Here is a 60,948-nt window from a genome sequence, read left to right as displayed (position 1 = left end):
ATTCCTCCGGGATTACTTCCAGGAAATTTTCCGGGAATATCTCCAAACATTCAATAGCGAAATCATCTAGCATTCCAATCTGGAATTCTTTTCGCAATTACTTCAGAATATCCTTCAAAAATCCTCTGGAAATATCTTCATGAATTTCTCCTGGAATTCGTCCAAGTATATCCCCAGAAATTCTCACAGGTATTTTTTCGGGAGTTTCTTCAGGTACTTCTCCAGGAATTTTCCCGGGAGATTTTCCGCGGAAGTGTACTAGAATTCCTTCCGGACTTCACTCGGAATTTACTCGGATATCTGCCAAGAGTTCTTCCAGAAATTTCTTCGGAACAATCCGCAGGGATTTTCTTCAGCAATTCATCTGGGAATACTTTCAGGATTTCATCTGGGAATTTCTGCATTAATTCCTCCTGGTATTTTTCTGGGAATTCCTTCAGATATTTTTTCGGAAATTCCTTTAGGAACTTCTCTAAGAATTATTTCAGGACTTCCATTTGGGAATTCCTTCGGAAGTGCTTGTGGGTGTTCCTCCGGGAGTTCTTCCAGGAGTTTTTCCAAGAAATTCTCCGGTAATACCTCCAAGAACTTTACAGGGAATTCCTGGACGATATTTGGCAGGAATTTCACGGGAAATGGGATTTCGGAGTTCCTTCAGAAATATTTTTTCTCTTCCTCTAGGGTATTCCACCGGATATTCCTCTGAAGTTCCACCAGTAGTTCCTTCGGGAATTCAATCAGGCTTTCTTCCAGGAATTCATTTAGCATTTCTTCAGGCATTTATCTACAAATTCCTCCAGAAATTTCTCGGAGAATTTCTCTGGGAGTTCTTACGGGAATTCCTCCGGGAGGTTCTTTTAAGAATTCTTCCAGGAGTTCCTCCTGGAATTCTTACGGAAGTTCCTTTGGGAGTTCATCCTAGAATTCTTTCAAGAGTTCCTCCAGGATTTCCTCCGGAAATTCTTCCTGTAGTTCTTCAATAAATTCCTCCAGAAGTTCCACCGGCAGTTCCTACGAGAATTCCTCTGATGATTTCTCCGGAAATTCCTATAGAAAATCCCCCGGGAGTTCCTCTGGAAATTACTCTGGGAGTTCCTCCGGGAGTTCCTTTTCAGAGAAACACCCGGAGAAACTGCTGGTGAAACTCCCGGAGGGATTCTCGTAGAAACTGCTGGTGGATATCCCGGAGGAATTCCCGAAGGAACTGCCGGAGGAGCTCCCGTAAGAACTCCCGGAGGAATTTCAGGAGGAACTCCTAGAAGAATTCCTAGAGGACCTCCTGGATGAGCTCCCAGCGAAACTATCGGAAGAACTTCTGGTGGAATTTCCAGCTTAATTTCTGAAGAAAGCCTAAATGATTTCCTGAAAAAGCCTGAATAATTTCCTGGAATAGTTTCTGGTGGAACTCCCGGAGGAATTTCCGGAGAAACTCCCGGATGAATTGCTGGTGGAATTCCCGGAGGAACTCTCGAAGGAATTTTCTGGAAGAATTTCTGAAGAAACTCCTGGGAGAATTTTCAAAGGAACCCCCGGAATTATTTCTCGAAGGAAATCCTAGAGAAATTGGAAATTCCGATGGAACTCCTGGAAGAATTCCAGGAGGAATTTTCGGAGAAACTCCTGGAGGATCTCCCAGTGGAAATCTTGAAGTTTCCACTGGAATTCTTTCAGGATTTCATTGCGAATTAATCTAGGAATTCCTCCGAAAATTCCATTGTTGATTTCATTTTCGGTATAATTTCTGTATAAATTTCCGGTGGAATTCCTGGAGAAATTCTTTGAAATTTTCACAAGAAATTATTCGAAACAATTCACGGAAAATTTTATGGAATTTACACAAGAAATTCGAAGATTTTTCGTTAAATTCTTAGGAATGTTTACTGGCAATTCTGCGGAATTTCCACGGAATATTCTTATTCTTAAAAATTATGGGAAGCAGCACGAAATTATTTGAATTATTGCAGAGAATTCTGCAGAACTTATAAAGAAGTTCGTGAAGATTTTCTTGGAGTGAATAATGGTGGATTTTTCGGATCAATTCCCGGCAAAATTTATGGTGGAATTCCTAAAGACACTGCCGAAGAAGTTGCTGGAGACTTTTCTATAGAATCCCTGATAGAACTTCGGATAGAATGCCAGGAGCAATTGTCAAAGGAAATCCTGGAGAAAGCTTACATATTGATTTTTCTGCCTATTTTATAATAAATATTATTTCAGAGAGGATTTGTTTAGAAATTCAGATGTATGGTTCTAGTTTTCTTAAACTTATGGAAGAATGCAAAAGACAAGACTTATGGAAGAATGCAGGATTTTTATAACAATTGTTATAGCCGATTTTATATTCTTTCTGAATACTAAGTTCGTTAATATTTTTCTCATTTTATTTAAAAATATCTGATGAGCAATGAATCACGCATTTTTAAATCCATTATTGTTTTAATCATTATTGTTTCGATTTGGTTTCATGTGTTATTATTCATGTGTTTTTATAAAACTACGATTTAGACCGAAATCCGATAGACCGAAAAAGTTGCCCCCCCCCTTCTCGAAATCCTGGCTACGCCCATGTTGGAGCGTCCCTAGAAGCAAGGGAGATCTACACATAATCCAGAGTTCTGCACAATAGAATCGCTAGAGTGAGGAAAGGATGATTAAATTATATCTTTGTTGCTGTTGACCATCGTAGCCGACGAAATCATGGAGCAACGACGTCGACTCAGATGATGATACTGCTTTACCAACGCAACGCAACAGTGCTCTACCATGTAGAGTAAACTGTATGACCCGGTCGTCACTCATCAACGTCAAAAAGACCAAAACCTTGAATGTGAACAATTTCATCATCCGATGTCTACGTTTTACAGCTTGGTGGCCTCACAACTGGATCCCGAATGCTGTGAGCTCCATTGACGATACAATCGTAATTCGATATCAACAGCTACTCCTAAAGTTGCTCAGAACACAATAGTGATGGGTGAGCAATGGATCCCACTTAATGAATGCCGCATGTACATGGGTACTGAGAAGGAAACCAATGCCGTATAGCCTAAGTATTGTGTAACTTTGAATAATTATTTTCACAAAGTTTTTTAGAACTTGTTTTGAAGAACATTTTATTTTTCATAAAACTATAACTCTCAAAACGAAAGGTTGTTTTCAATTTTCAACCACCTGAGAAAACATCTAAAACCGTGTGGTGGTTGGGAAGCGCCCAGGCAGCAACCGCCTTGCATGAGCTGAAATGACCTCCTTACTACTATGCAGAAACCCCGCAGCTCATCCGCGCATATGCGGATATAAAGAAATATCTCTTGCATAGGTGAGTTTGGCGTCCATCGCATCCTCTCTACGGGTTTGTCCGAAGTTGTATATATGCCGCTAATAAGTAGCATGGCATTCCAATAATTTTAAGAACGTGGACATGTTGATATGACGTGCTCGGCCGATTCTACACCAGACTTCACCAGACTTCACTTCACCGCAAGACGACCACGCTACGGTATATGGCTCAAATCTTAGCCTAATATGCTGAGGTTGAGCACATTTATCGCTCTATATCTTCAGATATTGAAACTCTAACCATAGTTATGTCACCAGAAAGCTTACTTATTTTTGGTTATTTCGACAAGTAGTCAAAAACAACAATAATAGTACATTTTCTTATGTAAGCCTTCAAAAGTCTCGAACGAAATGGGAGGTGTATTGCTTAGTTTTCGATTAACTCTGTGTAAATTCTGAACCCCTTGACCGATTGCAACCAAATTTGGAACACAAATTCTTTATCTTACAGATGGGACGATAGAAAGGTTAAGCATGCTCTTTGGAATAGAGGGAGGGTGTGGGGGGAGGGGTATTGCTTAGATGTCGATCAACTCTGTGTAAATTCTGAACCCCTTGACCGATTTCAACCAAATTTGGAACACAAATTCTTTATCTTAAGGACACGACGATAAGAGGTTAGGATGCTCTTTACAAAAGAGGGAGGATATGGGGGAGGGGTATTGTTTAGCAATCGATCAACTCCTGAGCCTAAATCCTGAGCCTCATGACCGATTTGAACCAAATTGGTATCAAATATTGTCTGTCCTAAGGAAGAGATTTTAGTGGATGTGGTTAAGTCATTTTAAAAGGGGGAGGGTGTGGGAGAGGGGTATTGTTTAGTTATCGATCAATTCAGCATGACTTCTGAACCCATTTATCGATTTCCACTAAATTTGGAACCCATATTATCTGTCTAAGGAAGACTATCAGACTGAGTAGGAACCCAAGAAACAATTGTTGTTTGAAGAAATGTCTCTTACAGCTACGCTATTCAGCTGTATGTTTAATTATGATTGATTTATTGCATTTGATACTACTATACCAACCTTGTTCGCCCAAAAATGGAGAATCTATTCAACAACAGTAGTTCTATAAGCATGTTGAAATAAATGTTTAAGCTATCACCTTGCCTCGATTGTTCAACTGCAAAAACAATAAAAGAGCTACAACAACATTAATTCAACGCTTGTTACTACAAAGCGTATTACCCGAACTAATAAAGCGTTTGTTCAATGTTTTACAAATAAGGCTGTTTGATATACTAAATGAATATCTCAAATAAAGCTTATTACAAGTTTCCACAACAAGCATTTTTTTTATAAAAATGTTAAAATAGGACTAATTCTTACGGATAATTTTTATCTTGATATTATTTTTTGGCTTTCATGAACTATCGATTTTTCAACTAATTAATTAATTAATAGAACTGTGATTTGTTTTTTCCATCAACTAGCCGTTACTACAGCTATCACAATCTCGAACGATGTGAGGCTCGAACCCAGGACCCTTCTGATTGACATCCGCCTGCTCTTCCGCTGCTCCATGCAAGGTCATATAAATCGACCATGTTAAATGTAGTTATAAAATATTTAATACTAGATTGAACAATGTATTGCATAAACATTGAATAAAACAACATTTGAACATGTTTATTAAATAGATTGTATATGACAACAATATTGTTGAAAACGTTTGCACAGCAACGTTTATACAAATTCAGATAAGCATCGAATTTAGTTGCCCCGATTGCAGTTTAAGAATCGTTGAATAATGAATTCTGAAACAACCTGCTTCCAATAGTTAATCCGTGCGCGCATCTGTTGCCCATCACTGTCTAAACATCAACAACAAACAGTACAACCTCGTCAGCGCTGTTGTACAACTTCGGCAGCGCTGTTGAATAACAAATTCTAACAAATGTTATTAAGCATCACATAAATATGTTATTCAATATCAACTTGATTACACAAAATAGGATTTATTTTGGTGGAATAAAGAATATTTACAATGAATAATATAACTGTACCTCACCCTGCCAGGGAAATTTTAGGGCAACATTTGTTAAACTTTTATTCGATGCTTTATTCAAATAACAACAAAACAGGGAACTAATGCAGTGATTTCAATCAGTATAACATTTATTAAACAACTTCTTAAACATGCTTTATTGTTCAACTACCATCGCTTCTATACAACAATTGTTCAACAAGCTTGTTGATTTATGGCTCTGAATTGTTTCTTGGGAATGCCATAGCTAAATGAGAGAGAGGGTATATTCATTAAACGAAAAGTTTAGTATACCTTTTAATCGCATAGGTAAATTCAAACCAAACACGTAAACACGTAATCTCTACGCAAAGGAAACTATTATAGAGAGGCTGGAAATGACTTTTGGAATAGGAGGGGGGGGGGGTATTGGAATTGGGTATTGTTTAGAAAACGACTTAATTTAAAATCCCTCTTATTTAGTACATCCGAGGTTCTTTGACATTGTACAATGCTCGGAAAACTAATTGCCCGAATTCCTTAAAAATAGCAAATCCTCGACAATAACATTTTCCAGGTAATAACATTTCCCCAAAAATGACTAACGAAAATGATATTTCCCGATACACATATTCCAGAATATGACATTTCCCTGAAAATGACATATCCCTGAATGAAGCAATTTTCCGATTGTAAAAGAAAACTGCAAACCAAACTGGCAATTCCGAGCAAGGCCGGGTACATAAAGCTAGTACACAAATACATACATATACTGATGGACATGAATATTCGTTATATTTTCATAGTAGCTCTATTAAAACATGACGAATGCTTTTGTCTATCAGTGTAGACATATAAACACACATACACAGTCATATACACACATACACGCTCATATACATCATACAAAAAACACGTACACGATTTTTATCATATATTGGTATCCATATTATTGGAAGCGTTTGGTACGGGAGGTCCACGCTTTCTTCCTTTCCCCTCGATTCCAAGCTATTAAGTGACTTTAGGTATTCCTGAAGTCGCTCAATATCTAGGAGTCATCTCTGCGGTACCTACTGCGTAGTTGGCCTGGCCATATGAAGAGAAAAATGACGGAATTCAGAAACCGTCATTTTCCAGGATGCTTTCAAGTATTGGCTACGCATGTATGAGATTAGATTAGATTAGATTATGTTTTATGTTTTATGTTTTATGTTTTATGTTTTATGTTTTATGTTTTATGTTTTATGTTTTATGTTTTATGTTTTATGTTTTATGTTTTATGTTTTATGTTTTATGTTTTATGTTTTATGTTTTATGTTTTATGTTTTATGTTTTATGTTTTATGTTTTATGTTTTATGTTTTATGTTTTATGTTTTATGTTTTATGTTTTATGTTTTATGTTTTATGTTTTATGTTTTATGTTTTATGTTTTATGTTTTATGTTTTATGTTTTATGTTTTATGTTTTATGTTTTATGTTTTATGTTTTATGTTTTATGTTTTATGTTACAAAATAAACAGGTACGTTTACCTTCTTCTTTTTCTTCTTCTTCTTCAATGGCTCTACATTCCAACTGGAACTAGGCCTGCTCTTCAACTTCTATTCTATTTAGTATTAGTATTTAGTATTCTATTAGTATCAGTTATTAATTGAAAGCTTTTCTATGCCAGCCATTGCATGAGTATGTATCTTGTGTGGCAAGTAAGTCCAATTATTTTAAATGAAAAAGAAATCTTGCTCTAATAATTCCCAGCGTGGGATTTCTCAAGAATTTTATTTAGTTCATTTCAAAAAAGTTAGCTAAATAATATGAAAAGTTTGAAAAAGGCCTGTATTATGTCCTATGTCCAATAGTTGCTTAAACAATTTTGCTTAAACTTAACTATCTAATTACTAAACATAATAAACAAAATTACATTAGTAAAGCTACCTGGTCTAATGTGTAATATTGTCGGATGTTAATAAGAGTGTAGTAAACCGTTTTCAAAAAATTCACCGGGAAAAATGGTAATCAAATGCGGTAGAGCAACGATTGAAAGTGCGACACAAGCTAGGCTCATTTTGTACATAATTTATAAAAGGATTTCATAAAAATGAAAGGGGTTGATCAAAATGGACGGTATTAAGGTCCAATTGAGATAGCAAGGCAATCAATTCTCGATTGTAGAAGATTTGAAACGAAAAGCGCCTTAGATACGTCTCGACGTTCACTCAACAGATTTAAGCCAATACGTTGGCGGCGTGCTTCATAGCTGGGTAAATTATTTGGATTCCAAGGATATTCCAAGGAAGACGACGTAGATCGAAACGGACGAATTTGCGCTGTATTGCTTCGATTCGCATTATACTGTTTTGGTAACAAGGAGTCTGGTGAATATTTTAGTTATGACCTCACTTATGCGCAGTAGAGCAATTTTAGACATTGAATATTATTGAAGTGCTTTGTTATGCGAAAAATAATTCCAAGTATTTTGAACACTTTCGAGATAATATAGGCGATTTGATCCTTGAAAGTCAGTTGAGAGTCCAATAACGCACACAGATCTTTAACAACAGATTCTCGTCTAATAACTGTAGATCCGATTTTGTAACAAAAGTCAATCACAAACCGCTTACGGGAAAATGAAATTACAGAACACTTATCGGCGTTGAGGACCATACGATTAGTCTCACACTATTAAAAACCGGTATTGGTAAAAATTTCTGGAATTAAAAAGAATTATTTGGACTTTTCAATGAAAAACAATATTTGTTGACAAATGCTAATGTAATGCTAATGCTAATGCTAATGCTGAAACAATATTTGTTGACAAACTTCAAATGTTAAAGTCATTGCTTGTTGAGCTGGGTAACTAATATTCTGAGCGATTCATCTCCCAATCCGCATCGGATTTTGTTAGAAAAGTTCCCAGTTGCTGAGAATGTAAGGAACCTAGCGTCGACGTAGTTTTGCAACGAAAGTGTTTTGCTCTGCTGCAGGCTCTTCACGAGTTGTTCTTTAATCGATAACGCTTCAAGATCTCGTCCGCTTGCTCAATATCTGGGTGTCTTGAAGAGCATGCCAAAATCGTTTCTGATTGCTTTACGACAGATTATTTAAAAAAAAAAAAGCAAAAGATCGGCGTATTCTGATCGAGCATGGATAACATCCCGAGCAGAGACCGCTATCAAAATATTATCAGAATGATAACAAATCGAGTTTTTTTGTTCTCAAGGAGTTTAGAAAATAATTAATCAATAACTAATCTAGCTCGTAGGTCTTGATATCGCATATGAGTTCTATCAAACAAGTTATTCATCAAGATATAAGAATTTTGATATCACAGTATAATCCAAATATCAAAATAATCTCGAAATAAGATATTTTTATTTGTTTTCATTATGATAATGATTATATAAAGAATTATTATCATAATGAAAACTCATTGTGCAAATTAAACGAAAAATGCTTGATATCATAATAAGGTTTTTTTGTTTTTAGAGATATCAAGAAATATTATCATTTTGGTATTTTTCATACAACACTCAGTTCTCATTTTTTATGTGATTGCTGTTAACTCGACCACAGGGTCATCAGAATGAGATATAAGAAATGAAAGTGTCAAAATGTCGAAAAAGTCATTGGCAATTTGACAGATGGTTAATAGAGTGGGGCGCAGTTGAATGGAAAAACGCAAACTTCGTCCGATCAAGTGAGATCAAGGTTTTTCTGAATCGTTTTGGGACCCCAATAAACTGTGCAACATATGGGCTCGATTGGTTGCAACCTCGCATGCCGCATCGCGTTTTAAATTTACATGGAGATTAATATGGGAAAACGTACTTTTTAACATTTTTGCTGTTACCGTCTTTAATTTATCATCAATCACGTGTCTAAATACGTTAGCATATAGTCTTGAAGATGCCGAAAGACTTTGCCGAAGAAGGTACGTAGCTGGAAGGTCAACAAAAAATGTTATTACGTTTTGAAAATTGATTGTTTAAACCATATGCAAGAAATCAATGTTTCTGCCAGCACTTCCAGACAACCTATGGTTATCGAAGGCCAAAGCCCATCTTCCTTCTTATCGGTTTTTTTTTCTTTGTGAAATAATTCCGGATAGCTCCCATTAGCTCTAAGCCCTATAAGATCAATTATTTTGAAATAACACTCAGTTAAATTATTGGGCTACGTAGTACGGCAGTGCTGGCAGAACAAACGATTTTTTGCATATGGTTTGAACACTCAATGTTCGAAGCGTTATAACTTTTTTTGTGGACGTTCCAGCAACGTGCCTTCTTCAGCAAAGTTTTTCGGCATCCTTTGGGTTATACTTTAACGCAATGTGCCATTTGGTTTACGATAAACGGAAACCTCTAGTAGTAGAAATGCAAAAATATACGTTCTCCCATACTAATTTCCATACAAACTTCAAACGCGATGCGGAAAGCGAGGAAGCAACCAATCGGTCCCAAATTCTTCACAGTTTTTCAGGACCAAGAATGGCTTCAAAATACCATTGATTTGAAAAAATGACCATGACGCCCCACTCTAATGGTTAATGACGATTATGATAGATTTTTTCCGTAGCATGAACGTCGCCAAAGATGCTTACTTGTGCAAAGGTTCATTCATGCGCGGGTTAAATCGAAGCGGGCTTGGTAGTCATATGGCAACTGCTTCTGCCTCATACGCAGGAGGTCGTTAGTTCAATCCCAGGTCCGTTCCATTCTCCTAATTTGTATCTTTCTCTTTATTTCTCATGTTCTAGCAATCGCTAGAACTGGAAACGGACTTCCATACCGTTTAGCGGGCTTGGTAGTCATATGGCTACTGCTTCTGCCTCATACGTAGGAGGTCGTGGGTTCAATCCCAGGTCCGTTCCGTTCTCCTACTTTGTATCTTTCTCTTTATTTCTCATGTTCTAACAATCGCTAGAACTGGAAATGGACTTCCATACCGTTTCCATTACTATTCCTATACCTTCAACTTGAGTATTCTAACAGTAATCTGCTAGAATTGGAAATAAACTATAGAGCTCGTTTCCTACATCCAATTAGAAATTCCATCAGTTACCTTCTCCTATCTATCACATTGGCAGCTCGTTAACCAAGACGGACCTCTGCCTCTCCAACCTAACCCAAAAATTCCAACAAATTCCGCATGAACTCGTGGCAAGTGCAGAGTAGACTGGCCCAGGATACAAAAAGTCGTCCGATTCTACGGGGCACCTCCCAGGATTTTGCCTTTGGATAAGAAAATCATTCTCTGAAAATTTGAGGCTTATCGGTTACTGCATAAGCTGGCGCAATTGATTTGAAGTTAATATGGGGGTTTCAGCAGAAATATATGGGAAAATACACCTCTGTTACTATTTCGTACAGGAAATTGGATGGAAAAGCCCGATTGAGCCCAGATTTGCAGGAAATGAAGTTAACATGCCAATGAACAATTCGACATAAAATTCTACTATTACTAAATAAACTTTAAATCAGTTTTTGGCTGATTTATTTGGAGTTGGGTCAAGTACTTTGACATTCATTAACCCAGTATAATTTAACATCATCGGCGAAAGAAAGCTTGAAAGATTCGAGTATGAGTATCCGGAAAAAGCTAGGCTCAAACAAACTAGATCAAACTTAACTATCGTAATCCTACGATTGATTTTATCGAAGGCAGCTGAAAAATCAGTGTAAATTGAGTCCACTTGATATCTTTTCTGCAAGCTTGGTTTATGAACGATGCGTAGATAGTAAAATTTGTGTTGATTGAACGCCTTGGCATAAACCCATGTTGATGCTCGGAGATATATTCTTGACAATTGTGGAGGAAAAATTAAAGACTTTTTTCAATGCACAGGAAAAATCCGAGTTGAAGCGATGCGTTGAAAAGACTAGCTACACTGAAAATAATCGACACGCTTGATTAATGTTCTTTCGAACGTGAGTTTAACGTGTTTCACCACTGTGTATGTTCACTAGCAATACACGTTATACTTTTAAGAAATTAAATTGAATCGACACCACTAGATTTCACAGTAAAATTCAACGTGTTTTGAACATCGATCTAGTTGACGTTCAGTATGACAAATTAGCATTATGGCGCATGCCTGAAGTTGTAATCCTACATATTATACTTTGATTTTTTAAATGATGTGGAATTTAATAAAAGAACAGAGCTTAGAGGTAAATTGAAGATTTAGTTATTATTATTTTTGTTTTGTTGAAAAATCATCTGTTTCACAGGTAGTTCTATTCGGATCCACTGATGTGAACTTTGCCATCAAGTCAACGGGGAATTATCCGGCGAATCTCGATCGTGAAACAGCTGAACGGCAACACATAATCGGTCAGAGCTCCAACGAAATCCTGCCGTTGCTAACATTTCGCTGCATTACAGTCTAGACAACCGTTTTATGTCCATATGTGACTGTTAATAGTGTGTAAGCAAGTGTAAATAAGTAGTTTCGTTTTTTATGCGGTTTTTAATAAATCATTCGTTACAACATATTACATGAATGGGTTTTATTAACGTTTATCTGCAATTTTTTAAAACATTTTGAGACAAATTCTGAAACGCATTTTTCATTTTATTAACGAGAGCAATCCATTGAAATTTAACGTGTTTCGCATTTCAATTCATGTTGTTTTCCAATAGCATCGCGCGTTGCATTTTTTGACATATGCGACTGGATATACACGTTACTTTTACATTGTTTTCAATAAGTGCGGATTCACGTGTGAAACCAGTAGTATGAACGTTTATATTATTTTCAGTGTAGAGGAACGGATAAACTACTGAAACACAGACAAACAGACATAACAACTTGAATATTTTTCTGAAAAATCCATCGTTCAACTCCTCTACCACCATCTTGTGAGCATGTTACACGAAACAATGTTTCGTATGACATTGTCACCAGAAGGCGCTGGAGTGAAATGTCAAACTCGAAGCATTACGGTGCTAGCGCCTCTAGTTGTGAAACGCGCAATCAATCAAATTCAAATTGGTCGTTGAAGTCATGGTCGATGGTAATTTCTCTAGTGTTACGTCTGTTTATCTGTGACTGAAACATTGTTTCAAGGCGACCGCAGGAATATCATCTGGTCCAAAACTAGTCGAAGCTTTCACGGTAGAGTAAATATTCGCAACTGTGTCTGCAACTAGTTTCCAATTGGATGACGAACAGGTACGTTGCTAGCGGCTTCATTGATTTGTTGTAAATCCAAGGATTCTTTAGAGGCATTCCACGGGGGCATGTCAGTCGATCCTGAGCGACCATTTCGAAAATATTTGAAACTCTGCACAGTTTTTCAATTTCATCTAAATCGTCATTTTTCGATATCAAATCTTCATATTGAGTCACGACTAACTTTTCAAAAGGGTGTATGTGAAAATGGTTCAAAAATATTTAAAAAGCTGCACAGCAAAAACGGAATGTTCGATTGTTATGATTTTTTCAGCAAAGTTAGACAACTAAATGGTGATTCTTAAGAAAATGTGCACAGTAAAAAACAAATTTTTTGCCTTTAAAAATATCATTTTTGTCACAAAAACTCAAATATCTCAAAACCCTATCTTTTTTCGAACGTAATTTTTTTAGGGAAAACGGTCCATTATATTAGCTATCTACCATAAAAATTTGTTGATGGTAAACTAATAAACAAAAAAGTTATGGCATTTCAAACATTTCACAATTTTCACATTTAGTAAAAAAAAAAAATTTTTCTGTGTAAGTTATTTCGAGAATTGCAGTTTGATGCAGATTTTATTGTTAAGGGACGTGATTTAAACAAGTTGTTTTCATGATATTTTGATTTAATTATTCATAGCATCTATAAGAAACTTAGACACGATCCAGTGTTGTGATCAAAAGTATTGATAGTGTAATAATTTTCATTGCACGTGACTGGCGAAAAATTCCTGTTGAAACCTGTTGATAATAACGTTGATAGAAACATATCAGAAATGTTATTTTTAAGACAAAAGCTGCAAAATCAAAGATTTATATACACGTGTACGTCTATAGTTTACCTGCAAAAAATATACCTCTTAGAGAATAGACTTTATGATCGGGAGGAAACGGGTATCTTCAACAACAACAAATGCATGATAGGTACATACCATGACAATGCTCACGAAAAGCAAAAAAATTACTACTACTAAGGTTGTTAAAGATCTTATAGTAATTTTTTCTTCAGTCAAGCAAATGACACCAAACTAGTCAGTAAAAACTTAAAAGTGATTTTGTTTATTGAAATATTACGAACAACATGAGTAGCCGCTTTCTCAACTGTTGTAGGCCGTTTGATGGAAAAAGTGTTCAAAAGAGTTACGAAATCTCACCGAAAGCACCATAGATAAACTGAAAGCGACTGGTTATGCTCCAATGTCCACATTGAATACAAATTTACGCATTTGCACGTCCTGCCGTCTAAACGTTGACAAAAGAGCAATCTGTATATCATCGGTTGAGCAGAGCGCAGGAAGTTCGAAAACGACAGCAACTGAGGAATTGCCAGATGTATCGACAACAACTGAGGAATTACCAGAAGTATTAAGTGCTGAGAGCCTTGCCACCGTACCATCAGCGAAATCTGTTTCAACAAATCAATCGGAAGATGAGTGTATCCAAAAGGTCAACATCGAACGCTTTAACGAGGGCATAGCTGGGATAAAAGTGACCTGATTAAATGGAGTAAGATGGACTACGTTTATTACCCGGAGAAAAATACCGTGAAATAAACGAAGCTGTACGAAGAAACCTCTTCAAATAGGGACCTGATGATGTGGAAAATACAGACTACGATGAGGTAATTATAAATATGAAGGAAAGGTTCTCGAATGCAGCCACGACAAGGAAAGAAAATTATTGATTTTGTCGATGCTGCCAAGTTCGTGGTCTATTCAGGATGCCATTGATGAGTTCAAAACCAATAGAAATACAGTAAAAGAGGCAAAACAATTGAAGAATAACTGTCTTTCAACCAAAAATACTAGGTCTAGTACTGCATTAACAGATGAGACAAAAGAAATAGTAGTTCAATATTTTGAAGATGATGAAGTAAGTCGAGCTATGCCTGGTCAAAAAGATTATGTATCAGTAAAAAGATGGAAAGCGTCAAGCAATCCAAAAACGATTAATGATGACGACTTTGAAAGAAGCGTACACACGCTTCAAGGAAATTCACGATAATATTAAAATAGGTTTTTCCTCATTTGCAAGCCTTCGGCCAAGGCAATGTAAGCTTCTTTCCAATTCAGGAACACATAATGTGTGTGTGCACAACCCATGAGAATATTAATCTTATTTTACATAGTTTGAAAAGAATCAATTTAACAAAGGATATTAAAATGTTAACTGGTAGTCTTTTGTGTGAAAATACAACATCAAATTGCTATCTACGATCTTGTTCGGATTGTCCAGATTCCTCATCATTGGAAAATACTTTATTCGCTGAGTTTGAAGAAAAATATATTGATCAGTTATCATTTGAGCAATGGGTGACCACGGATAGGTGTGACATAGAAACTATTGTAAAACCTGTAGATGAGTTTGTGTCATATTTTTGCTTGAAATTAGAAAGTTTAATCCCTCACGATTTCATTAAAACAGAACAATCCAGCTTTTTAAAAATACGAAAAATACATTACAAAATGGTGAATTTTAGTCATTAGTGATTTTTCTGAAAATTACAGCTTTGTATTGCAAGATGAAGTGCAGTCCCATCACTGGAACGTACAACAAGCTACAATTCATCCATTCGTTATTTATTTTAATGGAAGTACGCAAATTGAACACTTAAGTTTTATTATAATTTCCAAAGATTTAAGACACGATTCAGTATCCGTAAACTTGTTCATTGAAAAATGATTAACTTTTACGCGTTGATAAGCATAAAGAAGTCAAAAAGATATATTTCATGTCTGATGGAGCAGCGTCGCAGTACAAAAATCGTAAGAATTTTTCGAGCCTATGTCAATTTAAATCAATGTACGGAATTGATGCAGAATGGCATTTTTGCTACATCACATGGCAAAGGTCCTTGTGATGCTATTGGAGGAACAATAAAGCGCATGGCCACAAGAGCAAGTTTAGCCAAAGAACGTGAGCATCCAATTAAAATTGCGAAAGAACTTTTTGATTGGGCAAATCGTAGAAAAGAAAAAGATTTAACCAAATTATCATTTTGTTTTACTACTACTGAAGAGTACGAAATAAAGGCTTCAGAGCTCAGCGAGCAATTTAATAACGCGAAAACGATCCAAGGAACCCAAAAATTTCACTGTTTCATTCCATTGTCGAAAAATAAAATTAAAGCAAAACTATACTCAAACTGTGCTGATAATAATTCAAAAGTGTTCGATATTTTAAAAAATTTGAATAAAAATAAATAAAAATTAGTATTAATAAACTGTTTTCATGATATCATAACCCATACCAAAATTCAAACCCAAAACTCTTAGAGTTTCTATAACAACATTGTGTAACTGCCACATTTAATTTAATACTTAGGATAATATTAATTCATTTTTATTTATTTATACACATAATATTTATACATATAATATACATAATATCGATGAATACATAAATATGCAATATCATACAAACAACTTGTTTAACTCACGCAAGGCCCTTAACAATAAAATCTGCATCAAAGTGCGATTCTTGAAAAAAAAAATACACGGAAATTTTTATTGTTTACTATATGTGAAAATTGTGAAATGTTTGAAATGTCATAACTTTTTTGTTTATTAGTTTACCATCACCAAATTTTTATGGTAGATAGCTAATATAATGGACCGTTTTCCCTAAAAAAATTACGTTCGAAAAAAGATAGGGTTTTGAGATATTTGAGTTTTGGTGACAAAAATTATATTTTTAAAGGCAAAAAATTTTTTTTTCTACTGTGCACATTTTCTCAAGAATCACCATTTAGTTGTCTAACTTTGCTGAAAAAATCATAACAATCGAACATTCCGTTTTTGCTGTGCAGCTTTTTAAATATTTTTGAACCATTTTCACATACACCCTTTTGAAAAGTTAGTCGTGACTCAATATGAAGATTTGATATCGAAAAATGACGATTTAGATGAAATTGAAAAACTGTGCAAAGTTTCAACTCAATAGAAAATCATGAATTAAAAATTTTCTTAAATTTTGATGCTGTTGCTTGGAATCGCTCTTTAGTAAACACTCACACTCGAAATTTGCCATTGAATTAAATTACAATAAATATAAGGTCTCATACAATATTTGTATAAGAATCTAGCATTCTCGCATATGCCCAATTTTTCTACAGGTTATGGAAGGTTCTTATACAGAATTGTAAGAAAATATAACCACCCTGATGTATTGCTTAATTGTGAGCCGAGGGATACGGACTAGTGAAAGGGCTTTGGTTATCCCACAATACCTAAAAGTCTCCTCAGGTGTCTGATATCAGATTTTCGTTAATCCTTGCACAAGAAAAAAAAATCCTAATTAATATCGTGTTAAAGTGGAGAAAGAAAAATTAATGTATGAGAATTGGAATCAAGTTACTCTTTGTCATGATATTTATTATAATAAATGGCGTAATCTGAATAGGCTATACGTTTCTCGTTCACGGATGACGGTTAAAGATTTGAAGCCACCCCTTTGTGCGGGACCTTGCTTGTAGACCCTCTTGTTGATTTGGATGATTTCTCGTTTTATCTCAATAGCTAGTCACTTAAAACTGAACAATCTTATCATCACTCCTCAACAGGTGCAACAGTTAGCATTTATTTTATCTTGTTATCACTTGATAGAGGTTTTTGGCACGATATGTTATCTGCATGGAAAGCTTAAAGACATCAGTTCCGTTTTGGCCGATGGTTTGCCAGCTTGCATTGCTTATTTATTAGCTAGCTATTAGAACAAAAAATGACGTGCGGGTGTCTTCTTGTATTTTCTCTTATAGTCATGGGAGGTTTGTCCATGCGTTTTTTAATAGGGAATAAGAAAAAGCCTGTACTTAATGTCTACCGTATGCAAGGTGAATTCTATCTACTGAAGTATTTTATTATGTTGTCTATGTTACGCGTTAGAAAGGTAGGTAAACAAGTATGTGAACAATTACATTCAGTGAAATTGTATTACAGCATAAAGCTTGTTTTCTATAAAAGTAATGATCTTCCAGCGGTTTAAAAATTATGTAAAAAAAAATAAGAGAAAAGTTTTTTTTCTTCTAGATTAAAATGATATTATCTAGACTATTGGCACCAAAGAACAATGAAGCAATATTTTCGAGTCTAGATCAACCTCAACCTCTCTCAACCAATGAACACGTAAGTAATTTTTGGGTTTACTTTCAAATAACCTGAAGGGTTTGTAGGAAATTGAATGTATACTCATTTTATGTTCTAGTTGAACTTAAATAGTTTTATTTGCACTTAGGCTGTTGATGCTGTATATTTCAATGGAACTAACTCTGAAACTACGTGGCTCGTTTGTGGTACTGCTAGACGAAAGAACAATCTAGTCAACGGATTTTTATACTTGAAAGTTCAAGATTTTAGTACACGGTTGCTTGTGTCACCGAGACTTCCAGATACGTGCATGTGGCAATTAGACCATGAACTTGGACGCTACGAAGCAGAAGGCCTGAAGCTGACACCCATCGTACCAATGAAGAAATGGAAAATTGAGTATCAAGGAATCATGCGATTTGAAGATGATTCATCCTTAAACATGAAAGTAACCCTTGAAGCATTTTGGACATCCAATCTTCCATATTACAACTTTGCAACCGATATGGATCCTAATCCGGTTGCATCTGCGATGGCTAAAGAACTGTGGACCAGACAATACTTCAAAAATTTAAAAAAGTAAGTCTACTGTCCCTCATTTTTCAAAATTTGAAAATATGATATACCCAATGTTTATATGTTAAGCCGTGACAAATTTCGAATTCAGTTGGTCTTATAATGAACTTCAAGTCTCCCTGAATTGTAAGTCCTCGCGTTTGCCTCCCGCTGGTTCAGTCGAGTGAATGCTTTGATTTTGTATAATTTCCAGGATATAATGTAAATTAAACTTTGAAGTAGCCGATCGAAAATTGAAAGTTATTGGCCATGAGAATCGTTGTTCTTTCCAATAAAATCAGCTTTCCTAAAATTGTTCGATATCTATCAAAAGTAATCTGCAAGCGGGGTTATTCGATAATTAGAGAGAAACAGTGGAGGAACTTAGCACCTTCGATCTGTCTAATTTTAGATAAAGAATACTTTCATAGTCACAAAAAAAGGAATTAATACCTTAAAGTGAGCTTCCAATTACTGGTACAATCTTCTAATAATGGCGGTGTACATATTTTAATTTGTGTTTCTACAGTTCTTTCAATGTGGATCTCGAATCCTATTCATTTAATGTGGGTCTTGCAACCATCGGAAAACTGATGAAATTTTATATATTTTACTGGATTTGAATTAAGTGATGTTTTATTTCAAATTGCATTAATTTACAATGTTGTGAAAACTCATATGTGAATATGTACGTTATGTGGAAGATATTGATTTGGAAAATTTATTGGAGGTAACCACTTTCCCTTCGATGGGACTCGAACCCATGACCCTACAGTAGTACTTCCTATATCCAATATCTTTCACTTAACGTACATATTCACATATGAGTTTTCATAAAATTGTAAATTATTGTCCCGTTCGGGTGGTTTAATCCCCGGAAATAGGCAATTAACTTTGATTGAAATCAAATTGCATTTTAACTTGTCAACTATGTAACGAGCCATTAATTACTCGAAAAACATTCATCAAAAGATATAAACTACAGTGAAAGATTGTCGCTATCGTTGCTGTCCAGAACATCTTTTGATGGCTGTGATCGACAGAGCATACATGTTCCGGGCAGCATAACAATGGGAACCGATACGGAAATCTTTCTCTGTAGTTTATAATCTCTTTCATCCAATGAAGATTCAAAAATGTCTCATGAACAACAACGAATCAGAAACTTGATCAACAAAACTAGATTATAGCTAATCAGATTTGTTTGAATGTTGTGAAAGAATTGAAGAAAGAAGCGTTCTATGCAACCTAAGAATAATTAGGGGGGTGACCGCCGAAAACAATACCAGCAGAGAATTTCGGAGACTTTCGTGGCTTTAAATTGCACAAACTTTTGTTTCCGCGAGGCTCTCCGAACGGAAAGAGTTCGCAGAGAGGTCAAGAGGTCACAAGACCGAGATGATCTTCGTGGAGAGCCAACGTGCACTAGAAGTTTTCAAAAGAAAATTGCTGCGCACCATCTATAGGGCCCCATACATGCTCCGACATGTTGTACAACTTTGACTCCGCCCTCAGGAAATTTGGCTCGGACAGGGTGAAGTCGAACCGTCTATGGGCAAGTTGTACGACTGTTGGACAGTACAACATGCCCACAGACGGTCCGACTTTACTCCGACCGAACCAAATTTCCTGGGGGCGGAGTCAAAGTTGTACAACATGTCGGAGCGTGTATGGGGCCTCTATGATGGCGAACGGTACGTGGAGAAGGCGAATAAACCACGAGTTGCACCCAATGCACAGTGGGCCACGTCGTGAAATTAGGAGGAAAAATATATTTTCACCATAATGATAATATTTTAGGATCAAAGTGTCTTCAGCAAAGTCAAAGCTTATTATTTAAGCTTTATTTTAAAGTTTGTTGCAATAGGGTGGCCCCACTATATTTTGAGATAAAATTTTTAATTTCTATATTTCTAATTTTAGCATTGTACTAAGTTCTAGAAAGTTGTTTATATCATTTGTTATGATAATTTTAAATAATTATGTTAGGGTGACCCTAAAAAATCAATATTTTGATTGTAACTTTTTAGTTTTAATTTTTATAGTTTTAATACAAAGTTTTAGAGCATAAAAAATGCACGTTTTGGGTACATATCCGAGTGAATTTATTGGTGGATTACAGAGATATCACTCTTTTTCTTGAAAAAAAACCGTTGTTTCCAAATGCCTGTATTTTTGAATGGGGGAAAAAGGGGGATCCATTTCTCCCTGGGTTAGACAGAGGAAGGGCTAAGGATTGCTCTGCATATTTTGGTATTGGGGAATTTGAGGTTTTCCATCATTTTAAAAATGGATTTTTGTACTTGGAAATCAAAATCATCAGTTCTAGAAGTGTTATAAAACCGAAAATTCCGCCCAATTAATCAAAAACAAAATGTTTATATATTAGGGTGGTTTAAAAATTCAATTTTTGTCCACACCGATCACTTAATTCTGTCCCATGTTCTGAGTGTCCTCCGCGAATTTGAGCGAAATTGGATTTTGATTTCCAAGTACAAAAATCATTTTTCTTTAAGTTCCTTTGTTTACGCCACGCAAAAACAGATAGACTTTTATCTTCCTCGTTACTTAAATTTCTTAAATTTAAATTAAATATTGTAGGGGGAGACATAAGCTGTGCCGGACACATAAGCCTTTTGCTCTCTAGTTACCCGGATAATGTTTACTTGTATACCAAATACACAAAATATGATCATCGATGATTCATACAAACTAGGGTATCTGTTCCATTATTAATAACATGCTCCTATATCAATAACATTCGTAAAACAGTCAATTTAGGCTATTTATGGCTATTTGAACGCATGAAAAAACTCACTGTCCGGACCCGGGGGACAGTACCGGATACAGAAATTGATTTTGCATATAGATACATTATATATCTAACAAATCATGATCGCTATTTGAAATATTACTAATATCAATCCATCTCGACATAATCAGAATGCATTCGATTGATTCATTCATTTATTTAGTTTACATCTAAACAGATAACACTGAATCAACAATTTAACGCCACAATACACGGTTCCAGGCCGCATCTCTCCATCCACGGATACGCCCCACGCTCGCCAAGTCGTTTGGCACCTGGTCTGCCCATCTCGCTCGCTGCGCTCCACGCCGTCTTGTACCTGCCGGATCGGAAGCGAACACCATCTTTGCAGGGTTGCTGTCCGGCATTCTTGCAACATAACCTGCCCATCGTACCCTTCCGATTTTAGCTACCTTCTGGATACTGGGTTCGCCGTAGAGTTGGGCGAGCTCATGGTTCATTCTTCGCCGCCACACACCGTCTTCTTGCACACCGCCAAAGATGGTCCTAAGCACCTGTCTCTCGAATACTCCGAGTGCTTGCAAGTCCTCCTAGAGCATTGTCCATGTTTCATGTCCGTAGAGGACAACCGGTCTTGTTAGTGTCTTGTACATGACACATTTAGTGCGGTGGCGAATCTTTTTCGACCGCAGTTTCTTCTGGAGCCCGTAGTAGGCCCGACTTCCACAGATGATGCGCCTTCACATTTCACGACTAACGTTGTTGTCAGCCGTTAGCAAGGATCCGAGGTAGACGAATTCCTCGACCACCTCGAAGGTATCCCCGTCTATCGTAACACTGCTTCCCAGGCGGGTCCTGTCGCGATCGGTTCCGCCCACAAGCATGTACTTTGTCTTTGACGCATTCACCACCAGTCCAACTTTTGTTGCTTCACGTTTCAAGCGAATGTACAGTTGTGCCACCTTTGCAAATGTTCGGCCGACAATGTCCATGTCATCCGCGAAGCAACTAAATTGACTGGATCTGTTGAAAATCGTACCCCGTCCGTTACACCCGGCTCTCCGCATGACACCTTCTAGCGCAATGTTGAACAACAGGCACGAAAGTCCATCACCTTGTCTTAGTCCCCGGCGCGATTCGAACGAACTGGAGTGTTCGCCATAAATCTTCACACAGTTTTGCACACCATCCATTGTTGCTTTGATCAGTCTGGTAAGCTTCCCAGGGAAGCTGTTCTCGTCCATAATTTTCCATAGCTCTACGCGGTCCATACTGTCGTATGCCGCCTTGAAATCAACGAACAGATGGTGAGTTGGGACCTGGTATTCACGGCATTTTTGAAGGATTTGCCGTACAGTAAAGATCTGCTCCATTGCGAGCGGCCATCAACGAAGCCGGCTTGATAACTTCTCACGAACTCGTTCACTAATGGTGACAGACGACGGAAGATGATCTGGGATATCACTTTGTAGGCGGCATTAAGGATGGTGATCGCTCGAAAGTTCTCACACTCCAGCTTGTCGCCTTTCTTGTAGATAGGGCATATAACCCTTTCCTTCCACTCCTCCGGTAGCTGTTCGGTTTCCCAGATTCTGACTATCAGTTTGTGCAGGCAAGTGGTCAGCTTTTCCGGGGCCATCTTGATGAGCTCAGCTCCGATACCATCCTTACCAGCTGCTTTATTGGTCTTTAGCTGTTGAATGGCATCCTTAACATCCCTCAAGGTTTGGGCTGGTTGGCTTCCATCGTCCGTTGAACTGACGTAGTCATCTCCTCTGCTGCCTTGACTTTCACTGCCTGTACTCTCAGCGCCATTCAAATGTTCCTCGTAGTGCTGCTTCCACCTTTCGATCACCACACGTTCGTCCGTCAAAATGCTCCCATCCTTTGCGGGATGCGTTGAGCTTCTGATAGAACTTGCGTGTTTTTTGAGAACGGCACAGCTGTTCCATCTCCTCGAACTCCGCTTCTTCCAGGCAGCGTTTCTTCTCCTGAAAAAAGCGGGTCTGCTGTCTCCGCTTCCGTCTATAACGTCCCACGTTCTGCCGGGTACCTTGCTGCAGCGCGACCGCCCGCGCAGCGACCTTCTCCTCCAGAATCTGTCTGCACTCTTAGTCGAACCAATCGATCCGTCGACTTCGACCCATATACCCGACGTTGTTCTCCGCTGCGTCGTTAATGGCTGCTTTGACTGTATTCCAGCCAGGCATTGCAATTTATCCCATCATTTGATCTTGTGAGCAAAGATACTAATTATATGCTGGGATATCGATCTTAGTTATCTATCTGCTCAGTAAACAAAGTGCAATGTTCGCCATGGAGAAAAGTTTTTTCACTGCTTTTGTTGTAGCAACGCCCTCGCAACGTGAACAAATCCCGAACCGCGCTGTCTATCAGGATCATCATCAAATGCTCAAATGATAATATCTTTCCAGAGTGCTCTTTGATTAGGGATAATATCTTTGCACAAGCAAAGATGATATCATGTGCTTGTGTAGCTTGCTGCTGCGCCAGGAAATCACCCATTGCGCATTATTGCACTCGGCGAAGGTATCGCCTTACTCGGATCACTGTTGGACTCTGACTGAGGGAGAACGATGCTTGGCTGCTTGCTCGTCACCAACACCAAGACGGCATAAACAGCATATAATATAGAGTGGTATACAACAGGGCTGTCTCGCCCCACACAGTGCTCAGATTATATTGCAATGCCTGATTCCAGCAGTCCTCAAGAGGGTTTGATTCAAACCTTCTAAAATAAGGCGAAACGTGATTTTTTTTACATTTTTGTTTGATTTCAAAGTTTGTACAAAGTTTACAACATGGGGATCTGATATTCCATGTAGGTAAAGGACTTTTCAATCGTATTCTTTTGTACTACATAAGATGATGGAGGGGTCTCTGCAAGTGTCGTTTTTAAAAGTGTCCGGTATTGGTAGGTATCTGGCGCTGGGGGATCTCCCCCTGAATCCAAAAATATGTTTTTTCAGACTAAAGTTCACACTTCTTGAACCCCCTCCCCCTTTCATAGTTATGTAACATTCCATAATATACTTTAAACCCAGCTTTGAATAAACATCAATTTAATGTTCTTATTTTTGTTAATATACTTAAAATACATGATTGGCAAATTGCGTACTCTTACCCCACCCGGAGCGCACTCTTAAGTGTAAGTAAAGAGTGCTTTTTTCAGCTGTCTTGCAACTAAAACGAATTTCAATAATTTCAATATTTTTACTGCTGGAATAGTATATGAATCATCGACATTAATTTGATACGCAGTAGCTTTCTTCGTAAGGGCTACATGTACATTGTAGATATTTTTGGTATATAGGGGGAGATCCCCCAGCGCCGGACACCTCCCAATAACGGACACTTCTAAAATGGCACTTACAGAGATCCCTCCATCATCTTATGTAGTACAAAAGAAAGCTATTGAAAAGTCTTTTATCTCCAGGGAATATGAGATCCTCATATTGTAAACTTTGTACAAAATTTGAAATTGCACAAAAATGTCAAAAATTTTCATGTTTCGCCTTATTTTAGAAGGTTTGAATCAACAATACTAAAATCAATCTAATCTTCTTCTTCTTCTTCTTATTGGCATTACACCCCCACACTGGGACAGAGCCGCCTCGCAGTTTAGTGTTCAATAAGCACTTCCATAGTTATTAACTGCGAGGTTTCTAAGCCAAGTTACCATTTCTGCATTTGTATATCATGAGGCTAACACGATGATACTTTTATGCCCAGGGAAGTCGAGACAATTTCCAAACCGAAAATTGCCTAGACCGGCACCGGGAATCGAACCCAGCCACCCTCAGCATGGTCTTGCTTTGTTGCCGCGCATCTTACCGCACGGCTAAGGAGGGCCACTACTGCTATCTACTAATCAATCTAATGCATTATGATTATGTCGAGATGGTCAATATTAGGCATATTTCAAATAACGTGCATGATTTGTTAGATACTTATATAATGTTTCTATGGTGCAAAATCAATTTCTGTATCCGGTAGCTGTCCCCCGGGTCCGGACAGTGAGTTTTTTCATGTGATCAAATACCTATTCTTTGCCCCTGTTTTGCCAAACTTACTTCAATTCATTTGTTTTTTCTTGCTGAGGTATCAGAAAGTCAAAGAAATAAGCAGAAACGAAAAATGAAGTTGTCACTGAATATGGAGGAAATTTTGAGTAGGATGTAAGAAATTGAGATGGAGAGTCAAACAAGCTCTATTAACACGTGTTAATATCTATAACTTTAAGAAAGTGAAAAATATTACTATTCTAAATGATGTCTTTACTCATGTAATAGGAACTTGGTTATATTTGAACATGATGCAATAGTGTCCGGTACTCGGGGACACTTTTATAAGCCGAAAAAATTTCACCAAAATTCATCATCAAAACACATAGTCCAAAAACGTGTTCAAATGATCAAATATGGTTTGTATGAATCATAAATGATCATATTGTGTATATATGGTATTCAAGTAAACATAATCCGAATAATTAGAGAGTTTTTCGTTGAATGGCTTATGTGTCCGGCACTGGGGGATCACCCCCCATGATCAAAGAATTGACTGTTTACAGGTATCATCAGACCCATTACGAGCAGTTTGGGACCCTTGAAGGAAAGGTTCAAATAGAAGGCCAAACATTTCCACTGTCCATAGATTGCATGCGAGATCATAGTTTTGGTGAGTGTAAAGAATCTATAAATAGATGACTTCAAAAGGGTATGTAAGTATCTATATGTTAGTAGCGATGAACAAGAACTCAAGCCTTATGCACTGGTATTGATGAAAACGCATTTGACGCGTTGCTCGAATTCTTAAGCACTTTATCAGGAGTAGGAATTTATTTCGACTGTTTGAAAGTCTAGCGCCTCTCGGCCGACGAACACGAACGGCGTACGACTAATTGAGTTCGCTGCCTTCAAGTATTATGGCTATTCGCAACATCTATATGTACTTCCTCTATACATATTTGCGTATTGGTACAATACAGCAGACAGAATCGCACCAATCGATCACTTTCTCCGACATTACTGATATCAGGTCCTATCGTGGTGCCAAGGTCGTCTCTGACCTCTATACTGGGGATGACTAAACTGCTTCATAAATGGTCAGAGCGGCTAAAGCAACCAAATGTCGCCAGTGTGCATGCACAGCATCTTAAGGGAGCGTTACCGGAACCTCTTTTGAGGACTGTTAAGGTACAGTCAAAGCAGCCATTAACGACGCAGCTGGGAGTAACGACAGATGTGTAAAGGTTCCCCCAAACACACGCGACGCGACAGTCGCGACGTGATTCTATCGCTTGGCGACAGCGATTCTGTCGCCGTGTGTATGGAAGCGTAAATAGAACATTGCCTGCTGCGACCCAACGATAGAATCACGGCGACTAGTTGTCGCCGTCGCGGCGATGAAATCGCTTAGGTCTGGGGGAGCCTTAAAATGGAGACTACAGAACGGTTGGTTCGACGTGGTGTGCAAACAGATTCTAAAGAAGAATAACGATACGCAGTCGGTTGCGCTGCAGCAAAGGACCTACGGAATGTGGAACGCAATGGACGGAAACGGAGACAGAAGATCCGCTTCCTTCTGGAGACAAAATACCGCCTTCAACAAGAGGACTGAGAAGCACACGCAAGATCTGTCAGACGCTCATCGCATAGTATCCCGCAAAGGCTTTGTGCTACGAGCCGGATCTACATCAGGGATAATAATGAGAGCATCTTCAAGGACGTTATGTGTTACCTGTTTAGATGTAGACTAAATAAATGAATGAAATCTTCGCGGACGAACATGAGAAGATCGAATTGTAGGAGCAACATGGGAAGATCCATTAATTACGTAACGCAAAAATTGAACTTCTTCAACCCCCCCTCCCCCCTATGTCACACTTTTTGTATGAAGCTTCTGAAATTTTTTTATGGGTCGTCACGCTTCACTCAATCCCCCCTCCCCCCCTCTAAGCGTTACGTAATTTGTGGACGTTCCCTAAAAGGAACGCCTGAATGAAACTATGAGTTCAAATAGTGAGGATTGATTTCACTTAATTTAATTTTAATAATAAAGTTGTTTAATTTTCATAATATTTTGGTGTGCGCAGACATATTTTACCTCCTATTATTATAACCTTTATAACCAACACCACACACATAGTTGTTTCATCCAAAACTCTCTATTTGTATTCTATAATAAAAAAATCATTTTTTTGCAGGAGACCAAAGAAATTGGAAAAATTTTCATAGATATGTCATGCACTTTGTTCATTTAGAAAATGGCGATCGAATTACAGTGGGTGTTATATGCATGCCAATAACTTTTTCGAGGTAAACTCCACAAAAAATACTTAAATATAATAAATGTTTTTACCATCATAAAAATAAATATACATATTTTCTAGACTTGAAGTTGGATTCATTACCAATTCAAAAGAGTTGATAAATCATCCTATAACGAATATTGATTTTGATCTATATCAACATGGAGAACACGGCAAACCGCCTGTTGACTATGCTTTACAATTTAAAGCAGGTAGGAAATTATCGAATCAATTTAGGCCGATACAAATATTTAAAAAAAAGCTATGTATCCCCCTCGAATTTTTGTTGCCCACATTTAATATTTTGAGGGAGCAACAAAAAAGTTTTCGGAAAATTTAAAGGATTTCCAAAACATTCTTTAACAAATTCGATGAGTTTTTTGTTTTATTGCTTATTATCCCACCATGACCTTTCGCAGACCAGTAGGACATATTTTTTATTAAATATTTTAAATATTTGTAGCGGCCTTATTCCGTTTAAAACAATAATGTTCCCTTGTTGTATGTCTCACGCATTTCCCTCATTTTTTGCAACATTTTTTTTCAGGGAGTGAAACATACATCATGCAAGTTCGTACTCTCTCCAGTCCAGAGTTCTACATTGGTCAAGAAAGCGAGTGCAGGATTGTAGAGCAGCTGTGCCACTTTGAAGTAAATGGCATGAAAGGGTGGGGTGCAGCTGAATGGCAATACCGTCATTATGGAGGACTCCCGAATCAAAAAAGAATGAAATGATAGTGACAGAAGTTCGTCCACGTTCGGAGACGTGGGTAGGACAAAATAATAAGAAAAATAACGAATTTGGCAAAAAGTACTATTATCATAACCACAGATAATATCTGTGTCATAACTAAACTGGTGTTTTGTAATTTGGATTCTTCAGCGTTGGGAAACTACGAGAAAATATGATTATGTGCTAACATAAGAGGAGATATGAACTAAGGAGAAAGATTGGCGCTGTACTTCTTCTTCTTCTTATTGGCATTACATCCCCACACTGGGACCTCGCAGCTTAGTGTTCATTAAGGTGACACGGGAAGCACGAACAATCATCAAATCGTCATTATTTTCATCATTGAATGCTTAATTTTGTTTCTATAACAAATATGATTTTGAAAAAGTATCACCGGCGCGGGCTTACTCGCAATCTATATGCTGATACATTTATAGTTACATCAAACAACTGAAAAACGAAATACGCCGCTCCAAAATTACGAGGTGACAATGATAGAAAGAGACAAAAGATAAGAAAAATAACACGGTATGCAGTGCCTCCCCGTGTCACCTTAAGTTCCACAAGTTCCTATCTCACACTTCCACGGGTCGTCCGATGACAAAAGACCGCCAGCTAAGGGTTGTGTACTTAGCTGGTAGTGCAGCCTAGGCACTGTTGTCCTGCTGACATCAGCTAGAGTGAGAAGGTACACATCGAGCGTCTGTTCACCAGGAGGTGCGGCTTAAACAGCGTCTGCCTGGTACCTAGCGGCTGATTAACGAAATGCTGTATCGCGTCAGCTATACCTAAGGTGGCAGTCCCATCAGCGCGATGTAGGTAACGCGACCCTGGTAAGGGTCTATTCACAAATTACGTAACGCTTTTGGGGGGAGGGAGGAGGTCCAACTTGCGTTATACTTTGTTACACTAAAACGTGGGGGAGGGGGAGGGTACTACCAAATGTTACGCATAACGCGAATAAAAATTTATATGAATGTCTTTTTTTAAATCACTGATTGAAGTAATTGCTGTTTATCGTTATCGAGCATTAGTCATTATCGAAATCAAGCAGGCTGACATAGCGGGACTGATATGCGTAAAAATACCAAACGAATATTGTATTTCTCGACACCACAGTTCCGCTAAACTAAAATTCTATTTTCTTTTCTACTAGCTGCATTCTTAAAATCCTTGATTTTTGATCATGTGCCATCCTTAACAGTATTTAAAAAATACCAAAACCCAAATGCTTCAGCGAAGAAAAAAAATCTGCCTTTAAAATTTTCACAGTTACGCGTTACATGGGGGAGGGAGGAAGTACCAAAAATGTTACTTTTTGTTACGAGGGGGAGGGAGGGGGTCAAAAACTCGGATTTTTGCGTTACGTAATTTGTGAACACACCCTAAGGTAACATTATTTTTGGCAACCGAACCGCCAACGAAATAAGGACTATGATTGGAAACTCGGTACCTGGAATGTCAGGACCCTAAATGAATCTGGACGAGTGAGCCTTCTGGCTCGCAAACTGCAGAAGGTTGGAATGAACGTGACCGCTATTCAAGAAGTCTGATGGTTATATATAACATCTATCACAGCGGCGGCGGAAAAGCAGAGCATGGAGTTGGTTTCGTAGTGATGGGCAAGCAGATGAAGCGAGTGATGCGGTGGAAACCCATTAGCGAACGAATCTGTGTGTTGAGGATACGGGGCAGATTCTTTAATCACAGCCTAATCAACGTTAACGCACCGACAAACGATAAATCCGACGACGTGAAGGACACGTTTTATGAATGTCTCGATAAAGCCTATGGAGAGTGCCCAAAGCATGACGTGAAAATTGTTATCGGATACGCTAACTTTTTCCGTCCCATAATCGGTAGGGAGAGCCTTCACTCCGAGCCTTCACTCCGCTACCAATGACAACGGCCTACGGCTAGTAAACTTCGCTGCTGCCAGAGAGATAGCCATCAGTAGTACCTACTTTGTACGAAAGAATATCCGAAAGCACGCCTCGAGACACCCAAACGGTGAAACTTGCAACCAGATAGACCAGAGGTTCCCAAACTTTTGGATATGCGACCCACCTAGCAGAATCCCATATTGCTTGCGACCCACCAGGTACCAAATGCATTGATTTTGTGAAATGAGATAAAAATGAGTTCGCGTTCGACTGGACAAATTATAATAAATTGCTTTATATCCCATCATTGTATTTGTCAAAAATTCGTCCACATCCAATCCACAATTTATTCAGATTAGGATTTTAATTGGATTGTGATTTGATTAGGTTTGGTTTTGAAGTAGATTTGGATTGGACTTGAAATAGATTTGGATTGGATTTGATTTTTTTTTATTAAAGTGATTTTTAAATTATAAATAAAGTTCATCACTAGATTGGATTTTAAATAGATTTGGATTTGATTTAGATAGGATTCGAATTGAATAAGGATTGGTTTTGGATTGGGTTCGATGATCACATTTGGATTGTATAGCACTTCTTTCTACTGAGGCATTCCACGGGGGCATGTCAGTCGATCCTGAGCGACCATTTCGAAAATATTTGAAACTCTGCACAGTTTTTCAATTTCATCTAAATCGTCATTTTTCGATATCAAATCTTCATATTGAGTCACGACTAACTTTTCAAAAGGGTGTATGTGAAAATGGTTCAAAAATATTTAAAAAGCTGCACAGCAAAAACGGAATGTTCGATTGTTATGATTTTTTCAGCAAAGTTAGACAACTAAATGGTGATTCTTAAGAAAATGTGCACAGTAAAAAACAAATTTTTTTTGCCTTTAAAAATATCATTTTTGTCACAAAAACTCAAATATCTCAAAACCCTATCTTTTTTCGAACGTAATTTTTTTAGGGAAAACGGTCCATTATATTAGCTATCTACCATAAAAATTTGTTGATGGTAAACTAATAAACAAAAAAGTTATGGCATTTCAAACATTTCACAATTTTCACATTTAGTAAAAAAAAAAAATTTTTCTGTAAGTTATTTCGAGAATTGCAGTTTGATGCAGATTTTATTGTTAAGGGACGTGATTTAAACAAGTTGTTTTCATGATATTTTGATTTAATTATTCATAGCATCTATAAGAAACTTAGACACGATCCAGTGTTGTGATCAAAAGTATTGATAGTGTAATAATTTTCATTGCACGTGACTGGCGAAAAATTCCTGTTGAAACCTGTTGATAATAACGTTGATAGAAACATATCAGAAATGTTATTTTTAAGACAAAAGCTGCAAAATCAAAGATTTATATACACGTGTACGTCTATAGTTTACCTGCAAAAAATATACCTCTTAGAGAATAGACTTTATGATCGGGAGGAAACGGGTATCTTCAACAACAACAAATGCATGATAGGTACATACCATGACAATGCTCACGAAAAAGCAAAAAAATTACTACTACTAAGGTTGTTAAAGATCTTATAGTAATTTTTTTCTTCAGTCAAGCAAATGACACCAAACTTAAAAGTGATTTTGTTTATTGAAATATTACGAACAACATGAGTAGCCGCTTTCTCAACTGTTGTAGGCCGTTTGATGGAAAAAAGTGTTCAAAAGAGTTACGAAATCTCACCGAAAGCACCATAGATAAACTGAAAGCGACTGGTTATGCTCCAATGTCCACATTGAATACAAATTTACGCATTTGCACGTCCTGCCGTCTAAACGTTGACAAAAGAGCAATCTGTATATCATCGGTTGAGCAGAGCGCAGGAAGTTCGAAAACGACAGCAACTGAGGAATTGCCAGATGTATCGACAACAACTGAGGAATTACCAGAAGTATTAAGTGCTGAGAGCCTTGCCACCGTACCATCAGCGAAATCTGTTTCAACAAATCAATCGGAAGATGAGTGTATCCAAAAGGTCAACATCGAACGCTTTAACGAGGGCATAGCTGGGATAAAAGTGACTCGATTAAATGGAGTAAGATGGACTACGTTTATTACCCGGAGAAAAAATACCGTGAAATAAACGAAGCTGTACGAAGAAACCTCTTCAAATTAGGACCTGATGATGTGGAAAATACAGACTACGATGAGGTAATTATAAATATGAAGGAAAGGTTCTCGAATGCAGCCACGACAAGGATTGATTTTGTCGATGCTGCCAAGTTCGTGGTCTATTCAGGATGCCATTGATGAGTTCAAAACCAATAGAAATACAGTAAAAGAGGCAAAACAATTGAAGAATAACTGTCTTTCAACCAAAAATACTAGGTCTAGTACTGCATTAACAGATGAGACAAAAGAAATAGTAGTTCAATATTTTGAAGATGATGAAGTAAGTCGAGCTATGCCTGGTCAAAAAGATTATGTATCAGTAAAAAAGATGGAAAGCGTCAAGCAATCCAAAACGATTAATGATGACGACTTTGAAAGAAGCGTACACACGCTTCAAGGAAATTCACGATAATATTAAAATAGGTTTTCCTCATTTGCAAGCCTTCGGCCAAGGCACTGTAAGCTTCTTTCCAACACAGGAACACATAATATGAATGTGTACACAACCCATGAGAATATTAATCTTATTTTACATAGTTTGAAAAGAATCAATTTAACAAAGGATATTAAAATGTTAACTGGTAGTCTTTTGTGTGAAAATACAACATCAAATTGCTATCTACGATCTTGTTCGGATTGTCCAGATTCTTCATCATTGGAAAATACTTTATTCGCTGAGTTTGAAGAAAAATATATTGATCAGTTATCATTTGAGCAATGGGTGACCACGGATAGGTGTGACATAGAAACTATTGTAAAACCTGTAGATGAGTTTGTGTCATATTTTTGCTTGAAATTAGAAAGTTTAATCCCTCACGATTTCATTAAAACAGAACAATCCAGCTTTTTAAAAAATACGAAAAATACATTACAAAATGGTGAATTTTTAGTCATTAGTGATTTTTCTGAAAATTACAGCTTTGTATTGCAAGATGAAGTGCAGTCCCATCACTGGAACGTACAACAAGCTACAATTCATCCATTCGTTATTTATTTTAATGGAAGTACGCAAATTGAACACTTAAGTTTTATTATAATTTCCAAAGATTTAAGACACGATTCAGTATCCGTAAACTTGTTCATTGAAAAATGATTAACTTTTACGCGTTGATAAGCATAAAGAAGTCAAAAGATATATTTCATGTCTGATGGAGCAGCGTCGCAGTACAAAAATCGTAAGAATTTTCGAGCCTATGTCAATTTAAATCAATGTACGGAATTGATGCAGAATGGCATTTTTTGCTACATCACATGGCAAAGGTCCTTGTGATGCTATTGGAGGAACAATAAAGCGCATGGCCCCAAGAGCAAGTTTAGCCAAAGAACGTGAGCATCCAATTAAAATTGCGAAAGAACTTTTAATTGGGCAAATCGTAGAAAAGAAAAGATTTAACCAAATTATCATTTTGTTTTACTACTACTGAAGAGTACGAAATAAAGGCTTCAGAGCTCAGCGAGCAATTTAATAACGCGAAAACGATCCAAGGAACCCAAAAATTTCACTGTTTCATTCCATTGTCGAAAAATAAAATTAAAGCAAAACTATACTCAAACTGTGCTGATAATAATTCAAAAGTGTTCGATATTTTAAAAAATTTGAATAAAAATAAATAAAAAATAAGTATTAATAAACTGTTTTCATGATATCATAACCCATACCAAAATTCAAACCCAAAACTCTTAGAGTTTCTATAACAACATTGTGTAACTGCCACATTTAATTTAATACTTAGGATAATATTAATTCATTTTTATTTATTTATACACATAATATTTATACATATAATATACATAATTATCGATGAATACATAAATATGGAATATCATACAAACAACTTGTTTAACTCACGCAAGGCCCTTAACAATAAAATCAGCATCAAACTGCGATTCTTGAAAAAAAAAAAATACACGGAAATTTTTTTTTGTTTACTATATGTGAAAATTGTGAAATGTTTGAAATGTCATAACTTTTTTGTTTATTAGTTTACCATCACCAAATTTTTATGGTAGATAGCTAATATAATGGACCGTTTTCCTAAAAAATTACGTTCGAAAAAGATAGGGTTTTGAGATATTTGAGTTTTTGTGACAAAATGATATTTTAAAGGCAAAAAATTTTTTTACTGTGCACATTTTCTTAAGAATCACCATTTAGTTGTCTAACTTTGCTGAAAAAATCATAACAATCGAACATTCCGTTTTTGCTGTGCAGCTTTTTAAATATTTTTGAACCATTTTCACATACACCCTTTTGAAAAGTTAGTCGTGACTCAATATGAAGATTTGATATCGAAAAATGACGATTTAGATGAAATTGAAAAACTGTGCAAAGTTTCAACTCAATAGAAAATCATGAATTAAAAATTTTCTTAAATTTTGATGCTGTTGCTTGGAATCGCTCTACTTGCCCAAATATCGTATAACAAAAAAAAGCCGTTGACCTCGTCAGGTTTGTTGTTCTTTAATCATCCAATCATTAGTAAGATCCTAATTCAAAATATGGAATAGATTTGTGGGACAAAATAATAACAAAGTCATGAATTAAGATTTGTCTTTCGCGACCCACCACTGAACAGCCCGCGACTCCCCTGGGGGTCGCGACCCACAGTTTAGGAACGGTTGAGATAGACCATGTTCTGGTGGATGGGCGCCATGTCTCGGATGTTATCGATGTGCGGGCATTCAGAGGTCCGACATGTGCAACGACTAACAAGGGAATTTGCTGACAGATAAAACCGAAGTGGCTGCCAGGTGGAAGCAACACTTCGAGACTTTGTTGAATAGTGGAAGTGACGGTGCATCTGTGAACAGAATAAATATTAGCGGCGATGGACAAGTTGTGGAGTCACCTACACTAGATGAGGTTAAAAAAGCTGTTAAAGAGCTGAAAAACAAGAAGGCTGCGGGAAAGGACCAGCTCCCGGCTGAACTTCTCAAACATGGCAGTGAGCAGCTTTTTGAAGTTCTGCACCATATTATGTCGAAAATATGGGTTGAGACCGCTTAAAGAGTCCTTCGTCGGCGAATACCAAGCAGGTTTTCGAGAGGGCCGATCAACGACGGATCAAATGTTTACCTTGAGACAAATCCTTGATAAATTCCGGGAGTACAACTTGCAGACACATCATCTGTTTATTGATTTCAAGGCGGCGTACGTCAATTCAGTGAAACGGAATGAATTATGACAAATTATGCTTGAACATGGTTTTCCGGCGAAACTGATACGGCTGATTCGTATAACGTTGAACGGATCGAAATCAAGTGTAAGGGTTGCGGATGAAATATCGACGACATTTGTTACCTTAGATGGATTAAAGCAGGGTGATGCACTTTCGAATCTACTGTTCAATATAGCGCTCGAGGGAGCGATTAGGGGAGCTGGTGTGCAAAGAAGCGGTACCATTATCACAAGATCACATATGCTCCTGGGCCTTGCGGACTATATCGATATTATCGGAATTGATCGCCGTGCCGTGGAAGAGGCTTTTGTACCTTTTAAGATGAAGACAGCGAGGATTGGACTCACGATCAATACCAGCAAAACGAAGTACATAGTCGCTGGCAATCAACGTGGGTTCATTAGTGGTGGTGGTAGCGAAATGGTGCTGGATGGTGAAAAATTTGAAGTGGTAGAAGAATTTGTGTATCTTGGAACGTTAGTGACGTGCGATAATGATGTTACCCGCGAGGTAAAAAGGCGCATTGCTGCTGCAAATAGAACTTATTACGGACAAACGAAAACAAAACTCGCGCTGTATACTACTCTGATTTTTCCGGTGGCTTTATACGGCCATGAAACATGGACGTTAAAGGAGGCCGATCGGAGAGCTTTCGGAGTGTTTGAGCGTAAAGTGCTGCGGACAATACTCGGCGGTAAACAGGAGAACGGTATCTGGCGGCGTCGCATGAATCACAAATTGTACCAGGTGTATAAAGAGCTGGATATTATTAAGTTTATACAACACGGCAGACTACGGTGGGCTGGTCACGTTGTTCGTATGCCGGAAGAACGTCAAGCGAAGATAGTATTTAGTAGAGAACCCGGAAGAGGCCTCAGGCTTCGTGGATGGCCGCGTACACGATGGCTTTTTGCAGTTGAAGAGGACCTGATGGCGCTTAATGTTCAGGGCGACTGGAAGCGATTGACCCAGGATCGAGTCCAGTGTAGAAGGATACTCCATTCGGCGTAGGTTCATCGAAGAGCTGTAGCCTATCAAGTATCAAGTAAGTAAGCGATTGTTGCCATTTCTTTAAGAAGCTTGAAGTATGTAATCAAAAGTCAAAACACGAAAAATATATAACGAACTTTTTTATAATTTCGATAGCAAATGATGTCGTTTTTCAAATATGACTTTTACTGTTCTGCTTTATCGACATGTCAACATAAAAACAAATAGGTACCACACATGTTTCGGACAGCACAACAAAGGGAACCGAAGCGATAATCTTTATCTGGTAAACTAAAATATCTTTTATATCGTTGCATTGATATCATAATTCATCTGAAATTTGATAACCTTTCATGAAGTTTAGGGGGCAGCAGGGACTATGTCCAAGGGCTTGACGATCCCTCCCCAGGCCATCTGCGAGTTGTGGCGCCTGCCTAGGATGTGGTGGGGTTTGACAGTGGGCCATGTTAAACCTCTATAAAAAGCTGCATGTATCCGCAAGTAGGCTCCGCCAAAGCGACCGTGTACCGCTCAAAGCGCACAAGCCCAAGTCCTGGTGTTAGGTGGGACACTAAACAGCCCTGACACGATGGCCCTCCGGCGAGACAGGAGGTTTGCGCAGGCCCAATAAGCCGCCTGGAAAACCAATCATTACGAACAATATAAGAGATAATGCGACTCGATATAATCGGCAAAGACCTAGGCGACGAATAAAGGATCACGATTGGAAGCTTGGTACATGGAACTGCAAGTCGCTAGGTTTCGCAGGTTGCGACAGGATGATCTACGATGAATTACATCCCCGCAACTTCGACGTCGTGGCGCTGCAGGAGATTTGCTGGACAGGACAGAAAGTGTGGAAAAGCGGGCATCGGGCGGCTACCTTCTACCAAAGCTGTGGCACCACCAACGAGCTGGGAACCGGCTTCATAGTGCTGGGAAAGATGCGCCAACGCGTGATTGGGTGGCAGCCAATCAACGCAAGGATGTGCAAGCTGAGGATTAAAGGCCGTTTCTTCAACTATAGCATCATCAACGTGCACTGCCCACATGAAGGGAGACCCGACGACGAGAAAGAAGCGTTCTACGCACAGCTGGAACAGACATACGATGGATGCCCACTGCGGGACGTCAAAATCGTCATCGGTGACATGAACGCGCAGGTAGGAAGGGAGGAAATGTATAGACCGGTCATCGGACCGGATAGTCTGCACACCGTATCGAATGACAACGGCCAACGATGCATAAACTTCGAGCCTCCCGCGGAATGGTAGTCCGAAGCACCTTCTTTCCCCGAGAAAATATCCACAAGGCCACATGGAGATCACCTAACCAAGAAACGGAAAACCAAATCGACCACGTTCTAATCGACGGTAAATTCTTCTCCGACATCACGAACGTCCGCACTTACCGCAGTGCGAATATTGAATCCGACCACTACCTCGTTGCAGTATGCCTGCGCTCCAAACTCTCGACGGTGTTCAACACGCGTCGAAGTCGAACGCCGCGGCTTAATATTGGGCGGCTACAAGACGGTAGACTAGCCCAAGAATACGCGCAGCAGCTGGAAGTGGCACTCCCAACGGAAGAGCAGCTAGGCGCAGCGTCTCTTGAAGATGGCTGGAGAGATATTCGATCCGCCATTGGTAGCACCGCAACCGCTGCACTTGGCACGGTGCCCCCGGATCAGAGAAACGACTGATATGACGGCGAATGTGAGCAGTTAGTAGAAGAGAAGAATGCAGCATGGGCGAGATTACTGCAACACCGCACGAGGGCGAACGAGGCACGATATAAACAGGCGCGGAACAGACAAAACTCGATTTTCCGGAGGAAAAAGCGTCAGCAGGAAGATCGAGACCGTGAAGAGACGGAGCAACTGTACCGCGCTAATAACACACGAAAGTTCTATGAGAAGTTGAACCGTTCACGTAAGGGCCACTTGCCACAGCCTGATATGTGTAAGGACATAAACGGGAACCTTCTTACCAACGAGCGTGAGGTGATCCAAAGGTGGCGGCAGCACTACGAAGAGCACCTGAATGGCGATGTGGCAGACGAAGATGGCGGTATGGTGATGGACCTGGGGGAACGCGCGCAGGACATAATTCTACCGGCCCCGGATCTCCAGGAAATCTAGGAGGAGATTGGCCGGCTGAAGAACAACAAAGCCCCTGGGGTTGACCAACTACCAGGAGAGCTATTTAAACACGGTGGTGAGGCACTGGCTAGAGCGCTGCACTGGGTCATTACCAAGATTTGGGAGGAGGAAGTTTTGCCGCAGGAGTGGATGGAAGGTGTCGTATGTCCCATCTACAAAAAGGGCGATAAGCTGGAGTGTAGCAACTACCGCGCAATCACATTGCTGAACGCCGCCTACAAGGTACTCTCCCAAATTTTATGCCGTCGACTAGCACCAATTGCAAGGGAGTTCGTGGGGCAGTACCAGGCGGGTTTTATGGGCGAACGCTCCACCACGGACCAGGTGTTCGCCATTCGCCAAGTACTGCAGAAGTGCCGCGAATACAACGTGCCCACACATCATCTATTCATCGACTTCAAAGCCGCATATGATACAATCGATCGGGACCAGCTATGGCAGCTAATGCACGAAAACGGATTTCCGGATAAACTGACACGGTTGATCAAAGCGACGATGGATCGGGTGATGTGCGTAGTTCGAGTTTCAGGGGCATTCTCGAGTCCCTTCGAAACCCGCAGAGGGTTACGGCAAGGTGATGGTCTTTCGTGTCTGCTATTCAACATCGCTTTGGAAGGGGTAATACGAAGAGCAGGGATTAACACGAGTGGTACAATTTTCAATAAGTCCGTCCAGCTATTTGGCTTCGCCGACGACATAGATATAATGGCACGTAACTTTGAGAAGATGGAGGAAGCCTACATCAGACTGAAAAGGGAAGCCAAGCGGATCGGACTAGTCATCAACACGTCGAAGACGAAGTACATGATAGAATGAGGTTCAAGAGAAGAAAATGTGAGCCACTCACCGCGAGTTGGCATCGGTGGTGACGAAATCGAGGTGGTAGAAAAATTTGTGTACTTGGGCTCACTGGTGACTGCCGAAAATGATACCAGCAGAGAAATTCGGAGACGTATAGTGGCTGGAAATCGTACATACTTTGGACTCCGCAAGACGCTCCGATCGAATAGAGTTCGCCGTACCAAACTGACAATCTACAAAACGCTCATTAGACCGGTAGTCCTCTACGGACACGAGACCTGGACGATGCTCGTGGAGGACCAACGCGCACTCGGAGTTTTCGGAAGGAAAGTGCTGTGTACCATCTATGGTGGGGTGCAGATGGCGGACGGTACGTGGAGGAGGCGAATGAACCACGAGTTGCATCAGCTGTTGGGAGAACCATCCATCGTTCACACCGCGAAAATCGGACGACTACGGTGGGCCGGGCACGTAGCCAGAATGTCGGACAATAACCCGGTGAAAATGGTTCTCGACAACGATCCGACGGGCACAAGAAGGCGAGGTGCGCAGCGGGCAAGGTGGATCGATCAGGTGGAAGATGACTTGCGGACCCTCCGTAGACTGCGTGGCTGGCGACGTGTAGCCATGGACCGAGCCGAATGGAGAAGACTCTTATATACCGCACAGGCCACTTCGGCCTTAGTCTGAATAAATATAATATCATGAAGTTTCATATCGATATTGTAGATCCAGTTGAAAACCGAACTGAGCTCTCGCGACAATCGCATTTTCTCCCATTTCCGGATGTCGCAACTGCATTGTGAGTGGTGCGCATTATGGCGCACGACTACGACCTAGATGCGCACTACTCGCGATGCAGTTGCGACATCCGGAAATGGGAGAAAATGCGATTGTCGCGAAAGCTCAGTTCGGTTTTCAACTGAATCTACAATATTGAAATAAATTTAGGTAATAAAGGAGCAGCGGTGTTTATCTTCGAAATACTTTGTCAAAATATCAAAGCGTTTTTATCATACCGTTTTTATAATTTTATCATACAAGTACAGAGGTAGACAAAAAGGTTGAGATAGGGGAAGTTTTGTCGAAATTCAAATCAGCAAATAACTTTGCTTAGAGTAAACCGATTTTGTTTGTGTGTGCGCAAAAAGTATCGACAATTTTTCCGGCAACTATCCTTATCTCGCAACAAGTTTCGGCGGGAAATTCTTTTTCTCATTAAAAATTTTCCGGAACTATGGGCTCATATGTTATAGCCAAAATACATTCTTTTACAGTGTAAAATTTAGCATGATGAATTCTTGACTATAACTTTCTATACAATAACACGTAAAAAAGTAAATTTTTTGGGCATTTATCTTAAATACTATACTCTTTTACCTTCATCATTTGTTCGCAGCAAGTTGCATTTGACGAGGATTCCTATTTCATTGTTTCCTATGGTAAATTGGCCGGATCAGACTGAATCTGAAGCTAAGTTTCTGCCAGATTATGGAGGCTGAATTGAACAGTTTTCATAGGTATCCGATTGTCAGCCAGGAATCTATCAGTTATGAATTGACTGATAATGCCCGGTTTTCTATCTACTTTATGTTAAGTTTAGGCTCATTTTTTCTACAAAAATATTGAATTTTCGTGCGTATTTGTTTTTGAACAATTGATAAATCACATTTTTATTATTTGCGTTAATCCCAACGAGTGACAACTATCGACACCAGGAAGACGACTTCCAGCCTGGTCCTTGCATGTCGCACCTATCAACACATCAACGCTAGAACCTAAGGCTTTTTGTCCTATTTGGAAGAAGGCGTGACCAAACTAATGCCAACGGCGCGACCAGAATCCAGGCATACAATGGTATGAGTCAAGAGCTGCTGGGAGAACCATCCATCGTTTACACCGCGAAAATCGGACGACTGCGTTGGGCCGGACACGTAGCAAGAATTTTAGACAGTAACCCTGGTAACCCGGTTAAAATGATTCTCAACAACGATCCGACGGGGACAAGAAGGCGAGGTGCGCAGCGGGCAAGGTGGATCGATCAGGTGGAAGATTACTTGCGGACCCTCCGCAGACTGCGTGATTGGCGACGTGTAGTGCGACGAGTGCACTCTTAGGGTCTGTCTCAATTTGATAATTAAACTGAAATTAAACTTAAAAGTGACATTTCAATAATTATCAAATAACCCTGCTCGCAGAGCAAGATTACTTTTGACAGATATCGAATCATTTTCCATCGATGTTCTATTGGAATTGCTGGGTAGCACCAGCCATTCTTTTAACGGGGTGATTTTTTAATTCTCGAACTGTCACTTTTAAGTTTAATTCTCCAAATGAGACAGACCCTTATGGGAAAATCTCATTGCTATGTGTCAGACTGTGCGTGAAACATGGCCGCCAATCACCCATTCTTGTTCCTCCACAGTAAAATCCCATAAGGAACTGTTAGACTGTGCGTGAAGCATTTACCTTCGTAGTCGCGAATTGAGAAAACTCTTATATACCGCACAGGCCACTTCGGCCTTAGTCTGAATAAATAAATAATAATGGTATGAGGCAAGCTCTGCAGCCAGGGAATCAATTTTTCTGAAATGCGCTTGCGAAACAAGCGACAAAAGAGAACCAACGACAAAGCTTTGTTTTTGTCGGAGATAATAATGACAAAGATCCGAAAATTTTTGTCAGCAACAAAAAAGAAGACAATCTTGTTGCTAACTTTTCATCCCGTTATTTTGCATTATTTCTAGAGCAAATTGCGGTTTTATGCTATCATCTTCTTCTTCTTCTTCTTATTGGCATTACATCCCCACACTGGGACAGAGCCGCCTCGCAGCTTAGTGTTCATTAAGCACTTCCACAGTTATTAACTGCGAGGTTTCTAAGCCAAGTTACCATTTTTGCATTCGTATATCATGAGGCTAACACGATGATACTTTTATGCCCAGGGAAATCGAGACAATTTCCAATCCGAAAATTGCCTAGACCGGCACCGGGAATCGAACCCAGTCACCCTCAGCATGGTCTTGCTTTGTAGCTACGCGTCTTACCGCACGGCTAAGGAGGGCCCCATGCTATCATAGTTTCTGCTTTTATGGAAATATTCGAGAAAACAACAATGATTACAATATTAGGGTCTGTCTCAATTGGATAATTAAACTGAAATTAAACTTAAAAGTGACATTTCAATAATTATCAAATAACCCTGCTCGCAGAGCAAGATTACTTTTGACAGATATCGAATCATTTTCCATCGATGTCCTGTTGGAATTGCTGGGTAGCACCAGCCATTCTTATAACGGGGTGATTTTTTAATTTTCGAACTGTCACTTTTAAGTTTAATTCTCCAAATGAGACAGACCCTTAGCATCGTATTCTCGGAAACATCAGAGCATGCAAGGCAAATGATTCTTGTCATATTATGTTCGGGTTCTGATAAAGGTTTATCGCTAGGTGCGTTTGTCAGTAACAAACTCTGTTGACGACAAAGGGTATATTGTTAGGCGTTGCTCGAATATTGATTCACTGTCTGCAGCACAACTTAACTACCCGTTTGTTTGTCAACTAAATCAACTCATTGAATAAAAATAAATCACCATATTACGTCGGGTTATGTTTGCTTTCCGATTTGAAGATCCGATTTATAACTTATTTTAAAAACAACCGATTTAATCGGAAATCGTCTGCTATTCATTAGAATACAATTACCAATCGAGCTAATTACTTGCTTTTCATCAGCCGATTTCGTCGGCTATATTTTATTATTTGATCAAATCAGTTGATTAATCAATCGATTTCGTCAGCTATATTTTATTATTCAATTAAATCAGTTGATTAATAATGTGATTCTTTGAGTTTTCATCGGTCGATTTCGTCGGTTTAATTGCTTTTTTGAGCTAGACTACGTTAGCCTATTAATCTGCCAACTAGGTAGCTTCAAATCTATTGATTTGGTTGGCCGATTAAATGTATTGTTTAATCGCTAAACGCCCCAAGCTCCCATAAAGCGTCTGTGCAACAAAACAAACAACCGATTCGTCGGATACAAAGTAGGCCGATCCAACCGACGAAACCCGACTAAGTCGCGGGGGAAAAGTCGGTGGGATGTTTTATGGGGACGTTTAAATTAACGGTTGCGGATGCCAGCCTCCATATCTGTTATCTGTGATGTCGCATAATGTGATGTATTCACGATTTTGTTCAATAAACAAGAACTACTGTGGTCCACCCTAGTAAATAAACGCCTAAATCGCGGTAGCATGCCAGTACAGCAGCACGCAGCCATATTTACGAATAATATTCCGATGGGGCATCATCGTTGTGTTGACGTTTGCATCGCGCGCGCAAGCACTACCAGTTTTGTTGTTGTTTGCTGCCGGTCGACATTATTTACGTTTGTGGAAAGCATGCAAAATTAATTGATTTTATCATTTTATTTGATTTTTTTTCTTTAAAAAGTTGTATCGTCTGATAATATTCCATAGTAAATAAGTTATTTATGTGAGTGTTAGAAAAATGGCCAATCTGAAACCGCTGCACTGCTTGAATCTAGGTAATTGCATTCATATCCTGAAATCAAACTTGATTTTTCTAAAAGTTTTATAAATTCCAGATGCAAATCAGCAGAAAAACTTTATAAAATATTTCAAAACACTCGTTGAAGTAAGTACTCATCTATTTTCACATTCACAGTTCATTCAGTTATATTTTAATTTTACCATCTAATTATTACCAAGATTTCGAAAGTTAGTTATAGAACGGGCAGGTAGCATGTAAATAATTGAACTACTGATGGCATTTCCTATGTCAGAAATTTGAATCCAATACAGTCAGAAGATTGATCCAATACCGTGCCAATGCTATAACCATAATAGCCTTTTCTGATTTCAGTTTCCCTAAAACACACAAGACGCGACTGTCGCTGGGCGACTGTGATAATGTATCGCATTGATATGAAAGCGTCAATTGAGCCTAGCATGCAGCGACCCAGCGAATGTCGTGTCACATGTGTTTGGAGGAGCCTTCACAATTTTTATCACTTTATTCTATTATTTCTCTTCACCACATCAAGATGTTCGTCATCAAGTCAGCTTTTAATCTGAATGAGCTTTCATATAAAATTTCTCAGTTTTGCAATCATAATAAGGTGACTTTGAAAATGTTTATGCTATGCGATGAATTCACTTATCACAAATTAATGTATTTTTATTGAATATCATTTATTGAATATCAATCAGCTAGTTTACATAGGCTGATACCGTATACGTATATAAACGAATAATTGGCGTAATTCACAAATGTGAATTGTTTTCACTAAGAGGCCTACAGGGGAGAGGGTCATCAGGCACATCGGGACACAATGTCAGGCACACTTTAGAAAGTTTTTACTCTAGAGTTTGAAGGAGTGAAGGTTTGGTGTGTTCCAATTCACACAAAAAACAACTAGAGTTGTATCAAAAGTGTCTTGCCTTCGACAGTACAGCACTATAAGGCTTGTTCAGCGTCTCGTATGAGGTGAGGCGATTCGATTGAAGTGACAATTGTCGATACCTCCCATCTAAAATACACGATTGTTTCCTGTGAGGCGTGTCGAAATCCACAATTCTTGTGGCAATGTGTTACCGACACGGAAACATTGTCGAATAGCTGTGTGATAGCTTAGGCTGCATTGAATATATGTAATGCTAAATATTTCATGGGCGCTAACTGAGTGAATAATTTTGTTACATATTTATATATTTTTATGGCATATTTAATATTTTTATATTGTCCATAGTTGCGCTACCACTCACTCTCTTGGAAAAATAATTCAGCTTTTTACGCTAGCCATAAAACATATACATAAGAGGTGATTCATACATGACAAATGCTTTGTACATATTCCTACAGTAGCATCATAGTACCCTTGAATCGAGGCTTGTTTAGCGAAATGTTAAAATTTTGCAAATGTCTACAATTTTTGGTTCACGATGATTTAAGTTGATTTAAGCTTCGTTATAATTTTAAATCTATATTTCAGAAAATGAAGCTTTTTTCATGAACGAATAATATACACCTTTATTCGGTATTGAATACCGTTTCACATGATACCAACGATACCACTAGCTGGGTAATAGCGTTATTAGTGGTGGACCAATTGTATCGGATTGCATAGATTGTAGATAATAGTACTGTCCAATGAGAGCTTGAAGTAGCTCGAAGTTTCTCTTTGTCCTGCTCATGCCCATTTGTTGACAAAAAAGAACGAGCAGGACGGGAACAACTTCGAGCTACTTCGAGTTGCTCATTGGACAGCACTAATACAGAAGTAGCCTCTGACCCCACATGAAACCGTCTCTCAAAGTCTCAGAAAATACGAGTTTGCCCCTTATTGTTTGTTATACATAGTCCATTCAGAGGTTCCCAAACTTTTGGATATGCGACCCACCTAGCAGAATCCCATATTGCTTGCGACCCACCAGGTACCAAATGCATTGATTTTGTGAAATGAGATAAAAATGAGTTCGCGTTCGACTGGACAAATTATAATAAATTGCTTTATATCCCATCATTGTATTTGTCAAAAATTCGTCCACATCCAATCCACAATTTATTCAGATTAGGATTTTAATTGGATTTTGATTTGATTAGGTTTGGTTTTGAAGTAGATTTGGATTGGATTTGAAATAGATTTGGATTGGATTTGATTTTTTTTTATTAAAGTGATTTTTAAATTATAAATAAAGTTCATCACTAGATTGGATTTTAAATAGATTTGGATTTGATTTAGATAGGATTCGAATTGAATAAGGATTGGTTTTGGATTGGGTTCGATGCTTACATTTGGATTGTATAGCACTTCTTTCTACTTGCCCAAATATCGTATAACAAAAAAAAGCCGTTGACCTCGTCAGGTTTGTTGTTCTTTAATCATCCAATCATTAGTAAGATCCTAATTCAAAATATGGAATAGATTTGTGGGACAAAATAATAACAAAGTCATGAATTAAGATTTGTCTTTCGCGACCCACCACTGAACAGCCCGCGACTCCCCTGGGGGTCGCGACCCACAGTTTGGGAACGTCTGGTCCATTGTAATAAAAGCAATGACTAAATTTTTCCATTTTTTTTTTTGGGTGACAAAATTGGGTCGGAAACGTAATAAAATAGGTGGTAAAATCGGGTCAATACTGTATTTCTATTTTTTCTTTCTCGTACAAATAATTTACTCGTGCGAAATACTCACAGAAACATCTCCTAGTCAAATCTGGTTGACTTAGACTTGCGTATACTTTGGATGGAATCACTAGAAGCGGTTTTAAAGTTTGCAGACAGGATTGTCATTTTGGATTGTCCTGATACAGGCTTAGCTTTTAGTCCTCGTGCATAAATAAGTTTCCAGCATCCAATATAATATTCCACATAAACAGGGTATATCAAATTTGTACGTAGGGAGAGTTTGAGTGTCCACGAATAGTTGTTACAATCGACAGACAGAGACTTTGGCATTAATAAAAATATTTAATAAAGTCCATTGTTTGTCTGTACGAGGCCTATTTCTCTTTACTGGTATGTCATCGCATCCCAAAAACATTTCTTCTCGTCTGTAGTCTACAACCTATCTGAAATCCGAAATGGCACTAAAGACCCCTCTAACAAAATCAGAAACCGTTCCCAATTGAACTGGAACGGTATTGGCGCCTTTACCAATCATGTCGGAAAAGTTGTTGTCCATCAAATTGATTTTGGGTTCGCTAGGGTCCTAGAAAGATTGCTGATCAGAAAGATCAAAACGCAACCGTAGAGACTTTTTAGAACGATTTATTGCGTCTTATTTCGTAGCTGTCAAGCCCCTCTGGTTGCCAATAAGTGTAATATTAAGTAAGTAAGGATTTTCATCAATAGTCAACCATCAGCAGCTCTTGATATTCCTAAAAAAGTAGAAAATATGTAAAACTAAATTGAGAGTCACAAACGATTTTTTTATGAACACATTAAATGGTAATTAATTAATTTAATAACGTCAAAGGGGGTGATTCAAAATTTATGGACAGCGTAAAAAGCTGGATATCAATATCATTGATTTTAAGCCGGTGCCTGGAATGGGATTTCTAAAACAACTTCGTACCCTAATAGGTGACTTCATAATTACGGATTAGAATATAATACTGTGGGGGGAGAAACAGATTCAAAAAATGTGCGTGTGACGCTAAGCCGAGATCTAGCCGACAGAGCAAGCCAAAAACAAAACTCTTGGGTCTTGGCAAACAAATTCTCATAACAAAAATATCACGCAAAACAAAATTTGGTCTTTTCAGGTGCGCCCACTTTTTTGTTTTTTTTTCTTACTGATAATTTAATTGTTGCCTGACGATAGTATTTATTTAATTTGATGCGTAGTTTCGTGAGCTCCCCCTCCCAGCAAAAATTAGTCTAGTTAATAAATAAAACACATTCAAGGTAGTCCAATCGCTTAAAACTAACACATTATTTACAAATATTTGGTTGCTTAGGGTCTGTCTCATTTGGAGAATTAAACTTAAAAGTGACAGTTCGAAAATTAACAAATAACCCGGTTATAAGAATGGCTGGTGCTACCCAGCAATTCCAATAAGACATCGATGCAAAATGATTCGATATCTGTCAAAAGTAATCATGCTCTGCGAGCAGGGTTATTCGATAATTATTGAAATGTCACTTTTAAGTTTAATTTCAGTTTAATTCTCCAAATGAGACAGAGCCTTAATAGGCGTCAATTTAGACATTCGAGACTATATAAACTTTGGATATACCATCGAGACAATTAAATCGAGTCAAATTAAATCTATGTCGAACAATTATTCAAATAAATTTATATCATAGAAAAGTACCATTTTCACACTCAAGCGAAGATTTTCCGTTTTCGAAGCTCGAACCCATATTAAACATTATAGCACCTTATTTTGTATGACCTAATTGTGTTTTTCCTCACCACTGGGAAAAAAAAGGCGAAAATACAAAAATAAATATTAAAAAGAATAAAATAAAACAAACTCATCAGATTTCATTTGTCATAAGCCAGGAATGTAATTGTAGCTGAAAATGCAAAAAAAAACAACAAATGAGAATAGCGATAAGTCTTTGTCCTTGCAGTCCATTTTATCTGCAACAAATATGGAGAAATAATTGTTGTGAACTTTTCAAACTGCGATAACTTGCATGCGATAACAAAATGCGCGACAAGAGAGGACAATGTTGTTGTTTTACATTTCCTGGTCATAAGACGAACTATTCCATTTAATTCCATCACTTTGTAAACATTGATCAGTGTCTCATACTTTACTCGACTTTAGAGACTAAACACGTCATTACTGTTGAGGTCGTATACTTGTAAAGAATGCAAAGTACTGGAATTAAATAATTCACTAAATAAGCACACAATTTTCTTTTCATCGGATCTGTTGAATAATATTTTGACAATTCATATTTTTTGCGGAATTTATTGAGCCTTATCGGCCAAAAGATAGTAGAGGGAGACATAATTGAAAATTATTTGAAAATTATTAGTATCGGCCTTATTAACTTTATATAAAAACTAATTCTTGTCCCTGCAAATGAAATTCAAAGTCACTATTTTGTCACTTTTTCTGCAGCTGAAAGTCACTATTTAGTCCCTTTTTTCGCCAGTGTTGGTCACTAAAGTCACTATTTTGAGCGGCATTGACCGCTACCAGCCCTGAGAAGAGTACTTGACATTGTGATTTGGTTTGCCACCTTCTCCCCTATACCACAAAGAACTGACATGGAGGCAAGGTCCAAAGGAATTCCTAAAGCAATTTTTGGAGAGAATTTTTAAATAAATTTCCGAACAAAATCCTAAAGGAATATTTTGTATATAAATTGGTTTCTAGAAGGGTGCCCTACTTGCCCCGTAGTATATTTGCACCTGTTAAAAAGTTTTAGTTAACTCACATTTATCGGAATTGCCGTTCTGTTTGAAATCTGTATTCTAGTCTAGATGTTAGATAAAAGAATATCCATTAATTATGTATCGCAAAAATTGGCTATTTTCAACAATTAATTGAAAATTTGGTTATATAGCTACACTTCAGTCAACCTCCCCCTATAAGCGTTACGTAATGTATGGATGTTCCCTAAGATGCAACAAAAAGGAATTGTCGTATTATAATGTAGAAAGACATGCATGCTGAGAAGGTATTGGGGATCATCCTTAGGGTGCTCTTCTTGCCCCGCCCTACCTTAATGATCAAAGGTCAATATATCACGTAGGGAGATATATGATATATGCGTAGGGATATATGCTATCCATCAATTCACATTCGAATTAAAAGTCGGGCTTTGGAGTGATCCTATAGCCTTTCCGTATACTTGTAGCTTCTAGTATTCAAGAAAGGCAAAATATGTATTCTCGTTATTTTGTTTCAAAACAACAAATTTACTCAAATTACAGTTAAGTTCTTTCTAATCAAGTTTATTTTCAGAAAAATATATAAAGCTCTTTTAGTGGAATGTATTCAACCGTCTAAGACGAGTTAAGTACTCTCCATTTAATTCCATCAATTATTTTCGATATCTTTGCAGATACGTATTTCGACCACAACTGTGTGATCGTCTTCAGTGTCTCGTACTTGACTCGACTGTTGTGGTCCACAGTTGTGGTCGGTTGTGGTTGTGGACCACAGTTGTGGTCGAAATACGTATCTGCAAAGATATCGAAAATAATTGGTGGAATTAAATGGAGAGTACTTAACTCGTCTCAGACGGTTGAAGTTTATTTTGTTGTCTTGGTTATCTTATGTAAAAATCTTAGCCTGCTGCCCAGTTGTCTTTTACATTCACGATGCACTTATATCCCTCTCGCTGAAACAAGTTCTCATTTAACCAACTTTATTATCTCAGCGTTATTTTAGAATTGTAATGTAGACAGCGATTAATATCTCTTTGGAGGAACATTTTTCGGCAAATTTCTGTTCATCGGCTGTAAGAAATAATAATAATTTAGTAAGCTCATATCAACCAAGATTGTTCATTGTTTACGATTTCAAAGTGCTCCTCATAAACTTCCATGAGTTTCTTGTACGAATCCTCATCTGGATGCACTGTGTAGTACAATGTCCCAGCTGCATGACGAATCGATTCTACTTTTGGAACTTTCACAGTATAAGGTGCTATAATATCCTGGTATCTATATTCCGTCGTTGTTTCCATGGGTTCAACAGGTGGCTTTGTGGTGCTTGTTGGTTTCTGAACAGGTGCCCCTGTGGTACTTGTTGGATTCTGTCTCATATTGTTCATTGAAGGGTCTGCTATTTCATTATCTGTATTTGGAAGGCAACTGTTTAATTTATCCACCATGTATCGCTAGAAACACACTATCTAACCATAATATTCGTAATCTACAGCTGGTCTTCCATGAACTGAGAAACACAAAGATGCGAATGCAAAAACTAGTACAATGATTGGAAACGAAGCCATTCCTTATCGATGTTTGTCTGGTGTATGAGAGCGATTGATTGAAACTGAAAAGAATTATATGGTAGAGGCTACTTATAATAACATCATCCGGGATTCCCCAGAAGGTAATTATTGAGATTAACTTGATTCTTTTTCTTCCTCACTGGATCTACGTTCTCTAGCAGGGATATTGTTGACTCAAAGTTCAGTGATTCCAAATATCCATGTCGAAAGAAAACGGTAACTGATCAGCGCATCGCGATATAAATGTATCAAAATATGAACAAAATTTGGCAATAGCACTTATTTTCCATGTGATTTCCGATGTTTCGTTTAATGCTATTTCCACCATCAAGAACAAACGTCTGTACTTTTCGACAAAAGAAGGCTAATAATACATTCTGTAAAATCACTCATAAATCTCAATCATCGAACCCTTCCGCGCGAGCAAACTCGTTCGCGATTTTAAAGGAATGCGCCATGCTGAGTTTTTCATGCTAAAACGCATCGTTTCACTTATTTGCCAAAAAAATCATTTCGATTCAAAAAGCGTTTGAGATCAATTTGGCGGCAATTTGTAGCTTATACATGCAAGAGTATCTTTTATGTTATGCGACGAACGTCAATTTACTGTTTTTAATTAAGCAGAATAAAAGAAAACCTACGGTGATTCAAATGGATGGTTCAACTAATCCATGAGCAATGGAGGGGGAATCTGCTCAACAGACATCCTGGATTGTCCAGGAAGTTCGGGGTTAGGACCACCTCCAACAGCAAACGAGGGAGGCAGGACTACATCCCGACCCGCTAAACCGTTTCCATTGCCGCCAAGCCCATCGTCCCTTCGGTACAACCAGAAAGTAATTTTTCAAAGGGAGGTGATGTCTGTGTGTATGTGTGTTTGTGTGTTTTTTTTTCTTCCTAAGCAATGGAGGGGGAATCTGCTCAATAGACATCCTGGGTTAGGGACCACCTCCGACAGCAAACGAGGGAGGTAGGACTACATCCCCGACCCGTCAAACCGTTTCCATTGTCGCCAAGCCCATAGTCCCTTCGGTACAACCAGAAAGTAATGCTTCAAAGGGGGCCAGTGCACGACGCACCCTCGAGGTTAGCTGCGGGTCCTTGCTGCATCGAACATCGTGACTCGCTTTTTAAGAAGAACACCATGGTATCGTGCCAGCGCATTGCCGGCTTTCCAGGTGGCCTTACCACGCCCTATGTCCTCGGAAGGTGGGAAGGGTAGACTTCGCGCCTGCTTCCCTCTGCACGACTGGTATCAAGAATGATGATGCCGCGTGCACCCCAAATTGACCTCTCTGCGATAGGGCCTATTCGCCAGCACACAGAGGGACTTGCCGACGCGGTGCCTACGCCTACCCCAGCCTTGACGAGGACCCCTTTCCGTTCTCGGGCTCGGAACTCGCCCGGTTGACCGACGCCGCGAAAGCGACAATACCATGTTGTTCTTCGCGCGGCCACTTGTTCGATAAAAGGATTGAGTCCGTCCACAGGGCATGACCACCGGTATGACCATGAAGCCGACTCCGAACCCTTGGACCACCTCTTGTTTGCGCCTGAACTAGCCATCCTTGAGTCCACGCGCCACCTTCTGTGTAGCTCCGAGACGATTTGGACGACAGCCGATAAAACGGCGTTCCGGCAAACTTCATCTTTACACATCCTCCGAACTAGGTTGTCCGGGGTAGTGTCCAGACCACATGTTCCGCCGTTTCCTCTAAACCTGCGCACACCAAACACTCGGGCGAGGCCGAGCAAGCCAGCTGCATTACCTGCACTGTAAATTTTCAGCACGCTTAAACGCCGGGCACTTCGAACCGTACGTCGGCGGCGAGTTCACCAAGCTTGACGTCACTCCTCACCGCCTTCAAGACGTCCGAGTACTTAGCCTCGTCCGTCTTGATGACTAGGGTATCGCCCCTGGAGTGATTGGCGCCTACCCTAGACTTCTTGCTACCCTCGTTCGCCTGGGCCTTCTTTTCGACCCTTGACGTCTTCGGTTTCCTCTTGTTCTTGACCAGGGTCCAGGAGGCGTCATCCCCCTCTATTTCTCTGGTCTGGGGCGGCTGAGAGCTATCAGCCTGCCGTAACCCCTTACCACCGTCTTTCCTGAGTGGACGGAGCTTTCCAGGTCCTTCCTCCCCCGGTTTGGGAGGTACCTGGCCGGGGTTCAGCTTCCCAGCCCCACTACCCTTGTTCGGGGTAGTAACCATCCGCGTTTTGGAGCGGCCCCCAGGGAGTTCATCCCCTGGAGACTGTCTCCCCCGTTTTTGTGTCTGCTCCGTTGGAGTAGTGACCCCCGACGTGCCCGCGAATACTTGAGCCTCAATCTGGGTAGACTTTGGCACCACCGTCTTCGCTGGCACGCCCTCGGTCGATTCGACCTTGTCCGAGTCCGCGAATCCTTGGGCCTCAGTCTGGGTAGACCTCGACTCCACGGATTTCACGGGTTTACACTTGGCCGTCCCGACCGCCCTCTCCAGCTTGGCGTCCAACATCGACTTTCGAAGTTTCTGCAAGCTCCTTTTGAGGTCTTTACTGATATTATGCTTCGATGACGCAAAGTCGATGATGGTGTCCAGCTGTTCCGTCGCCACCTCGAAGGCCGAAAGCCCATCGCGTTTGCGGTTCATCGCCTTCACAAGCCATGGGCCGTCTATAACCTCTACCGGCGTAGCCTGGGAGATGGTTAAGTGATCCACGCTGGCGCTGCGCACCGAGCTGCCGACTATTGCTTCTGGCCTTCTAAGCGGAGACCTGAACAACCCACCTCTTGCGAAGGGGTTGTCGCCTACACTACTACCACTAATTGAAGAATTGACTTGTTTTTGCATTTTGGTCCCACGAGTGGCTCGGAAAAAGAGGTCCACCACGCCAGAGCCCAGCATGACGCGGTAAGGGACAATTACTTTGGAGGGTGCCCAGGTACTCCACAGGCTCCGTTAAAGGCCTAGCTCATTATTTCACCCCCCTGGCCATGCATCCCCTCGGCACGGGTCGCTTAACGCCTTGGGATTAGGGGTTAGGGACAATGGTCCCTTTGGTCGCACCCACTCACTCTAGCTGATGTCAGAAGATCAACAGTGCCCAGGCTGCACTACCAGCTAAGTACAAAACCCTTAGCTGGCGGTCGATTGTCATCGAAAGACCCGTGGACACGTGAGATTGGAACTTGTGAGGACCAGAGCTGTGTAGGTCGCTCCTTCCCAGATGTCAACTCACCATTTCGCAGCGTGTGTGTGTGTATGTATGTGTATGTGTGTGCGCAAAATAATCTCACTCATTTTTCAGGCACTTATTCTTGACCAATTTGCTCGCAACAAGTTGCATTCGACGTGGAATTGGCCCAATCGGACCAAGGCTTCGGAGTTATGGCCAAAATATATTTTTTTATAAGAAAAATTTTCACGCACTTTCTAGGTACTGATTTACTCGCAACAAGTTTCATTCGACGCTGAATCTTGTCCCATTTACAATGATATGCGTCCGTCTCGTCGCAATGAGAAAACAGAACTGTGCAATAAAAATCCTATTCGACTAAATGCTGATGTCATATTAGAAATTTGGAGACAGTACTCGTCGATAGCAAATCCTTCCGCACGCGATGGCATATGAGCAAGTCAAACCACCTTCCTTTTGCCAGTGGAGCTTCCACACTGATATTCTTCCCTCCCCCTTCATACGGGAGCTTGGCAGAAGGAAGGTCGTGTGATATGTGCCATCACAAATATTGCCCTCCGCTCGCTTTCAAATCGACTTCTATAAAAACATTCTTCATGCCTGCCGTATCCTAACGGAACTATCAATTCTATACTTTCGCCTCTAATGCTATTATGAACATGTACGTCCAAGTTTGGAAGATGATATTAGCATTTTCATATATTTGTAAATCGTTTAACTTCACGTAGAAGTAACACACACGAAATCATTAATTTAGTTTACTTGTCCCATTGTTTTGTATTGAAAATTGGACATATCGGACTATGGGTTTCGAAGTTATGGCCAAAATTCATTTTTTACATAAGAAACACATACAAAATTCTCACTCATTTTACAGGCACTTACCCTCAGCGGATTCGCTCGCAACAAGTTACATTCGACGCAGAATCCTGTCTCATTGTTTCTTATTGAAAATTGGACTATGCGCTCAGAAGTTATGGCCAAAATACTTTTTTTTCATACCAAAAGTACGTAGAAATTACTCACTCGAAAACTAAACGAGAAAGGCACCATCACCGCTAGGTGGATTAATCTGGGCTCTTTTATTAATTTTATTAATTTATTAAGCGGAGTCTCTGTTTTCATAAGTGGAATCTACTTCTTCCTTCTTCCATCTTCCTTCTACCTTCTTCCTTCTTCTTTCTTCCTTCTTCCACCTACCTTTTTCCTTCTTCCTTCTTCTTCCTTCCTTCCTTCCTTCCTTCCTTCTTCTTACTTTTTTCTTCTTTCTTCCTTCTTCCTTCTTCATTCTTTCTTCATCCTTGTTCCTTTTTCTTTCTTCCTTCTTCCTTCTTCCTTCTTCCTTCTACCACAGATAACAGACATTGAAGCTAGAACAAATTTTATTGAAAATCCTGTGTAAACTTTTTAATTAATATACGTTGGCCCACTACTGCCATCTACTCAACTGATTGCGGCAGTACCTAAGGATGCAGCTGAATTACAACCGTCGAACGCAGCCAATGCATTTGACAGCCGCAATCGGGCTGCGTTTTCAATAACAATGATCCTTGCGCCATCTCCAATCGATTGCCAAACGCGGTCCCAATTTAAAATACATTTGAATTAACGGTTGCGGATGTTTACACACGTATGGGATGCCAGCCTCAACATCTGTTATCTGTGCTTCTACCTTTTTCCTTCTTGTTTCTTCCTTCTTCCACCTTCCTTTTTCCTTCTTCTGCTTTTTTAATAATCCTAGAAGATACTTCCGAACAAATTTCTGGACGAATTATGAAGGCATTCTGAACCACGGGACTGACACTTGTATACCTCCACCACAGTTCATTTCGTAGCTAACATAGAAAATTCCGCACTGACAGCCATAAGAAGAATCATGGGAAAGAAAGAGATAGGTGCGTTCCACACTGACAGTTCCATAAACGACAAGCAGAAGAAACGAGACTGCATCTACACTACGAAAACACAACCAAAACATAAGACCCCTGTTCTGAACTCGTTTCACACAGCTTTGCGAAAAGATATGGTCCCCAACATGAAATGAGCGATAACAACGCGTTTTATCAAACCCCTCGGTGGGGGCCGCCTATCCGAATCAGTTTTTTTTTCAACTTGTATACTGCCGTTATACGTATAACTGTCCCATGTATATAGGAAATCCCAGAAAACATGGGACAAATATGCGTATAACGGCAGTATACAAGTGCGATAGTTTTGTTTTCATGGCTTGTTATGATTCGAAGAGGTTTTTGCCTCTCTTTTATCGTTGTTCGTTATCAATTGAGAGCGATTTCTGCAATCTCTGACTTTATTGTACCTTTGACAGATATGTATTTCGACCTCAACAGTAAGGCCGTCTTCAGTGCCTCGTACTTGACTCGAGTCGAGTCTTTTGACAAGTAAATACACTCCACTAAAAGCTTAAAATAATGTTCATATCCTGAAGAATTCCTGAAGCAATAACTAGAGAAATCTAAGAATTTATTCGGAAAATTTTTCTTTGTAAATTCTTCTGATAATTTCCTCGAAAATTCGTCAGGAATGTGTTAAAAAAGTACTAAATTACTAAGGATTTTTCAAAGCAATTTCTGGAGGAACCTTGCGAAAAAATTTCGGGTTCAATTTTCATAGGAATTTCCAGAGGATTTTTCAAAGGAATCACCAAAAGAGTATATCCTAGGAATTATTTGCATAATTTTCTAAATTATTCCTGGCGGAATTTCCAAGTTGAGTCCCTGAAAGAACTTCTGGAGGAATTTCAAAAGGAATTTTAGGAGAAATTTTCGAAGAATTCTTTAAGGAGGAGAACCTTAAGGGATTTCAAAAAAATCTAAAAGAATTTGTGAAGGATTTTCGAAACAATTCCCAAAATAATTTCGAATGGATTCGGATTAGGAATTCTAGACAGAATTCCTGAAAGATTTTCAAAAGGATTTCTCAAAGGGGCTCAAAAATGTATTTCTGGAAAATTATTGGAAATTTTCAAAGAAATCGCTGGAATAATCTCCTCCAGAAATTCCAGAAATAATTTCCGAAGAAAATCTCTAAATTTATGTAGCAATATCCAGAAGCATTGCTTAAGGTGTTTTTTAAAGTTTTCCTAAGAAAATTTCCGAATGAATTCCTAAAAAAAATCCCAAGGGATTTCTGAAGCATTTTCCGAAGGTATTTCCAATAAAAGCACAAGTAGGGTATCCAATCATGGTTTGAACCAAATGGCAGGAATCAGATGAGGCGTCAGAACAAAGTTCATTTATTTCACTATAGAAATATGTTATACAGTCGCCTCTCCACATCTCGGTATTGAAGGGAGCATCGAGATAGGGAGAGATCGAGGAATGGAAGAAAAATTGAAATGGGTACTAGATCCAGAAAAGCTCGTTGCCATGAAAAACGACAACAAAACAATGTCATTGCCTGTTGTTGATGTGCTTGATATTGTCCAAAGATGGTCTAGTAGCCTAAAAATTTGAACATATCGACATAAAGAGAGTAAATCCTGAACAAATTATGATCAGATCACATCGAGATAGAGAGATATCGAGATAGAGAGATATCGAGATAGGGAGGTTATCGAGATGTAGAAAGCCTAAATGTATGTAGATTGAAGGGACTGAGGGAACCATCGACATAGGGAGAGATATCGAGATCAGAGCTTAAAATATTCATCTTCATGAAGCAACTTCGGTCCGAAATTTGACAAACATCGCATGAATATTCAAAACATAGAATGACATAGTCAGACGACTACTCCACCAATTCACTCATTCGACTGTCACTGAGTGTGCTTACTATGTGCAGAAAAAAACATAATTAGCATTGTTTATGTTGATGTTTACCGTTGAAAGTGCCTCGCGGATGAAAATCAGATTCAGTTCTATGTGACAAATTACTTTACTCATTTGAAACGTGTTTAGATTTCAGATAATTTAACAATTTGTGAAATGTGCATACATATTCAATGACTAATATTCAACTGAATATTGACAGTCTAGAGCCGACTCTGAATGTGTTTGGAAGTGAGCTGACAAGTGAAGAAATGTGGACTTCACCAAAAATTTTCGATTATTTTACACTCTGATCGAGATATAGAACATCGAGATGTAGAGAGTCGACTGTAGCTGCAAATTCTAGTTTATACGGAAGCTTAGTTCATTATCTTTCTAAAAAACATCCTGGGTTCACATATTTATGCGCTGTTTCATTGAAAAAAACTTAATAATTACATAACTTTGATTCGTATCATGGCTTGAACTAAATTCGTACCTGTACCGATGTGACACATCAGTGTCAACAGTATGCGTAGTACATTGGTGAACACACGGGTAAGTGTGAGTGAATGTTAGAAGCTTGCCTGGCTCGTTGGTTTGCCGAATGCAACAAGCAGGCAGTTAAGAGACGGACGCGAGATCGACCGGTTCGCTGTGTATAGTGCTGTGAAGACGATCGTTACAATGGCGACGGGAATAAAAATCGGTGAGTGAATTTAAACGAGAAAATATGTTGAAATGCTTCGAAAACTCTAGTGAAATAAGTCAGATGGAATAAAAATGTATCGAGTGTTTGAAATGTGTGAAATTCGTGGAGATAATAAATTATAAAAAAAAACTAAATGAATGGCGGCCATTTTGAAAAGTGGCGTCCCTCCAAGATGGATGAAAAAAACGAGTCGGATGCCTGAGGTTTTGCAGTGTGTGTGGATACTGTTCTGTTGCTGAATATGGATTTACTGTAAAGGGAGATTATGATCAGTGCCGTGTGGAGCTGCGTATTGCAGATAAAAGAAAAGAGAGATGCATGTTGTATGGCATGTGTAGTGTTTGTGTAAGAATCAACATTCATGATCGAGGGTGGCTTCGTAGGTGCTACTGTTGGATGGCTTCACAGTTTGGATAAGAATTGGAGACGAGCTTCGTGCTGTGTATTGGTGAAGCATGTTGCATGATGAGAAAACGGCTCCGTGCTGTAGTAGTGTGAGAATTAAAAAAAAAAGAACTTCGTGGGAGAGAAATGCTTTGATTTTACTGTGAAAAAAAATGGAAATTGATCAAACCTTTGGTAGAATGCTTACGCTTAGTGCTTTGTTATTTTAGATTGGCTTCGTGCAATGTGAACAGAAAAGCTTTGTGCTGTTATGGAGAATAAAACGATCAGCTAAGTGGAAATGATGTTTCTCAAATGGAAGACAATTAAGTTTGGGCTGGAAGGCCGGGTGTATGAAGCTTACGTATGGCGCTTATGGATAAAAGGTTCGAAATTGCATGCGTAATCCAATGTTGTCGAAAAAGCTCCGTGCTATAATGTTGTGTTAGTGGGATAATGGAATTCTTAACGATACGGGACTGGAGATTACGGATGAATGATTGCATGATGACGGAAACCTATGAGAAAGTAATAAAAGGTAAGAATCGATGAATGTTGTTTGATTATTGTTTGGTTATTGTTTGTGGATCGATTATTATGATGTGTAAAAGGGCAGTATACAGTGATCAGTAAATAAAATTTATTTCTGTGACATTATATAATGAAAATATTTAGTTCGAAGCATTTCAAGTAGTAAAGAAAAGAGCATCAACTAATTGGGGCCCATATTTGTTTTTGGCAGATGCGGCAGTGATGCCATCTTTACAGTTGGTTCTGATCCTAGGAATAATTGGGAGAAATGGAAAAGAGCATTTGAAAGATTTGTTTCGGCTAATAGTATTGTCGGTGATGTAGAAAAGTATAACCTGCTCTTGGTGATCAGGGCATTTAATTAAAGTCCCACTATGACAAAATCGAAAAGATGCAAGTATGTATTCCAATTCGACCAGATAGTAATGACTTACAAGTTCTGCAATATGAATCAGCTATTCTGGCGTTCGATAACCATTTCGCACCTCAACTGAATAAGCGATTTGAAAGACATCAGTTTCGGGCATTGAAACAAGAGCATTCCGAGAATTTCGAAAACTTCATTTTCCGATTGAAAGAGCAAGGAAACCGTTGTCAGTTTGTTGACTTGGACGACATGATTATCGATCAAGTTATCGAGGGTTGTTACTCTACCGATCTGAGAAAGAAGCTATTGACTGAAGAAAAAGTTTGTTGGAAGTTCTTCAGTTGGGAAAAACTATGGAAGAGGTTCACAAACATGCAAAAGAATACGACAAGGCATCGTCGTTGACATCCGTACAATCATTAGTACAAAACGTTACGGAGAAACAGCGATATCAAAGAACCTCTTATCAGGGCAACAGGAAATGCTACAATTGTAATCGACCAGGGCATATCGCGGAGGAAATACACAAATGTCCTGCCAAGAATGTAACATGTTTCAATTGTGGAATGCGAGGACATTTTAAAGCAAGCTGTAGGAAACGAAAGGTGGAGGAACCTCAGACGTCACAGAAACAGAATAAAAAGGTTTGTGCGCTGGTTGATGCTACACCACAATCTGCCGGGTTATTTTTCGTTAACGATGGAGTGCCATCTGGATTTCTTGTTTTTGATGTTGGGGTTTTGCTGTTAGAGATGGTAGTGGATTCAGGATCACCGGCAAATATAATTCGAGAGTCTACCTATCAAAAGCTCAAGGCGGCTGGTGCTAACATTATGGGCGAAAGAAATGGCGGGGATCTACAAGTGCGGTTAGAGTCCTTCGCCTCCGATAGCAAAATATTGTTTTCGTGCGCGTTTGAGGCAGAAATAAAAACACCCGGCGCAGATAATGGAGTATGGACACATTTTCTGGTTGCACCGAAGGGCCAAACGGATTTGCTGAGCAAAGCAACGGCATTCGCACTTGGTGTCCTCAAAATAGGATACAGCGTGAACCAAATTACCGGTATACGAAATTCAACTATATCGATTTCGGAATTTCCAAAGATACCGAATGTTGCCTTGAAGATCCAAGTGGATGAACACATCAAACCGATTGTGCAGGCTGCAAGACGCTTACCGATATCAATGGAAGCTGACGTTGAAGAGGTAGGAACACGAATATATTTTTTTTGTTTTATTATGATTACGAAAATATGTTTTTTTCTAAAGGTCATACAGGACTTAATCGATAAAAAGATTATCGAACGTGCTGAAGCCCCGTTCACGTGGATATCGCCACTTGTACCTGTTAGAAAAAGTGATGGAAAGATAAGACTCTGTGTTGACATGCGGGCTGCCAATCAGGCGGTCATTCGAGAGAACTATCCCATGCCCAACATTGATACCGTCATAA

General features: G+C 39.0%; 4 protein-coding genes across 4 annotated transcripts in view; 3 read left to right on the top strand and 1 right to left on the bottom strand.

The window, feature by feature from the left end:
• The first annotated feature begins 17,199 nt into the window (after positions 1–17,199).
• LOC134209615 (uncharacterized) lies at positions 17,200–27,958 on the top strand. Its single transcript, XM_062685610.1, has 7 exons — positions 17,200–17,367; positions 17,508–17,603; positions 17,713–18,143; positions 25,484–25,590; positions 27,119–27,230; positions 27,305–27,435; positions 27,771–27,958. The coding sequence occupies exons 1-7, from the start codon at positions 17,200–17,202 to the stop codon at positions 27,956–27,958; spliced, it is 1,233 nt and encodes a 410-aa protein (XP_062541594.1).
• A 15,488-nt stretch (positions 27,959–43,446) lies between these two features.
• The window catches only part of LOC134211864 (DNA mismatch repair protein spellchecker 1), an 81,142-nt gene continuing 63,640 nt past the window's right edge, over positions 43,447–60,948 (top strand). Inside the window, exons 1-2 of the mRNA XM_062689189.1 lie at positions 43,447–43,650; positions 43,711–43,760. Coding sequence (XP_062545173.1) covers positions 43,614–43,650; positions 43,711–43,760 — 87 coding nt within the window. The 5' untranslated portion in view covers positions 43,447–43,613. The remainder of the gene's footprint in view (positions 43,651–43,710; positions 43,761–60,948) is intronic.
• Positions 49,829–50,596, bottom strand: LOC134211863 (uncharacterized). The gene is made up of 3 exons (XM_062689188.1): positions 50,459–50,596; positions 50,115–50,395; positions 49,829–50,055 (listed from the first exon to the last, which is right to left on the bottom strand). Exons 1-3 carry the CDS (start codon positions 50,550–50,552, stop codon positions 50,008–50,010), a joined length of 423 nt encoding a protein of 140 aa, XP_062545172.1. The 5' UTR covers positions 50,553–50,596; the 3' UTR covers positions 49,829–50,007.
• LOC134215757 (uncharacterized protein K02A2.6-like) overlaps positions 59,847–60,948 on the top strand; it is a 1,257-nt gene continuing 155 nt past the window's right edge. Inside the window, exons 1-2 of the mRNA XM_062694881.1 lie at positions 59,847–60,701; positions 60,765–60,948. The exon at positions 60,765–60,948 is cut by the window's right edge and continues 70 nt beyond it. Coding sequence (XP_062550865.1) covers positions 59,847–60,701; positions 60,765–60,948 — 1,039 coding nt within the window. The remainder of the gene's footprint in view (positions 60,702–60,764) is intronic.

Source organism: Armigeres subalbatus, chromosome 2 (genome assembly GCF_024139115.2).
Source record: "Armigeres subalbatus isolate Guangzhou_Male chromosome 2, GZ_Asu_2, whole genome shotgun sequence".
NCBI classification, from domain to species: domain Eukaryota; kingdom Metazoa; phylum Arthropoda; class Insecta; order Diptera; family Culicidae; genus Armigeres; species Armigeres subalbatus.
Note: the sequence above shows the minus strand (reverse complement) of the source record. Positions and strands in the feature narration are given on the sequence as shown.

What these genes read in the sequence shown, in the direction of transcription:
- LOC134209615 (XM_062685610.1), top strand. Translation starts at nt 17,200, where the DNA reads ATGACGTGCGGGTGTCTTCTTGTATTTTCTCTTATAGTCATGGGAGGT. An exon ending in CATGCGAGATCATAGTTTTG is followed by an intron (nt 25,591 to 27,118) that starts GTGAGTGTAAAG and finishes ATTTTTTTGCAG; the next exon opens with GAGACCAAAGAAATTGGAAA. An exon ending in ATGCCAATAACTTTTTCGAG is followed by an intron (nt 27,231 to 27,304) that starts GTAAACTCCACA and finishes CATATTTTCTAG; the next exon opens with ACTTGAAGTTGGATTCATTA.
- LOC134211863 (XM_062689188.1), bottom strand. Translation starts at nt 50,552, where the DNA reads ATGGCTTCGTTTCCAATCATTGTACTAGTTTTTGCATTCGCATCTTTG. An exon ending in TGTAGATTACGAATATTATG is followed by an intron (nt 50,396 to 50,458) that starts GTTAGATAGTGT and finishes TTCCAAATACAG; the next exon opens with ATAATGAAATAGCAGACCCT. An exon ending in ATGAGGAGCACTTTGAAATC is followed by an intron (nt 50,056 to 50,114) that starts GTAAACAATGAA and finishes TATTTCTTACAG; the next exon opens with CCGATGAACAGAAATTTGCC.